Source organism: Callithrix jacchus, chromosome 13, assembly GCF_049354715.1.
Source record: "Callithrix jacchus isolate 240 chromosome 13, calJac240_pri, whole genome shotgun sequence".
In the NCBI taxonomy this organism is placed as follows: domain Eukaryota; kingdom Metazoa; phylum Chordata; class Mammalia; order Primates; family Cebidae; genus Callithrix; species Callithrix jacchus.
This window is the reverse complement of record NC_133514.1, coordinates 41,099,443-41,171,531: the sequence shown is the minus strand read 5'-3', so window position 1 is coordinate 41,171,531 and position 72,089 is coordinate 41,099,443. Positions and strand designations below refer to the sequence as shown.

Below are 72,089 nucleotides of genomic sequence, written 5' to 3'. Positions count from 1 at the left end.
ATGGTGAAAATATTGTGAAACAAGGAACACACATTAGCCCATATAAAGGTTTAACATATTGTATTATTTCGACTTGAACAGGCCTGCATTTTTGAACATTAAACACCAAATTGCTGGCTCCCATAATGTCCATGGATAGTACGATGTCAATAAGCTTGCTAATGCTTGGTAAGACTCTGAAACCCTATGGCAGCTGCCACTACTGTGAATGGGATGCCCTGATGAATAAAGGAACAAATGAATTAATAAATTAACAAAGGGGGGGTGCGGTGGCTCACACCTGTAAGCCCAGCACTTTGAGAGTCCGAGACAGGTGGATCACCTGAGGTCAGGAGTTCAAGACCAGCCTGGCCAACATGGTGAAACCCCAACTCTATTAAAAGTACAAAAGTTAGCTGGGCGTGGTGGTTCGTGCCTATAGTCCCAGCTACTCTGAGGCTGAGGCACAGGATTTGCTTCCACCTGGGAGGAAGAGGTTGCAGTGAGCCAGGATCACGCCACTGCATTCCAATCTGAGTGACAGAGTGAGACTCTATCTCAAAATATTAATTGATTCATTAATTAATTAACAGATATGACTCTTTAGAATAAAACATGGTTACATAAAAGACATTTTGGTTTTGTAATATTTACAAGAAACTTGGAACAGCATCTGGCACATAGTAAGTGTTGTGTAAAACAGTGCTGATGGTCAAGTTATTTCTAAGAGTAAGCGGCGATATAGTGTCTGGGAGGGGCAGATGATTTGAAGCAGCAAAGCTGCTCTAAAGAGGATGTGAAGACGTTAACCTTTGGGTTCTCTGAGCTGTGTTACCACATTGCTAGGAGTCAGACTGCGGATCTTCTCAGCGTGAGAGTAACAGCAGAACATGACCGTCCTGAAGCTTCCTCTGGTCATATCTGGGGCTGTCTGAAACAGGCGAGTGACCTGTTTTCGAGAAATGACGTGGTAAGATGATGTTCAGACCACCAGCAGACCTCTGTGGACTCCGATGGAGTTACAACCTCTCTCCAAGGGCTGAATGGAGAATAGCCTCTTATGAGATTCACAGGAATGGCAGGACTTGAAGTTTCTTCGTTTCCTAATGATGAACAAATCATGCTGTTACCTCTTCTTACATCATTGTTAGATTTACTACATGGTGCTCAGAGTATTTGGAGGTCAAAGAATGGCAAGCTATGGAGTGAGTCCCTGTAATCTGGGTAGGGGCTTGTTCCTACAGTCTAGGGATAAATCTCAATAGAGTTACCGGTTTCTTCTTCCTGCAGAGGCCCGGAGGTGGAGGTTATGTAAGACAGTCATCCTGTCCTCTTTTCCTGATGTTGTTAGTGCAGAGGGAGCTGTGCTGAGTGCATACAATGTCCTGGGGGATGTTCCTTGCATTTGAAAAAGAGATTGTGTGAGGAAGCCAAATTCTGGATGCATTTACAAATCTTTCCAATCAACAGAGCCTAAAGTGCTATTCTTTCTTAAAGAGTTTAAAAGAAAAAAAAGGAAACCTCAAGGAAAGAAAAAATGAGGCACCCTGGAACATCTTCCTTTTCAATGAGAATGGGAAATTGGTTCACACATTGAAGCAAAGATTTTCAGCTTTTAAGGCTCCAGTCTCCTCTGCCCGAAAACAAACAGGGAGCAATGAGAAACAACAGCAGCAAGAAGACACACTCTTAATCCAGGACAATAGCAAAACCATCTTCTAAAAAAGAGGCGCTAATGACCCTTTGTGATACTAAATTGTGCAATTAGAAAGATGGAAAGCAAATAGCCTTAATTTGAAGGCTACACATTTTATTCACCCCCTACTGATCACTGCTACCAGACCCTGTGAGTTTTTGCTGAACTCATATGTCTTTCTCTCTTGAGCCATGAAATTATTTGTCATTTCTCTCTAGTGAACGGTTAATGGAGAGCACTAAAATTCAATTTAAAAGTGGGAGTTACTACATAATGCTATGGTTGATGATGGATTATGGGATTTAAAGGGACTGTCCACATCATAACATTTTTGAGGTTATAAACTATCAGAAAGAAAATGCCTCTGTAATATGTTAATGCAGAAGAAGCCAAGCATGTTCATGAGAATATAGCTATCGATGAGCTCTATCATCACCTCATGGACAAAGAAGGCTGAAAATCCTATGATCTAATTACAAAGACTCCTCACTGGATGTAGGTGGTTAAAAAAATTATTGCGTTTCAGATAGGAATATTGACAGCCAAACTTCTGTGGCAGAGATGTCTAGATGTTCACTAAACCTGGTTTTCTCTTCCACCTGATGACATTTCCCAGCCTCCCCTGCCCAGCCTTGTGTGGTCCATGTCTGGACTCAGAGATGTGGACATGTGCTTGGAAGTGACACGCACCACTCCCAAGCCCCACCCATAAATCCCTCTGGTGTGATATACTCCATGTTCTTCCACACACTCTCCTGTTGTCAATCACAAACAAAAGAGGGCCGAGCTAGAAGATGGTCCCTGAATTATTGGTAAGAAGATGTCCACTGTTCAGATACATACTTTTGAGTGTTGGGTAAGTGAGAAATAATCTACAACTGGATTAAGCCATGAAGACTTTGGTATGTATCTATTGTATCAGCGGCTAACATTATCTGCAAATCTTCAACTGAATTGACAAGTCATTTTATGAAGTGGTCAAGTCCACGGGCTTTTGTGTTAGACAGATCTGGATGTGAATCTCTGCTCTGCCAACTGAGGCCACATAAACTTGGACATGTTGCTGAATTTCTCTGAGTCTGGGTTCTCCCATCCATGAAACCAGGGTGGGCATGCCCATCTTACACCTCCTTTTGAGACAGCTGTGAGATCGCATCTTTCAGCTGTTGGCACAAGCTGGCACACAACAAGTGCTTGCGTTCCTCTTTCCAGTACCAGTTTATTCCATTCGGGACTCAGGTGCAGCCCTGGCTTAAGCAGATTTTTCCAAGATTAGGAACCCAACGCTTGGGAACCAGTTCATGAAATTATAGACCTGAGTTATATAGATGCACATTGACTCTAGGCTTTTCTAATGCAAATATTGTAAACCAGAGGTCTATGGGCTGAATTCAGCCCTTGGCTATGTCTTATTTGGTATGTGTACAGTATTAAAGGTTTTTAAATTAGTTAATATTTGAAATCACAATGAAAAAATTTCTAGCTTTTTTTTTTTAAGAGACGGGTCTTGTTCTGTCACCAAGGTTGATCTTGAACTCCTGGGCTCAAGGGATCCACCTGCCTTGGCCTCCCAAAGTGCTGGGATTACAGGTATGAGCCACTGCACCCAGCCTCTAGCTTTGCTTAAGTGATTGAATCCTCTGACACATTTGGCCCACATTCTCACCTTGGTAATAATGGAGTGGAGCTGAGTAGCAGCTGCCTGCTCTGGATGGTGTCTGCAGTCTCTGGCTACTGCAATTTCCAGATTACCCACAACCGCTATTATCACCTCTCTGGCTCCTGGAGGGATCTGAGTTTGCAAGCCTGGATCTCTAGTCCGATGGTCAGGATGGGAAAACCCCATGTAATCTTACCATGTGCCAGGTACCGTTCTAAGCATTTTGTCTATAATGTGAGTTCATCTTTACAACAAACTTATGTAAAAGGTACTCTTACCATTCCTATTTTTTAGAAGAGAAAACATGGGTATGAGAAGATCCTGGTAACTTGCCCAAGGTCATGTAATCAGAAAATGGGATTCAAATCCACAAAGTTCAGCTCCAGAATTATGCTCTAAAGTGGCTGTGCCACCCCACCTTTCATTTAACCAGCTCATTTTCGGTGCTATACACATTAGGTGTGTGTGTGTGTGTGTGTGCAATACTCCCTTCTACCGTGTTCTCTTGGTAGGCAGCTTGCAAGAGTTCACTGCTTATGTGCAGGAAAAGCTAGCTGGAGATTCATTTTTGAAGTTAATTCTTGAAGTAGTGAGAGGACCACAGTGACTTAGTAGATGGAGGTTAATTACCCATGGCTTTCATAAGGTAGAGAAAGTGCCAAATGAAATGGAGAGAAAGCCAGATTCAGACAAAAGGAAATATCTGCCAAATGCCTCCTTTCTTCAGCTCCAGAGGAGAAAATAAACAGCATTGCAAGAGATATCCAGATTCCTCTATCTTACAATAATGAGGTAAATTCTGACCTAATTTATTTGTGGATCCCTCACTTCTTATTATGCCACCAGCTAAGACCTCAACAACAAGAAAAAAAAAATCAAATGTCCACGAGGCAGCCTTATTTGGGATAGTAAATATCCTAAAATCCTGTTAGGTAGATGATGTTAATAATACCACTATTTAGCCACTGGAAACCCTGAGGTATCAGAAGGTTAAATGACTCCTCTAGGCTCATAATCACCCAGATCTCCTGGCTCTTACCCAATGTTCTAGCACTGTCTCTCCCAGATTTTAATACTAATGCTTGTGTTATGATGCTGCAGGGCTGTTTTCAAAGCTAAAAAAAATTATTTGATTTTTAATCCCATAACAACTTTATAGCATAGGTAAAGCCAACTTATCACATTTGTTAATGATAAAACCTGAGTCTCAGAGAGATGACTAAACTTGCCCCTGGTTACAAAGCAGAAAATAATAGAGAAATAAACCCAAATCCTCTAATTTCAACTGCAGTAGGTATTCTACTGCATTAACTTGCTACATACCATTTTCTTTCTGGAGTGAAGAATTCTGGAGCTCTTTCGGAGAGCTGAACACAAAGGTTTACCAGAAAATATCCTGGAGTTCAGTAAAAGAGTCCGGGTTTTAGACAGGTAGTCCTTTTCCTATTTTTGATTTTAGATTCAAGGGCCACATGTGGAGGTTTCTTACAAGGGGACATTGCACTATGGTGAGCTTTGGGTTCCTATTTCTCTGTCACAAAAACAGTGAGCATAACCTGTAATAGGGGCTAGGCACGGTGGCTCATGCCTGTAATCCCAGCACTCTGGGAATCCAAGTTGGGTGGATCACTTGAGGTCAGGAGTTCAAGACCAGCCTGGCCAAACAGGTAAAGCCCTGTCTCTACCAACAATACAAAAAATTAGCCAGGTGTGGTTGTGGGCATCTGTAATCCCAGCTACTTGGGAGGCTGAGGCAGGAGGATCACTGGAACTCCTGGGGTGGAGGTTGCAGTGAGCCTAGATTACACCATTGCACTCTAGCCTGGGAGAGAGAGCAAGACTCTGGCTTAAAAAACAAACAAAACCTAACTGGTAGTTTTTCAACCTTTCCCCTTCTCCCACCCTCCTTCCCAGTGGAGTCCCAGTGTCTGTCATTTCCATTTTTATGTCCATGTGTACCCAATGTTCAGCTCCTACTTATAAGTGAGAAAATGCAGTATTGGGTTTTCTGTTTCTGCATTAATTCACTTAGGATAATGGCCTCCAGCTGCATCCATGTTGCTGCAAAGAACATCATTTTGTTTTTTTTGTTGTTTTTTGTGGCTGCGCGGTATTCCATGATGTATATGTAACACTTTTTTTTAAATCCAGTTCGCCATTGACGGGCACATAGTTTGATTCCATGTCTTTGCTATTGTGAATAATGTTGCAATAAACATTAGTGTGCACATGTCTTTTCGATATAAAAATATATTTGGGTATCTTACCAGCAAGAGAATTGCTGGCTCAAATGGTAGTTCTATTTTTAGTTCTTTGAGAAATATCCAAACTGCTGTCCACAGTGGCTAAACTAATTTACATTCCTACCAATGGTGTGTAAGTGTTCCTGTTTCTCTGCGACCTGGCGTGAAATGGTATCTCATTATGGTTTTGATTTGCGTTTCTCTGCTGATTAGTGACGTTCAGTATTTTTTCATATGTTTGTTGGCCGTTTGTCTGTCTTCTTTTGAGAAATATCCGTTCACGTTCTTTCCTAGGTGGGCAGTCTTAAAAGGCACAAGATTGGATACTCTGGAAATGAGAAGCAAGAAGGAAGTGTTATTAAAAGCTGGCAAAGCCAATAAGACAGAGTTCCAGACTTGAGAGATTGAAACAGAAAGAAGTCAGGAAAATGATATATACCGCCAGTATAAGGCAAGCAGAACTGGAAAAAGTTCTGTACTATCAGTTAGGATTGTATAGGCTGCTTGTGGACAGAAACCCAATCACAGTGACTCATTCAAATGTGGGTTTATTTTCCTGATGTAACTGGAATCTGGAAATTAACCCTCCAAGGCTAGTACTGTGACCATTCAGTGCCTTAAGTCTCACAGACTTCTTCTTGGCTCTCCGCTCCATCCTTAGTTTGTCGCTTTCGTTTGCGGCTCAAAATGTGGATGCTGTGTCCACTGTCCAAGAAGAAAAGAGGATAAAGACCTAAAGAAACAGAGAGGCAAGAATCCAGGCATCCCTCTGAAAGAACATCTCTAGACTTTTGAATGGGTTTGTTTTTTTCTTGTAAATCTGCTTTAGTTCTTTGTAGATTCTGGATATTAGCCCTTTGTCAGATGGGTAGATTGCAAAAACTTTTTCCCATTTTGTTGGTTGCCAGTTCACTCTAATGATTGTTTCTTTTGCTGTGCAGAAGCTCTGGAGTTTAATTAGGTACCATTTGTCTATTTTGGCTTTTGTTGCCATTGCTTTTGGTGTTTTAGTCATGAAGTCCTTGCCTATGCCTATGTCCTGAATGGTTTTTCCTGTTTTCTTCTAGGGTTTTTGTGGTATTAGGTCTTACATTTAAATCTTTAATCCATCTGGGTGAAAGATATGAACAGACAGCTTTTCAAAAGAGGAGATTTATGAATCCAACAAACATGAAAAAAATGCTCATCATCACTGGTCATTAGAGAAATGCAAATCAAAACCACATTGAGATACCATCTCATGCCATTTAGAATGGCGATCATTAAAAAATCTGGAGACAATAGATGCTAGAGAGGATGTGGAGAAATAGAAACACTTTTACACTATTGGTGGGAGTATAAATTAGTTCAAACACTGTGGAAGACAATGTGACAATCTAGATCTATTTCTAGACCTATTTGGGATCTAGAAATAGGTCTAGAAATAGAAATTCCATTTGACCCAGCAATCCCATCACTGGGTATATACCAAAAGGATTATAAATCATTCTGTTATAAAGATGCATACACACGTATGTTCACCGTGGCACTGTTTACAATAGCAAAGACCTCGAACCAGCCCAAATGCCCATCAATGATAGACTGGACAAGGAAAACATGGCACATATACACCATGGAATACTATGCAACCATAAAATAGGATGAGTTCATGTCCTTTGCAGGGACATGGATGAATCTGGAAACCATCATTCTTAGCAAACTGACACAAGAACAGAAAACCAAACACCACATGTTCTCACTCATAGGCGGGTGTGGAACAATGAGAATACATGGGCATAAGGAGGGGAACTTCACACACTGGGGTCTGTTGGGGGACAGGGGGTAGCGGGTAGGGGAGGCACAGTGGGAGATGGGGAGGTTGGGGAGGGATAACATTGGGATAAGTGCCTGATGTAGGTGACAGGGGGATGGAGACAGCAAACCACCATGGCATGTGTACCTATGCAACAATCCTGCAAGATCTGCACTTGTACCACAGAACTTAAGGAACAATAAAAAAATAAAAACAAGGAGATCTTATCCTTAAGTGAAAGGGACTTTATATTAATTGCCGATATGTAAAAGAGATATAGCACAGCAGGCCATCAACATCAAGCATTTAAAACAAAATGAACTAAATTACAAGGAGGATTAAAGGAAAAAAAGAACATTTCTAGAAATCTCCTTTTCACAATGCTTGCTTGCATCTCACTGGCCTGAATTATTTTGTATGACCACTCCTGGTTAAAAGGGTTTCAGATACACTGAGATTTCTTTGATTTTGAGATCACTACATAGCTATTCTGAACAGAATTCAGCTCTGTAACTGCATCAGTTAGAATCCTAATGGGAAACAGGCGGCACATCTAAATGAAAACATTAAGATGATAAATGGACCACAGACAATGGTGTAGCTAGGTATAGGGCGTCTCCAAAGATTCATACAGTTACCTGTGACTAATAACAGGCTACTAGTTAGACCAGAAGAGGTGAAGAGAGAATGATGTCAGAACCAGGAAAAGTAGAAGTAGGCAGATAATGCCACTTGGAAAGAAGTGACCTTAGATCCAAGGACACAATCAGCCCAAGGCAACCACAGAAAGAGAAAAGGTACTAACAGCCTGCACTTACTTTCCACCCTCTCTCTTATATCTTCCAAAGATCCCTATTGGCCAAACAGAAGCCCAGGGCAAATGAACCTTGTGGTAACATCCCTATGGGTAAGTTCCTTGAGGCTGATGGCAAACTCACAGGAGGTGGATTCAGAATCAAACAGACAAATCCCTTCCAGGACTCGAATTTTTTAAACATTCTTTCTTCCCCCTCTGTTCTTATCTGCCTGTGTTCCCTAGGTTTGGAACATCATGATTTTTCTGCCTAATACCTTCCTCTCACCTAAGCCCTAATGACATCCATGTAGAGGCCACCTAGATTTGAGAAGACCCCCTGCAATATGTTCTCAAGGTACCCCCCTGGGAGGTACTCACTACCCTGTAATTTACTTGATTAATGGGCATTTTACATCAGGCTGTATGCACCTTCACAGTCTTATTTATTCCAGAAATGCCCAATGTAAATATAGCACAGAGATTTATTAGACATTCAATAAGTATTTTTTTGTATTTATCATTGCAAAATAGAAATTGCTCAATTGCCCACAGTTTGGGACACATGGAATATATGCATTGTCTGCTGGAATATTTCATTTTCAGCCTGGAGGACTATTTCTGCTTAATCCTGAGAACTGATGTGAGAGACTCAAGCAGCAGATCTGGTGTCTCTGCCCTGGGCAATGTTGGGAAGACTTGGACTAATTCAAGATTTCCTGCCTGGTTCCAGGCTTTTGCAATGAATTTGAGCCCCTCTACCTTTTGCATGGGTAGTGAAGAAGGGCAGGGGGCAACAATGGCAATTATTTCTCAATGCACAGATAGCAGAAATGGCTTTGATGAGTGTGTGTGTGTGTGTGTGTGTGTGTGTGTATGTGTATGTGTGTCTATTTGTGCACACAGATAGACATGAGAAGGAGGTGTTAGAGAGTGTGGCTTGGCCAAAAATCCCTGAACATCTCTTGCCATGAAGATACATGTGAATGATTTGAGGAGGCCCTCTATAGTTTGGTTTGGTTTTGTTTAAGATGGTGTCCCACTCTGTCGCTGAGGCTGGAGTGCAGCGGCATGATCTTGGCTTACTGCAACCTCCCCTTCCTGACCTCAAGTGACTCTCCCACCTCAGCCTCCTGAGTAGCTGGGGCCACAGACATGCTCCACATTGCTTGGCTTATTTATTTGTATTTGGTAGAGATGGGGTTTTACCATGTTACCCAGGCTAGTCTCGAACTCCTGAGCTCAAGCAATCTGCCTGCCTCAGCCCCTCCCAAAGTGCTGGGATTACAGGCATGAGCCTCTGCACCTGGCAATGAAGGCCCTTTGTTAACACAAGTTCATGGTAGCCAGAGCCCAGAGTTACCCAACTTATCTCTCATGTTGTCTGAAGATGACTAGAATTTCGGTCTTCCTCTCTGGAAACAGCAAAGGGATTTCCCAGTTGTATACTAGATGGCTTACAGTTGTAGCTGTCATACTAACAAACTGCTCATCCTTCCCCCAAGTAGCTACAGGGGCCCTGAAATGTACTCTTTGTACATTTATTTTATGCTCTACAAAGATGTATAATTGTATGCTATGATTAGACAACTTAATCATACAATATTGATTAGGCAGCTAGGCAGAACATATGTTTTTTCCCTAATCTGTGCTGTATCTTCATCATGTAATCAACAACTGATCAGCGTTGAGTAAATAAAGATGTAACACATTGTCATGACACATGAAGGAAGCGTTAGTACTTCAGACCCTCTTATTCTTCATGTTAACCCCGAGGCATTATAGTCATCTTACCATAGTCTCTCTTCTAGTTCATGTGCACCTTCCTGTATCACTGTTGATACTCTCAAAGGTGATCCCCTTACTGCGTATGCAATGACCTCGAAACATACTATTTGATGTCATTAATAAATTATAGTTTATCTTACCTTACTTATAGTTTAGTATACTTGATTATATTTGAGAATACCCAGACAAATTTTAGGATGTAATCTACTATTATTAAAAACAAATGTACAAAATTATTAGGATATCATATTTTTCCGTTGTTCCTGAATCACTGGGGAAGATGTGATTTGTTCCTGCCCATGCTATGCATTCGGAAACTGAAATATGTGTGTGTGTGTGGGTACACACAATAACATGAAGACAGAGTCTCTCCAAAAATTTAACTTATACAGGCCCATATTTATCTCAACATTCTATATGTAGATTTCTATAGCACCCTGAAAGTTGAATTCTTAAATATTCATGTGTGTAGTAAACTGATACTGAAGTTTCAATCATTCACAGCTTACCAACTTGCCAGCCCCTCCATCTGCCCAGCCACCTCCCACTCATCCTTCCAGGCCCCATCCAAGCATGGGCTCCACCCATACTGATGCTTCTCTTACTCAATTTGTCTTTGTGCTCTATCCATTTCACCTCAGGAAATCTCAATCTAACAGAGCTTACCTTTTCTGCTTGCCTAAAATGGATCATTTGTTATTTTTTCATAGAATTTTATCTTTTGTTTTATGTGCATACATATTTTATCTCCTAATAATAAAAGCTAACATTTATTGACTACTTTCCTGTATCGATTCGTTTAATCTTCCTAATAAACTCTAAACGTACACATTATTATTATTATTATTATTTCGATTTTCTCAGATAAAGTAGTGGCGGCAAAGAACGTGTAGGAAACTTTTCCTGGGTCACCTGCAGTTAGGTAAATTCATCCACTTTTTTCCTACAGTCATGAAATATTTACTCGTAGCAATGTTGTTTTACATGAGAGATTCTGCATAATCGGTTGTTCCTGGGCAGGGGCAGTACCTTGTAGTTTTGCAGCTATAGCGATACCTCTGAAACTTACTGTGGGAGATTGGTCAGAATGGTGGGAGAAACTATAGGCAAAGAAGCAGGACTTCTGAAAGTTCAGAAGGCTCTGCAAAGCTCCAGGGGAGAATAGCTGAAGGCAGCTGTTCCATAACCCTGAGGCAGAGGGCAAAGAGCAGGTACAAGGGAGTGCAGGGGAATTTATCTCAAACAGGCTGTTTATTTACATTGAACAGGAACTGACCTTTGATCACCTGTGCACTGTGAAGTTCCCTGAAAAGGAAACATAACTGTTAATTACCTGCCGACTGTGTTTGTTGCAGGCTTTCGGTCTTGTGCCTGCACTGAATAAAAGCAAGCAGCTCCAGCTTCTTGAGGCGGCTGCACTTTGGCCACTAGAGTCAAGCAGTCCCCTAACTGCTCTAACACTGCATACCTGTGTCTGAGTACTCCTTTCCTTCGTAGGTCGGCCAGGGCAGATCTGGCAATTTATCATAATGCCAGGCACATAGTGTCTGCCAGAGGTATGCTTGTGGATTAACTGAGCTGCTCCATATGACATAGGATTTTAAATTTACCAAGGAAGATTAAATTTAACGTTAAGCGAAGGTGCAATCCTAAGGAATCTCATGGCCACTGAGACATGCTCTTTCTCCATGCATATGTTTGGATGGCCGCACAGCCCAGCTCACTGAGTAGAAGAAAGCCACCTCCTGATACGCTCCTTCTCCAGGAAAAATTTTATTTTGGATTAAGAGTCCGCTTTCAAACCAAACTGTGTGTACCCTGCTGCTTTATTTCACAACTGCATATTGACATGAATGCAGTGACAGTCGGTTCCTCTGGCCAGCTGCGCACTACTGAGAATCTTCTTCCTAGAACCTAACCCAACTGATCAAAGGTTGTTGCAGCTCTGTGTATCCTTACAGCCAAAAGATTTGTTTCCGTCAAGATTTTTAGTAGAGGAAAAGTCATTACCTTCTAGATAGGGTTATATAAAGCAGCTCTCTAGCATTAAGAAACAGCTTTGCCAATATTTCTGCTCACTGCAAAGAAATAGGTAACGCATCAATTCCAGAATATATGGAAAGAGAATGGAGTTGAGTCTTTGCTCTAACCCGGTTTAACATCCCCAAACCCAAACTGTCTAAATAGGTACACATTGAATTCTTTTCAAAGAATTTAGAGAACCAGATGGAGTGTAGTTTTCAAAACTTCCCATTTTACTGTTAATTAAATAAAGCTCTTTTTAGATCTGTGTAACTTGTCCAAAGCTATGACTATCTAGGTAGGTCATGTCAGACTGGGTAGTGGGTAGTAAAATAAAGGCCTTATAATTCTTTTTTTTTTTTTGAGATGGGGTCTTGCTCTGTCACCCAGGCTGGAGTACAGCTGGGTGTAACAGCTGGAGTCTCAGCTCACTGCAACATCCACCTCTTATATTCTTCTGCCATAGCCTCACAAGTAGCTGGGACTACAGGCGAGTGCCAAGTTAATTTTTTTTTTTTTTTTTAGTAGAGATGGGGTTTCACCACATCTACCAGGCTGGTCTTGGACTCCCGACCTCGTGATCTGCCCGCCTCCGCCTCCCAAAGTGCTTGGATTACAGGCATGAGAGGCCTTTTAATTCTTATTCCAGAATTATTTTCTCAATACTCTGATGTTCTCTGATGCTTTTAGAATACGCCATCTCAAAGACACTTCTCAAAAGAAGACATACAAGTGGCCAACAAACATGAAAAAATGTTCAACATCACTAATCATCAGAAAAATGCAGATTCAAACCACAATAAGATAGCATCTCACACTAGTCAGAATGACTATTGTTAAAAAGTCAAAAAATAACAGATGTTGGCAAGGTTGTGGAGAAAAGGGAACATTTACACACTGTTGGCGCGGTGCAAATTAGTTCAATCCCTATGGAAAACAGAAATTTCTCAAAGAACTAAAAATGAAACTATCATTTGACCCAGCAATCCCATTGATGGGGGCATCCCCAAAGGAAAAGAATTGTTTAATAACAAAGACACATGCATTCGTATGTTTATCACAGCATTATTCACAAGAGTAAAAGCATGGAATCAACCTAACTGTCCGCCAACAGTGGAATGGATAAAGTAAATGTGTTACAAATATACCAGCGGATACTACACAGACATAAAAAAAAAAAACATGCACATTCATGTCCTTAGTGGCAACATGGGTGCAGCTGGAGACTATTATCCTCAGCAAAATAGCGCAGGAGAAGACCCCCAAATGTTCTGACTTATATGAAGGAGCTAAACAATGGGTACGTGTTGTTATAAAGATAGAAACAATAGACGTCAGAGACTCCAAAAGCAGAGAGGGAGGAAGGGGGACCAGGGTTGGAAAAACCACCTATTGGCTTTATTAGTTCAGTGACAGGTTCACCAGAAGCCCAAACCCAGCATTGCACAGTACACCCCTGGAGCAAACTGGCACATGTACCTCCTAAATCTATAATAAAATAAAATACATTTCAGTTTGGAAAATTCTGATATAAACAGAACTCCTTTGGAGCACAGCCGGTGAGACAGAGTGAGGCATGCCTCTAATATAAACTATTTTTATCATTGTGTAGCCTGAGGATTGGTTCATTACAGAATTTGCATCCTGCTTAGAAGCTATGGAAAACAAAATGCAACAGCAATTTACACACACACACACACACACACACACACACACACACACACAAACCCAGAACGACTGGAATGCCTTTGAAATCACATGGTAACATTTAAGTGCCCACAGCATGCAAAGGTCCTACACAGGACACTTACTTGCTTCTGACTTTGTCTTGCCATGTCATTTAGCAGGAGCTCCTGGACCATACTGTATATGTGGGAACCCCAGAAGCCTCACACCCTTACCCGGCATCCACATGAATGGGCAACGTAGAAATTTTATGGTTCCCACTAAGTTTGTGGGAGCTGTTCAAGGAAGCGAGTCCCATTTTTCTCTCTGCCAGCTAATATAGTTGTCTCCTCTTTTCCATGGTTTTATTTACCCAAGGTCAACCATGGACTGAATATATTAAATGGAAAATTCCAGAAATCAACAATTCATAAGTTTCAAATTGTTCACCATTCTGAGTAGAGTGATAAAATCCCTCCCAGTCCTGCTCTGTCCCGCTCAAGATATGAATCATCCTTTTGTCCAGCAAATCCACACTGCAGATGTCATCAGCACATGAGTCGACTAGCAGCTGTCTCAGTTACAGATCAGTGGTCATGGGATGGCAATGCTTGTATTCATATCACCTTGTTTTATTTAATAATGCTACGTCACAATTTCTAAGTCATTTGTCTCACTTCATCTCACATCAGCACAAGAAGGGTGAGCCCAGTGCAATCAGATGTCTTAAGAGAGAGAGAGACATTCCTGTAACTTTATTACAGTGTGTGGTTATAATGTTCTATTTTATTATTATTCATTGTTGTTAATCTCTTTACATCTAATTTATAAATTAAACTTTATCATAAGTGTATTAGTCAGGGTTCCTTCTCCAGAGGGACAGAATTCATAGAATACATATATTTGAAAGGGAAATTATTAAGGAGAATTGGTTCACAACCGTAAGGGTAAGATCCCACCACTAAATAGGTTTAAGTGATTTCTGCAAGCTGGGGAATGATGGAAGCCAACTGCAGCATGTCAGACAGCTGCTAAACAGAGGAGCTAGGAGTCACACCCTAGAGCATATGAACCCAAAGCCACTTTCAATATCTACAGAATCTGACAACAAAATACGTGTTTAATGACCTTAAGAGCACTGTTTATTATTTCAGGGTTTATGATGTGATGAGCTTCATGATGTTATGAACATGAAAAGCTCCACAAACTTAGTGAGCCTGTCTAAGTGTGGAACCTGAGAAGCCGGGAAGCTGGCAGAGCAGCCCCCAGCCTGAGGCCGAATGCCTGAAAGCCCCAGGGGGCCACTGGTACAAGTCCCAGAGTCCAAAGGCTGAAGAACCTGAAGTCTGATGTCCAAGAGCAGAAGGAGAAAAGGCATCCAGCTTAGGGAAGAAGAAAGAGACAAGAGGAGGTGTCAGACTCTGAAAGAAACAGTTCTCATGAGAACTGAATGAGAACTCACTCACTCCCAGGAGAATGGCACCAAGTCATTCATGAAGGGTCTTCTGCCAGGATCTAAACACTTATCAGGCCCCACCTCCAACACTGGGGATCAAATTGCGACATGAGACTTGATCAGGCCTAACAAACCATATCCCAACCATAGCAATAGACATGTATGTGTAGTAAAAAACAGTACATATAGGGCTCGATGCCATTCACAGTTTTCAGTATCTACTGGAGACCTTGGAAGTATCCCTGGTGGGTAAGGGGGAGCTGCTGTACATTGGCTGGAGCCAGACCCAGCCTATGGCTGGAAGATCAGAGCTCCATCAGCATAATTTCCATAAAGATCAAGCTGTTATGTAAGTATTTTTCCATGACTTGCAAAAACAAAACAAGAGAATAGAGGTCAAAATGTATTGCATTTCAGCTATGAAAACCTAGCTTAAAGGTGTTTACAGAATTTTTTGCGCAACGTAAAACTTGTGGGAAAATCTGCCTCAGCAGGCTGTGCCTATGTATAATGTTTCTTAAACAACTAAACAAAGTGATTTAGATAAAAAGATTCTAAGAAAACAATGAGTACAAGCTGCCTGTGATGAGGACAAGGGAGGAAGGTGGTGAGGTCCGCGCTGAAAAACGTAACTGGCTCGGTCAGATGGAGCTATGGCTTCATGTGGGTCCAAACTCCTTTAAACTTTGAGGAATGTGATAGAAGTCTAAGTTTTGTCACACATAAAGTCCCCAATGCAGTTTGACCTGCAATTAAGCTAACGTTTTCACTCTGATTGCCCTCCCCTCCCCTCCCCTCCTCTCCCCTTCCCTTCTCTTTCTTTCTTGACAGTCGTTCTCTGTCACCCAGGCTGGAGTGCAGTTGTGCAATCTCAGCTCACTGCAACCTCTGCCTCCCAGGTTCAAGTGATTCTCCTGCCTCAGCCTCCCAAGTAGCTGGAATTACAGGCATCCACCACCACATTCTGCTAATTTTTATATTTTAGTAGAGACGGGGTTTCGCCAAGTTGGCCAGGCTGGTCTTGAACTCCTGATGTCAGGTAATCCACCTGCCTCGGCTTCCCAAAGTGTTGGGATTACAGGCGTGAGCCACCACACCCAGCTGACCGTGATTTGATTTCTATTACATTTCTAAATTTATTTGGAATCATTGGAGATGGATATGATTAGCATTGCAGAAACAACCCATGACATTACGAACTAGGCAGAGACAGGAGGTCAAGAAGGAGGAAGGCAGCGACAGGCTCAAAGGCATAGAGAAATCAGCAGTAGTAAGCCCTCAGTACATGCTCACACACTGGACAGGAATCAGGCCAAGTTCATGAGACACATTTCCCCACCTAATTATCAGGACAGTCCTCTGATGAAGGATTTGTTATATTCATTTTACATAGGTGGGAAATGAGGTTTAAAGTTAAGCAATCTCAGAGGGTCAAGCAGCTGGTAAACAGGAGCTGGGAGTCACACCCGAGAGGAGCTGAACCTAAAGCCACTTCCAAGCTCTGCGGAATCTGACAACAAAGTAGGTGCTTAATGACCTTGAAAGCACTGTTTATTATCTCAGGGTTCATGATGTTATGAACCAGACTGAAACTGTTTAACTAGATAATGGGAGCTAAGGAGAGAGATGTGAGGGAGAGTTAGATTTTTTTTTTTTTTGAGACGGAGTTTCGCTCTTGTTACCCAGGCTGGAGTGCAATGGCACGATCTCGGCTCACCGCAACCTCCGCCTCCTGGGTTCAGGCAATTCTCCTGCCTCAGCCTCCTGAGTAGCTGGGATTACAGGCACGCGCCACCATGCCCAGCTAATTTTTTGTATTTTTAGTAGAGATGGGGTTTCACCATGTTGACCAGGATGGTCTCGATCTTTTGATCTCATGATCCACCCACCTCAGCCTCCCAAAGTGCTGGGATTACAGGCTTGAGCCACCGCACCCAGCCTGAGAGTTAGATTTTTAACTCAGTGTGTCAATGAAGGTCAAAGAGGTGGAGTAAGAAAAATGAGATGCGGCAATTTTCTTTTTCTATTCAAATAAAAGAGATTTTGAAATTATTTGAGTGCTATTAGGAGAGAGAATAGGACAGAAGTGATCATACCCACTATCTGGGGGATAATTGAGGGAGGGAGTCCCTGAGGAAGCAGCAGAGAAAGGAGAACTATGTAAGCTGAGTAAGTTCCTTTCTCTTAGTTTCATTTTTCTTGGTGAAGCAGGAAGTAAGGTTAACATCCAGAAATAAAGTGAAGAGAGAAGAGATGGAGATGATTGTGTTTTGAGAGGACACTGCAAATCATGGACTAACATCCAGTCAGACAGGATTAAAGAGAAATGATCCAAGAACCAGCTTGTTCAAGCAGCCCAGCCTGTCAATCCTCACTCTATAGGGATCATGTTTGGGAGAGAAAATCTGTGCTCATCACTGCTTTAACTATAATTTTCCTGACATTTTTCGTGGTAGACAGTCTTTGTCATTGTTGTGTTATTGCTTGTAGGTTGCTTTTTTTTTTTTGGTTTTGATGTTGTAGTTTTTTTTTTTTTTCTTTTAAAAGAGCCAGTTTTCTTTTTTTCAATGAATGCTGATTTTTTTTAACTTTTACTTTAGGTTCAGAGATATATGTGCAGGTCTGTTGTATAAGAGAACTCATGTCACCGGGGCTTGTTGTACTGATTATTTCATCACCCAGACACTAAGCCTGGTACCCAACAGTTATTTTTTTCTGATCTTCCTTCTCCCAACCTCCACCCTCAGGTAGGCCCCAGTGTGTGTTTTTCTCCTCTGTGTGTCCATGTGTTTTCATTGTTTAGCTCCCACTTGTAAGAGAAAACATGTGGTATTTGGTTTTCTGTTCCTAGGTTAGTTTGCTAAGGGTGGACGGCATCCAGCTCCATCTATGTTCCTGCAAAGAACATGATCTCGCTCTTCTGTATGACTGCGTAGTAAAGAATGCTGATTTTAATAGACATGGATCTCATTCTGTCTTATATTATCCAGTTGTGTCAACAGAAGACATTTACTCGGGTCTACCAAATGGGCCATGACTTCAATATAATCCATTCTGATTTCCTGATATACCATAATCTTGGACGATGTCATACCAAAGCTTCTAACTAATCCTGTAAACTCTTTAGCTATTCCCACAGTGTTCTCTCTTCATTAAGCATCAGGTAATTTTTCTCCAAGTAAATGATCAAATGTAAATGAGTTTTTATAGTGTGTCCATGGTTGTGGTAACATGCTGTAGAACATTGAAAAAGGGCATAATTTTTAAACTTAAGGATCTTCTATTTCAAATGCCACTGGAAAACAACATGAAATAAATGACTAGAGAACAATGTAAAGGAGAAAGTGCTTTGTTACTACAGGAAGATGGTGATTAGTGTAGGCTGGCGTGGCCTTCATGAAAAGGTAGGGTGGAAGTGCTATCTTTAAGGAAAGTAGAACTGGACCAGCCAAGAGCAAGGGACAAGGTGCTTTGAATTAGAAAGACAGCATGGAAAGGCATAGAGGCGAGCTTAGCTAGATCACATAGGAAGTTCGGTAAGGAATCTCTGCAAAGGGGTGTTTGTATTAAGGAAATACGGTAAGCAAAGTTTTATAGCACACAAAATCACAGAGTGAAAGCAACCTTCGAACCTACCTATAACAGCTCTTATTTTACAGTTTGGAAGACTAAGGCTGAGGGGTAAATGATTTCCTGAATTTTCTCAGCAGGAAGAACTGGGTTAAAGAGTCAGGGATTTTGTTTTTGTTTTTGTTTTTTATTTGTAAGTGTTATGGGACCAGAGTGTGCATCCACAGAGCAAAGGCTTTGTGAGAACACAGTGAGAAGATGGCCATCTGCAGGCCTAGGAGAGAGGTCTCCAGAGAAACCTGACCTGATGACACCTTGATCTGGAATTTCTAGCCTCCAGAACTGTAAGAAAATAAATGTTGTTTAAAAAAAAAGGTGGGTGGCAAATGCCTATCAGTGACAGATTGGACAGGGAAAATGTGACACATATACACCATGGAATACCATGCAGCCATAAAAAACGATGAGTTTATGTCATTTGTAGGGACATGGATGAATCTGGAAAGCATCATTCTCAGCAAACTGACACAAGAACAGAAAATCAAATACTGCATGTTCTCACTTATAGGTGGGTGTTGAACAATGAGAACACATGGACACAGGGATGGGAGCATCTCACACTGGGGTCTGTTGGGTGGGGCTGGGGGAGGGACTGTGTCGAGTGGGGAGGGTGGGGAGGGATAACATGGGGAGAAATGCTAGATATAGGTGACAGGTGGATGGAGGCAGCAAACCACCTTGCCATGTATGTACCTATGCAACAATCCTGCATGATCTGCACATGTACCCCAGAACCTAAAGTACAATTAAAAAAAGGAAAAGGTGGGTGTATTATCTGAGGTCAGGATTTCAAAGCCAGCCTGGCCAACATGGTGAAACCTTGTCTCTACTAAAAATACAAAAAAAAAAAAAAAAAAAAATTAGCCATGTGTGGTGGCAGGCACCTGCAATTCCAGCTACTCTGGAGCCTGAGGCAGGAGAATCACTTGAACCTGGGAGGCTGAGGTTGCAGTGAGCCGAGATCCTACCACGGCCCTGCAGAGAGAGACACTGTCTCAAATAAATAAATAAGTAAATGAAAAAAACAAAAAAATATAAAGGTAGGGGGGTTATTGACTAAATGTTTGTGTCCCCTCAAAATCCCAAAATGTATTTGTTGAAGCTTCAACTTCCAATGTTATGGTCTTTGGAGGTGGGGCTTTGGGGAGGAAATGACAGTTACATGAAGTCAAGAGGGTGAAGCCCAAGTCAACTAGGATTAGTGCCCTTATAAGAAGGGTCTTGAGAGAGCGTCTTCCTCCCGCCACCCCCACCAGTCCCATGTGCACAGAGAAGTCATGTGACTGCACAGAGAGATGATGGCTGCCTTCAAGTCGAAAGAAGAGGCCTCAGAATGAAAACTATTTTGCCAGCACCTTGATCTTGGACTTTCTTCCCAGCCTCAAGAATTGTAAGAGATAAATTTCTGTTATTTAAGACACCTAATCTATGGTATTTTGTTATGGTAGCCTAAGCAGACTAAGAAAGAAAGGGTGGATTGCAAAACTGGAGGCTTTCCTATATTCATTACTGTCTCTTACAGGGCTGTTTGTAGGGAGGCATAAGAGCAGGCAAGTTAAGCTTACTGGCCATGTGATACCCAGCTGCAAAACTGGTTTTGATCATTACAGTCATGTGACTTCGGAAATACCGGTTTAAAAAAAAAACTCTCAGAGTCTCTGTTTGCTCATTTGTGTAGTGAGGCTACTAATGGAATCCATTTAGAGTGCTTTGTGTGTGTATATTAAATAATACGTGCAAAGTGCTTAACATAACACATAAGAACATAGTAAGTATCTGATATGTTATTTATTGTTTTATGCATTTTCATTTATTTCTTTAGTAAGAGACTGATATGTTTGCAAAGATTATTTAAAATACATAAAGGTAGATTAGAGAGAGGGCTTACTGCTTAATAGGAAAGATAAGACTTACAGACAAAAAAATGTACGATAAAAGATAAAGAATAGTCAGAGCTGTCAGTCAGCATAGATAAAATAAAGTACTATGGCCATTAAGAAAAAAGAGAAATTTCTTTTATGCGTATAATTGGAAATGGCTTTGAGGAAACGATGGATTATTTCAAAAATAAACATCCTGGAAAAAAGGAACCAAATACTCGCTATCCTTCAGTCACTCTGGGAGGCTGTATATTTATTAAGTGATTTTCCAGTTAATAGTCAAATTACATCTGGGAGTGGGACTTTGGGGAGGAAATTACAGTTAGATGAAGTCATGAGGGTGAAGCCCAAGTCAGCTAGGATTAGTGCCCTTATAAGAAGAGTCCGCCAGCAGGGTGGCTCACACCTGTAATCCTAACAATTTGGGAGGCCGAGGCGGGTGGATCACCTGAGATCAGGGGTTCGAGACTTGCCTGGCCAACATGGTGAAACCCCATTTCTACTAAAAATGCATAAATTAACTGCATGTCATGGCAGGCACCTGTAATTCTAGCTACCCGGGAGGCTGAGGCAGAAGAATCGCTTGAACCTGGGAGGTGGAGGTTGTAGTGAGCAGAGGTTGCGCCATTGCACTCCAGCTTGGGAGACAAAGTGAGACTTCGTCTCAAAAAAAAAAAAAAAAAGAAGAGTCATCAGAGAGCTTGCTTGCTCCTCTCTCTGCCTTTGGTAACTGACCCAGCAGTCATTGACATACCACTCAGGAGCTCACCTTCCCAAATGCATTTTTGAAGGGAGTGGCAGATCATGACGTGGAAAGGAGGAGAGAAGGCATGAGGTGAAGGAGATGGCACATGCAGAGGTCCAGAGTGGTGATGGAAACCACACACCATGTTGCGAGACTTCCAAACAAGCCTGGAACATTGACACTTAGGGAAGAAGAAATCACCTTCTCGTGAGTATGAGCTATCCTTCCAGATGTACCTAGCAGACACACTAATTTAGAACTGATGATAGTGGGTTATTTAGGATATTGCTCAGGGACAAGTTGGGAAGGGGCATAGAGGAAGATTGAAAGCACCCAGGTGGGTCTGTAAGAGCCCATGTCACTCAGAGAGCTCTGCTTGAGTTTTGCCTTAAAGGCAGTGGGGACTGGGGACTGGGTTTTCACGTGGGTGATGAGACATCATGCTGAACAGAAGTGCTGCTAGACATTCTTGCGTTTTATTCTTTTTTTAAGAGGAAATGTTTTAATGATTTCAAAATTAAATATGATCTTTGTTGTAGTGTTTTTTATTTGAAACTTTATCAGATTAAGGAAGTTTCTTTTTTTCTATTCTGGGTTTAGTGGGTTTTTTTTTTTAATCATGAATGGCTGTGACATTTAATTTTTTATCTTCAATTGAGTTACACTGTTTTTCTTTTTTAATATATTAATGTGAGAATTTATGTTGATAGATTTTCTGATGTCAAATCAATTTTGCATCCCTGGGATAAGCCCAGCTTGGTCATGAAGCATTTCCTTTCAACATTGCTGCATCAGGTTTGCTAGTGCTTTGTTTAGAACATTTGAATCTATATTCTTGGGCGGAATTGGCCTCTCATTTTCTCTCCTTTGGACTGTCCTTCTCTGGTTTACATTATGACCATAATAGCCTCATAAAATAAGTTTGGGAGGATGATGTCCTTTCCTTTGAAATAATTTTATAGGATTGGAATATATTCCTTAAAGATGGCATTTGGCCATAATGGTTAGATACTATGATGTTTTCTTGGTGGAAATTGTTTAAAATCAGGAGTCAATGTGTGATATATGTAGTAATGAGAGAATCATTATTCCTTCTCGGGTCAATTTCGATTAGGTTTTTATTTTTTATTTTTTTGAGATAGGTTCTTGCTCTGTCACTCAGGTTTGTATGCAGTGACACAATCACGGTTCACTGTAGCCTTGACCTCTCAAGCTCAAGCAGTCCTCCCATCTCAGCCTCCCATGTAGCTGAGACTGCAGGCACTACCACAAGTGGCTAATTTTTAAAAATTCTTTATAGAGATGGGGTCTCCCTGTGTTGCCCAGACTGGCCTTGAACTCCTGGGCTCAAGCAAGCCTCCCACTTCAGATTTCCAAAGTACTGGAATTACAGGTCTGAACCATGGTGCTGGGCCTAGATTGTTTTCCTATGAATGTGTGCATTTTATTTATGTTCAAAATTATTTACTTAAATTATTATTTACAGTATGCTTACTTTTCTGTTAAATTTCTGATGTTTCTTCTAAATTTTTATAATTTAATTATCCTTAACATTTCAAAAAATATTAATTTTTGCTTTATTCTTTTGTTTTCTTAATAAATTTATCCAGGCCGGGCATGGTGGCTCAAGCCTGTAATCCCAGCACTTTGGGAGGCTGAGGTGGGTGGATCACGAGGTCAAGATATCGAGACCATCCTGGTCAACATGGTGAAACCCTGTCTCTACTAAAGATACAAAAAATTAGCTGGGCATGGTGGCGCATGCCTGTAATCCCAGCTACTCAGGAGGCTGAGGCAGGAGAATTGCCTGAACCCAGGAGGCGGAGGTTGCGGTGAGCCAAGATTGCACCATTGCACTCCAGCCTGGGTAACGAGCGAAACTCCATCTCAAAAAAAATAAATAAACAAATAAATAAATTTATCCAGGGATTTTTGCGTGTGGACATGTATTTGTTTTTGAAATTGTGAAGACCCAACTTTTGTTATATACTCTATTGTATCTCTTTTATTTATTTATTTATTTCTGTCCTCATCTTTATTACTTCTTTTCTTTTTATTTTAGTTGAGTTTATCCTGAGTTTCTTATACCCAAAAGATGCAATCATATGTTGAGAGAAATGGCAATGAAACTTACTAAGTTTTCAGTGGGGTGAGTTACATGCTCCCCTCACCACCACCCACCAAAAAAGACTAAGAACTATTCAGAGAAGCGCATTTAGGGCATGTTTTTAGAGTTTAGATTGACTGGAATTCAAATACATTGGGGTACATTAAATAGTTTTGTTTCTCCATTTGTAAAATAACAGTCAAAAAATTACACCTCATAGGGTCTTGTGGCATTTACATGAAATAATCCATGTGCTATGCTTAACGCTGAGTAGCCCTCATGATAGAAGTTCAGTAAGCAGTGACGATTTTTACTGGCATATGGATAAGATAATAAGGCATTATGCAATGACAGCCAGCTGAGAGTAACAGACAATAAACGCTATAGTGCTGAATAGTTGAACACAACTGTTGGCTGGAATAGCCAAAGAAGTCTCTGGAAGAATCTAAAAATAAACTTAATATTGGTAATAGGGAGAAGCACTGGGACAGGCAGACAAATAGGCATAGCATAAGAAATAGAAAAAAGAACAAATCAGCTGGATGGGGTGGTTCACGCTTGTAATTCCTGCACTTTGGGAGGCCAAGGCGGGTGGATGGCCTGAGGTTGGGAGTTCAGGACCAGCCTGACCAACATGGTGAATCCTTGTCTCTACTAAAAATAGAAAAATTGGTGGGGCATGGTGGTGGGCACCTGTAGTTCCAGCTATTTGGGAGCCTGAGGCAGGAGAATCACTTGAACCCGGGAGGCAGAGGGTGCAGTAAGCTGAGATCGTGCCACTACACTCCATTCTGGGTGACAGAGCAAGATTCCGTCTCAAAAACAAAACAAAACAAATCACCTTGAGATGGGATCATGCATTTGGATACCATCCTTTGCATTACTTAAATTATAAGTACATTTTGTGATTTACTAATACACTGTAGTTCTCAAGTTTTTAATCTGTTATCTTTGTCTTCCCTACAAATCCATTTTTAAAAATAAATGAAGACAGAGACCTCATCTTTTACTTCTTCTGTGACCTTCCACAGCATTTAATATTCTATTCTATATACCATGAGCACGTAGCCAATGCCTATTGAATGAATGAGTCCTCTCTTCTGGGAGTATGACTTCTGTCTTACCTTCAGCACTTCTTCTTTTCCTCGTGAGGGTGGCTGTAGAATATCTAGGGACTATTGGGTGAAAACGCTACAAGAAAATTGTGGGGGGATAATTTGGAATCAGTTCACAGAGGAAATAGTAAAAGGTTCTGCAGTTGATGGGTATCCCTCGGAAATGTTTTTGATAAGACACCTCTTCAAAGTAAAAGAGAGAGCCCTCTTTCTTCATAGATGGTGGAATGGTATGTCAATCAAGCTATTCTAGACAGTAAAGGGGCCTTTGGCCAGGATTTGCTTTCTTTCCAAGCATGGAGCCAGCTGGATAAAACCTTACTTAACTATGAGAAAGAACAATTCAGTAAGGAATTGAGAATGTTACATTATTTAAGAAATATCTATTACAAAACTCAAATTACATATTGTGCTAGACGGATCTCATGCAGCTATAAGAACATGTCTGAGACTGAGTAATTTATAAAGAAAAGAGGTTTAATTCATTCACCTTTCTGCAGGGTTGGGGAGGCCGCAGGAAACAAAATCTTGGCAGAAGGTGAAGCAAACACATCCTTCTTCACATGGTGGCAGGTAGGAGAATGAGTGCCTAGCGAGGTGGGAAGCCCCTATAAAACCATCAGATCTTGTGAGAACTAACTCACTATCATGAGAACAGGATGGGGGAAACTGCCCCAATGATTCAATTATCTCCACCTGGTTTCTCCCACCACCTGTGGGGATTACGTGAACTACGATTCAAGATGAGATTTGGGTGGGGACACAGCCAATCCAGATGATATATATGACTTAAATTGCATCAATATTTAATGAATACTGACTTGCCAACTACCATGTTGGTTCTCGAAGAGACAATCATGAGTAAGAATAATTTATATTCTTAAAGATCTTATAGCAAAGAGAGAAGGAAACACATAGGTAGGAATACCAGGATATAAAGTCAGGCTATGCCAAACACAAGCATAGATAATCAGAGCGCTATAAAATTAGTGGATAGTTGAAATTAATTTTGAGTTGGAGTCAAGGAAGGTACCCCAGAAGAGGTAATACTGAAGATAATTCTTTTTTTTTCTTTTTTGAGACGGAGTTTCTCTCTTGTTACCCAGGCTGGAGTGCAATGGCACAATCGCTGCTCACCGCAACCTCCACCTCCTGGGTTTAAGCAATTCTCCTGCCTCAGCCTCCCGAGTAGCTGGGACTATAGGCACGCACCGCATGCCCAGCTAATTTTTGTATTTTTAGTAGAGGCAGGGCTTCACCATGTTGACCAGGATGGTCTCGATCTCTTGACCTCATGATCCACCTGCCTCAGCCTCCCAAAGTGCTGGGATTACAGGTGTGAGCCATCACACTTGGCCACTGGAGATAATTCTTGAAGTACCAGTGGAATTTAAGCATACGTGAGGCAAGGGAATTTTAAATATCTGGAAAGTAGTATGCTTCTGGAATGGAACACAGGCTGGCGGAATTGCAATTTAGGGTGGATGGGGAGACTGGTGGAATCTACTGTTAGCTATATAATTCTGAATAAGATTTTGGGAGGTCAAGTGGCAGGATGGTCGAGTGGTGTAAGGCACCAGACTCAAGCTTAATATTTGGGAGGTCATGAGAAGCACAGAGGAGGTTAGATGTGACAATCACTGGAAGGCCATATATGGCAAAAGTTGACAATGGTTCGATGTCACAGGTGGAAGCTATGAAAGAATCAATGCTGAATGATGTTTTTAGCTGAGGAAAGTCAGTAAATAGTGATATCTGCACCTGTAATAAGAAATCAGACACAAGAAAAAACATACATAGGGTAGACATATTGAAGATGAGATGTGAATTAAATGTGGCTATAGAGGCATTAGGAAATACAGGTTTTGAAAATATGTGACACTGGAAAGGAAAAAGGCTTATTAGACTAGTACAAAGAAAGTTAGGAGGGGTGAAAATTAGGTTACATTTTACATGGAAGGAAAGGAAGTTGATAGAATTTGACATAAAAAGCCTTAACAGCAAGCTATACCCAGTGACTCCCAAAACTATGTCTCTAGAGAGACCATTTTCTTAGAATCATAGTCTGTACATTTATGTAAATTATCATCATCATTACTTGGTTATAAGGTAAGAATTTTAAACTTAACATTTTCAAAACAGAATCATGATTGATGTTAGATTATTGTGAGTGTATAAAAATGTAACTGATTTCTGTGTGCTGATTTTGTATCCTGCCATTTTACTGAATTTATTATTTCTAGCAATTTTTAGTGGTGCGTTTAAGGTCTTCTACTTATAAGATCATATCACCAGTGAACAGAAAGAGTTTTACTACTTCTTTCCAATTTGGAGGACTTTTTTTTTCCTGCTTAATAATCTGGCTAGAACTTTCAGTACTATGTTGAATAGAAGTATGGCAATCTCAGCTCACTGCAATATCCACCTCCCAGGTTCAAGTGATTCTCCTTCCTCAGCCTCCCAAGTAGCTGGGATTACAACTGCATGCCACCCTGCCCAGCTATTTTTATACTTTTAATAGAGACGGGTTTTCACCATGTTAGCCAGGATGGTTTTGATCTCTGGACCTTGTGATGCTCTCGCCTCAGCCTCCCAAAGTGCTGAGATTATAGGATTGAGCCACCAAGCCTGGCCAAATCTGTTTTTTTTTTTTTCATCAAGAGTTAATTCTCAGAAATGGGTGACTAAATGAATCAGATGATAGGAATTAATGAAGCTGTTGGGACATAAGGATGATGTTACGGTAAGGTGTCTAATACTGATGAGTTGTTTAGGCTGGTCAGCAAAGTGATAGAGGCTAGGAAGGGATGTAGGGTTTGGAGGTTTAAAGCGGCACATGCAAGGTGGGAGTGAAAATGAAATCTAGGTGGAAGATACTGGTTGTAAACTAAAGATAAAATTCTAAGCCCCCGACCAACTGAATGGACCCCTCTTTTCAAAAGGTACCCCAAAGAAGCCTGAAAAATTAGTTTAGGCCATGACAGGTATCAGGGGTCGAATACACTGCAATATAGCTCCTCTCTTTGGAGTTTAGACCCAACTGACCAGCATTAACGTTAAAACAGAAATCTTAAAATGAACAAAACAGACTCTTTGTAGCAATAAGACACCGAGTTCCAACGTGACTCTGGTTTAGAGTTATGTGACAGATAGCAGGCCCTGAAGGAAATTGAAGTATTTTACCCCAAAACACATTTCTTTGACATATTCTGAAATGGCCCTGCAAATTATATTTTGTGGGGGAAATTTGCATTCTCTAAGAATCTTCTTCCTTTACCAAGTCTTTTCCAGAGACTCTGACACATTTAAGGTCTGTTAAGAAACATTGACTACCTCTTCTCTCTGAAACCTACTCCCTGGAGGCTTCATCTACATGACAAGAACCCTGGCTTCCACAACCCCCTTGTCTAAATGCAAGCAAGAATTTTTAAATTCAATTCTTAAGTAGAGCAACTCTTTCAAACAATTGCCAATCAGGAAATGTTTGAATCCACCTGTGACCTGGAAGCCCCCTACCCACTCCACCCCCACCCCACCTATTCTGAGATGTCCAACCTTTCTGAGGCAAACAAATATATACCTTAAATGTATTAATTGATGTATTTGCTGGTAACTTCTGTCTCCCTAAAATGTATAACACCAAGCTGTAACCCAGCCACCTTGGGCACATGTTCTTAGAACCTCCTAAGACTATCACCAGCAGTTATCCCTAACCTTGGCAAAATAAACCTCTAAATTGATTGAGACCTGTCTCAGATACATTTTGGGTTATGCGGCTAAATTTTTAAATTTCTCTGGTTTGTCTTGGAAGGTCTGAAAAGATCTTAGTGATGGCTTGGCCTGAGCTCCTCATTCTATCTATGAAAAAGTTACGACCTGAAGAGGTGACCCGACTCTCCAGCATCCCGCACAGTTAAAATGAGGTCCACCCGAATACAGCCCAAGCTTCCAGTCACTGATGAAAAGCCAGCTTTCCACTGGGCTCTTCCATTGGAGTCCCAGCTACTGTCACTCCTGCTCCCCAAGTTTTTCCTTTTTTTTTTTTTTAAACCAACCTCAAAATTCTCAGTGACAAGAGAAGGAAAATGTCTAAACTAGATCCCTGCATCTGTTCGCTCTGCAGTTCCATAAGTTTTGGCTTCAGACCATTTGGAAGTTTGTTTCTGAGACAAGATGCAATGTAACTGCCTCCAAGCTCTTAGCTTGCCAGCAGGATGCCCATCTCTAGCTGACAGGACCCACTGCCCCTGCTGTTTGGATTGATAACCAGGATGTCTGACGGCAGGGCACCTCTCAGTTTCATCAAGGACAGTGGGGTCTGGATTAACCATTCATCATTCGCCAGGCTTTCCACTCAGACTCAGGCATTCCACTCCATTTCAGGCTTTCCACCTAGTCTGGGAACATCTCATGGCCATGTTGGCTGTTGACTCAGCTGGGATTGGGAGAGAGGCAGATGACTTGCCTGGGCGATGGCTGCACAGCAGTCCTCTGGATTCAGTGTGGTTTCTGGAAGGAGGTCTGCATGATGAGCTGGGAGACCCGTATTCTAGTCCTCCTCCACAATCTACTCAGCACTTGTGAATAAAGTCATGTCACGTCACTAAGCCTTGGTTTAGTCATCTCCAAAGTAAAGTGTCTGCAGAAATAATTTTGTAGTGTTCACTCCTGTTCAAAAATCTGGATTCACATGGAAAAAGACTGACATCTTTTTATACGAGCAATGAAACATAAGTGAAATGGAGTGTCCTAGGAAATTCCTGTTAATGCTGGTTATTGATCATATTGATCATTTTGCAAAGTGCATTAAGAATGAACTGATGACGGCCAATGCCAGAATTCCAGCTCTTGCAGAGAATCTAAGCACCATGCCCAGGTATAGGTTAGGTCTCTTCACGTAAAGCAGAGAGAGGCAGGGAGGCCTGAGGCAGGACAGTCAGTAAGCAGGCTAGATAGACCTCAGTTCTGCGGAAGAAGCATCTGCTGATTGCTCCGCTTTTTATTGGTGATTAATTGCTTTGGGTCCACAGATGTTAATTGTAGCCAGAAAAAGACCAGAAAGCTACAATAGCATGATATATTGGGAAAAACACATGACTGGGAATGGAGCAGAACTGGAGTCAAATCCGGTTCTGGAACAAACTATTCATCCTTTCTAAATCTAAATTCAGTCATTATAACTCAAGGATAATTATATTTTTGCATGGGTTTTATAAGGATTAGAAACAATGTATGCAAAATGCTTGGACACGGTAAACATTTGCTAAATGTTATGCAATTTTGTCAACGGTGTATAGGAAAGGGACAAGAATTTAAGCCCAAAGAGAAGCACAGGCACAATGTGATTTTGCCGAACTCAGAACTTCTAAGGATACATCTAGATCTATGTGTGGTTTTGTGATGAGGTCCTTGACACAGCTGTATGAGAGGGGTAATTTCTCAGGACTCCTGGTGGCAGCTATAGGAAGACATACAGTTATATGTCTCTGAGCTTACAGTTGGGGACTACAGACAATCTGAACTTCAGAATTTCTACAGAATGCCCTAAGGATGGCAATTTAGTTAGAAAGGAGACCTAAGAACTTGCCATTAAGTTTGCACATAAGTTTATAAATTATTAGAACATATTAATTGTTCATATGAAGGAATAGAAGACATAGATTAGATGGGGGTGGGGAGACAAAGCCCTCTTTTCACCATAAACCACAAATAAAATTCTAAGATCCCCCCACCAACCATCTGAATTAGCTGCTTCCTAAGCCAGGGCTCTTTTAAAATTTAACCTGAGAGACTGTTCCAGGTCACAATGGGAGTGGGGTTGGATATGATGTCTCATTCTGCCTCTCCAGCATGAACCTCAAAAGAGATTTTAAGTCTGATGGAAACATTTTACAACCTATTCTCCCTGAAGCCTACTTCCTCTGCAAATAAGAACCTGGATTTCCACAATCCTTTATCTTACCCCAGAATTTCTTTCATTTTTGCTTTTGTTCTTTGAGTGGGAGTTTTGCTCTTGACCCCCAGACTGGAGTGCTATGGTATGGTCTTCGCTCACTGCGACTTCTACCTCCTGGGTTCAGGCAATTTTCCTGCCTCAGACTCCCAAGAGGCTGGGGTTACAGACACCCACCACCACACCCAGGTAATTTTAGTAGGGATTCTTCATATTCTTAGTAGGGATGGGGTTATGTTGGCTAGGCTAGTCTCAAACTCCTGACCTCAGGCAATCTGCCTGCCTTGGCCTCCTAAAAATGCTGGGATTATAAGGGTGAACTACTGCACCTGGCCATTAACCCAGAATTTCTTTCAATTGATCCCAGGTCTTTAGATAAACTCAACCAATTGTCAGCCAGAAAATACTTAAATCTATGTAGAACCTGGAAGCCCTCCCACCGCCTACCATTCTGGACCAAACCAATGTACGTCTTAAATGCATTTGGCTGAAGTCTTACGTCTCCCTAAAATGTATAAAATCAAACTGCACCTGGACCACCTTGGGCTCATGTTCTCAGGACCTTCTGAGGGCTGTGTCACAGGCTATGGTCACTCATATTTGGCTCAGAACAGATGTCTCTAAATTTTACAGAGTTTCACTCTTTTTGTCAACATCACCATGTTTCTTGATGCCTCTATTGCTGTTAGAGCAAATATAGGTGGATAAGCAAAACTTTGACATGCTAGCTTGGACTTTAGAAACTAGCTAGTTGCCTCCCTTACTAAAGCCAACAGTAAACATGGAAAAGAAAAGCTATAAGTCAAATTCCAATCCGGGTTAATGCATGCATGTCTATAAAGCTCAATTTTTGGCTTCAATCTCCCTCTATCTCATACATATGCATACAAACACACAATATACACAGGCACACAATACACACACCTTCATTAGAAACAGGACTAGAAGCTAGAAGGCAACAAAGTTGCATTGGTTCTCCACTCACCTATCATTTAATAACATAAACATAGAAGAAATAAACTTAACTTCAAGCAAAGATGGGCTGAGACTAGCAAGAAGCCTCCCTAAGTACAGTTAACTACAGTTGGAAAAAGAATTATGTTAAGTGTAATACCCAGATTAAATTAATTAACTATTTACTAAATGCTTTTATGGAGATTCAAAGCTAAAAGTTAGTGTTCTTAATCTCAATGAGCTCTAGTCCAATATGCAGCTTAACTGGATGCATTCATAGTGGTTTTATGCCAGTAAGCTACTGTGGAGAATAGAAGGAGCAAAGGATGTGGTTATTCTGTCTACTTAATAGACAAGTGTCCTTGAGAAAGTGAGAGGGAGCTTTAAGCCTTGGTGTCTTTATCTATTATAGAAAGGTAATAATAGCTACTCACCGGATTGCAGTGGGGATCAAATGAGTTAAGGCAAGTAAAAGAGCTCTATAAACTTGACGAAGCCCATACAAATGCTAATTGTTGCCATTTTCTTCCTCCTTAAGGGTACACTTGGCCTTCCTGATGAAGCTTTTAAGAGAAAGGCAAAGTTGACCCTGGGCTTTTAAAAAGAAAAAAAAAACCTGCTCTTTCAGGTACAAACTATGAATTATGATTTTAAACTTTTAAAAAAAGAATAGATAACTTTCAAAAATACCCAGTTTTGAAACACTCTATTCTCCTTCATTCATTCATCTCCCATTGTCATTCCATGCCATTTCCCAAACGTTAGTCCCTTCTTACCTCTTCCTAGGGACAATTTGCTCTGTTTCCTTCTTCCCTCTCAAGGCAAAACCTCAGAGACAATTGGCTGCTAGGGATCCACTGCAGAGACCTTGAAGAACATGGCAATTATGAAACTTCAGCAAGAAAAGATTTCAGCTGATCTTTAAAACAATATACTGTCAGGAATGTTGTAGCAATGACTTTAATATAATAACTGCTTCTTTGACTTATGTTTTGTCTGGTGGTGAAAAGAAGAATATTTCTAAAAGCATGCCAGTGTCCTAAAATTGGGGACACAAAGTTAAATGACTGAAGGCACTCGAGGGGTGGGGGCAAGTTTGGTGAAACTGGGCCCTGGACCAAGCAGGAGAGTTTGAACCATGAACCTGCTAAAGAGAGCTACTGCTTCTAGTTTCCAGTCAATTCATCTGAAATGGAATTGAGGCTCCATTTCAGCCACAGTGATTGATCTGGAATGTTTGTAAAATTCCCCGATTTTTACATATTGCCAATTAATTAATTAAGGAGAAATATAAATGTTCAACCATGCTGTGTGCTCAAGAAATACATTTATAAGACATCATGGGCTTACATTTTAGGCTAAAAGAGCTAGAGAAAAAGGATGAAAATTCATCAGATCCAGGATTACTACTAGATATTAAAATACTCCCAAGTTTATATTCTACTAAATATATGTAAACAGGAACAGCTTTGCATTCCCAGGGTTACACGAGCATTCATGATGATTTATTTAGTCACCACCATTTGAATAGAGCAGTGGGCAAAATGTAGAGATGACTGAGATAATGCTTGTGTTTTGACCCCATGGAGCATATAATCTAAACTGAAAGGCAAGCAAGAGATACACAAATGAAAATGGATTCTATTATAAGAATGAAAATGATGTAAGTTTCTATAATGTCGTGGTTAGTCACATTGGCCATGGAGTCAAATGGGCATAGGAATGACTCTTGACAAATTACCTTTCCTCAGTGTCCTGAGCTGTGGATAGTAATGGAACTGACGTCACAGGAATGCTGTAAGCACTAATAAGATGGCACTAAAAGGTTCTTAGCACAGTCTCTGACACCAACGTGATAATATTTTCATAAACTACAATAATAATGGTGGTAATACCAGTAATAAGAATAATAGAAGTACGGTAACCCCAATGTCACAAGGCTGTAAATGATAGAATTATGTGAGAGATGCAGGCAGCATGTGTTAGACCCTTGCTACTTAGGGTAGGGCCTGTGGCCATCCAGCATTGGCATCTTCTGGGCAGCTATTAGAAGAGCAGGAGCGCAGGCCTCAACCCAGAGCGACTGTATCAGAATCTGCATTTTATTTAGCGCTTTCCCCAGGTGGTCTGTATGCACAATTGAAGTTCAAAAAGCATTGCGCTAGACGACCTCAGAGGAGGCATGAACAAAGGTCTCCAGAATGAGACAGGATTGGACCAGATCGCAAGCTTTCACACCTTTTAGTCTCGAGACCAGTCTACAATTTTAAAAACCTGTGAGGACCCAGAGCCATTTGCTTATGTGTTTTCTTTATCTGTCTAATGTGTAACAATGTAAGGCATCTGAATTATCCTATCTGCTTCAGCATTCAATCTGTTATGTTGTGTTCTTTTTGTTGACATATATGAAGAAAATGAGGCTGTACACAAATACATAGCTCGCAACGGTAGGGGTATTTTAATACCCTTTTCATATAATTGTGGATGTTCTTTCTCATTGTTCCAGAAACATTCTATGAGTGGTAGATAAACTCATGGAATCTCAAATTTAATGAGTCAACATTTAGAAGACTTGTATAACTCTACGAACCAATATTTTCTGAATGACAAATGCATGCTTTGACAAAATGTGGAGCATGAGTCGAAGACCCACTCAAAGCAGGCTACTAGACTGCAGTCTGTGTAAACGAATGGGCTTTCACATACCAGGACAAAATATTCAGGCACCTGTTTTTTCTTGAGACTTCTGTAGTAGTTCAGTCTGCAGCATACGTGCTTTGGAATACTTCTTATTTCTTCACATGAAATATTAAAAAGAAATATACTTAAGGGTCAACATTCATTGAATTAATAATTTTTCCTGTTTCATCCAGAACATTCATTTTTTTGTTGTTGTTGAGACGGAGTTTCGCTCTTGTCACCCAGGCTGGAGTGCAATGGCGTGATCTCTGCTCACCGCAACCCCCTCCTGGGTTCGGGCAATTCTCCTGCCTCAGCCTCCTGAGTAGCTGGGATTACAGGCAGGCGCCACCATGCCCAGCTAATTTTTTTGTATTTTTAGTAGAGACGGGGTTTCACCATGTTGACCAGGATGGTCTCGATCTCTTGACCTCGTGATCCACCTGCCTCGGCCTCCCAAAGTGCTGGGATTACAGGCGTGAGCCATCATGCCCGGCCCAGAACATTCTTAAGTGGAATGCACGGTGGTGAGAAATGCCCTGACTACTGGCGTAGTTTAGAACCACTACCTTGATTCACGCTAGGCAGCGTTTCACTCACTATTGTTTTTACACTTTCAGGGCAAATTTATCACAGTGGAAAAAGCAAGTAAGATCTTAATATTATTACATATGTTTTTTTTAATCTCTCAAAGGTCCTTAAAAGGATTTGAGGTACTGTAAAAGTCTTTAGGCTATACTTTGAGACCACAGGAAAAGAGCTTCGGGAGACAGAGGCTCCACAAAAGGCTGGGTGAAAGGAAGAGGCCCACAGGTCTAAGGGAGACAGGCCCGTGGAGATAGAAGTAAGAGAAAGCAACGCGTGTTCAACCAATCCGCGGGGAGCAGAGCTTATGCAATTCAGAAACAGCTGCTCTGTTCTGTTCCGAAGAACAGAGGCACGGGCAGAGAGAACACTGTCCTTTGAGTTTGTTTATTAAACTTGCCTTGGTGAAGAAGTTTCAACTTCAATTAGTCTGCATTTTGCTAAGTGAACTTGAAAATCTTGGCAGTTGATTAAAGCTCAAAACTCAAAGAGAAGACGCAGGAATAAATCACTTCTGCCATTATTTCTAACTAAAGAACTTGTATTCTCCCTTTAAAAAAAATAGAGATCATTAGTTTTTAAAAGAAATTGCCACTTTAGTTTTACAATTCATATAAATACTATTTTTTTTCTGTTTGAGTTATGTCCTGCCCCCTGAAGACCCAAGAGGTTAGGGATCCTATTTCTTATTTGTATGTTACATACTTTAGAGAAAATGCTCATAGCCTGGAAAATCTAATGGATTAGATTCGAGATGATGAGTGACCTTGACTTCTAAAAGTATAACATTTATTTTCATGTATGGATAGGTTTTACATTGTCAATCATCGGGAACGGAAGGGTAGGAGGCTAGAACATAAATCTCAGTGTCTTGCCTTTAGTATCCCTAAATTTCATTCAAATACCAACAAAATGAAATTACCCTTAAAGAGGCTTCCTCCAGGTCAGATGTCACCCATAGATGTTGGTCAGAATCTGCAATATCTGTTTTGTATCGATTGTAGGACCCGATACAGATAGAACAACCCTGGGATCCAAGGGCCCTTAGGAATCTCTGGCAGCTCCAAAGTTACAGGAACCTTATGTGGTGTCTCTTGATCCCTCCACCTTCTCCAGCTCACATGGTTGCCTGACTTACCTGCAGGATTAGTCCTAGGCTGTCCAGTTTAATAACTGCTTTGGAGGGTGTGTTCCTCAGAGACGTACAGTGAGGCTCCGTTTCATCCAGACAATGCTTTTACAGCTCACCCCCGGGGCCTCTCTCATTTTCTCAGAAATAGACTTTAAGAGATGCTTGGCTGCATAACATCATTAGCGAAAATAACTCACAGGAGGACTTTTGAGCTAACATAGCTGAAAGTGCCATCTGAGTCCTTTTCTTTACTGTTTTGTTTTTGTTTTTTTGAGACTGAGTTTTGCTCTTGTTGCATAGGCTGGAGTGGTGCAATCTCAGCTCACTCTGCCTTCCGGATTCAAGTGATTCTCCTGCCTCAGCTTCCCTAGTAGCCGGGATTACAGACGAGCCACCATGCCCCTCTAATTTTTTGTATTTTAAATAGAGACAGGGTTTTATCATATTAGTCAGGCTGGTCTCGAACTCCAGACCTCAGGTGATCCAACTCTCCCAATGTGCTGGGATTACAGGTGAGAGCCACCGTGTCTGGCCCTAAGTCTTTTTTAAAATTCCACTCTGCGTTTTTTATCTTCTAAGCTGACTTAGGTGTTTTATTCCAATATTCAGAAGGACTTGAAAGTAATCTTTTTCAGATTATGAAATGAATGCTCTACTTTAGAAGTTATGTAAAATTATAAAACATAAAGAAAATTATCTATTTCCGTGAATAACAAAATAGTCAAAACTTGAAAATGGGCCAGAAATACAGGTGGCATATCTTCCCAACATTATATGAGGGTATCGGCTCACTCAAGGATTCTCTAGAACAAGTGCAAATATCATGTGAAACACAGGAGGACTTGTGAAAGGCATAATGGGTTCAAGCACTTCTCCTGTCTCAACCTCCTGAGTAGCTGGGACTAAAGATGGGCACCACTACACCCAGCTAATTTTGGATTTTTAGTAGAGATGGAGTTTCACCATGTCGATCAGGCTAGTCTTGAACTCCTGTCTCCAAATAATCTGCCTTCCTCGGCCTTCCAAAGTGCTGGGATTACAGACATGAGCCACTGTGCCTGGCCCACAATTTAAAATTATACAATAGCCATATTCAAAGTATAAAAAAACACAAATAAAATGAATTTATATAAAATAATTTACTTAATATATCCCAAATGTTATTAATTTAATATGTAAGAGAAGAAATTGATAATGAGCTATTTTATATATTTTTGTTGAACTAGTGCTTTCAAATCTGAAATGTGTTAGTTTCCTCTTATTTTTAGTTGACATTTCATAATTGTCCACATTTATGAGACACAGAGTGATGTTTTATGCATGTATACAATGTGTAATGATCAAATCAAGGTAATTAGCTTAACCATCACCTCCAATATTTATCATTTCTTTACATTGTAAATATTCAAAATCCTCTCTATTGTATGTTTTAAAAAAGGTGAAAGAGAGGATTTTTTATTATTATTATTATTATTATTATTGAGACAGAGTCTTGCTCTGTTGCCCAGGCTGGAGTGCAGTGGTGCCATCTTGGCTCCTTGCAACCTCCACCCCCAGGGTTCAAGATGTTCTTCTGCCTCAGCTTCCCGAATACCTGGGACTACAGACATGTGCCACCACACCCAACTTATTTTTGTATTTCTAGTAGAGATGGGGTTTCACCATATTGGCCAGGCTGGTCTGGAACTCCTGGCCTTGTGATCCACCCACCTCGGCCTCTCACTGTAATGCCAGTGCTGGGATTACAGGTATGAGCTACTGTGCTCAGCCTCTACTCTCTACTTCTATGAGCTCAGTTCTTTTTAGCTCCCACATATGAGCTAGAGCATGTTGTAGTTCTCTTTCTGTGCCAAACTTATTTCACTTAACATAGTGAAATGTCCTCCAGGCTCATCCCTGTTGCTCTGAATGACAGGATTTCATTCTTTTTTAGGGCTGAATAATATTCCATAGTATATAAATACCACATTTCCTTTATCTGTTCATCTGTGGATGGATATATAGGTTGACTCCATATCTTGTCTATTTTGAATAGTGCTATAATAAACCAATAAAAATATAATGTGAAACACAAGAGAAAAACACACACTTTTAAATTCACTAATTGGCATATTAAAAACATACAAAGAAACAAGTAAGACAAATTTTTATAATATAATTTATGTAACCCAATATATCCCAAATATTATCAATTTAATATGTAAGAGATGGCCAGGTGCTGTGGCTTACGCCTGTAATCCCAGCACTTTGGGAGGCTGAGGCGGGAGCATCACGAGGTCAGGAGACCAAGCCCATCCTGGCCAACATGGTGAAACCCCGTCTCTACTAAAAATACAAAAAGACTTAGCTGGGCATGGTAGTGTGTGCCTGTAATCCCAGCTACTCAGGAGGCTGAGGCAGGAGAATCACTTGAACCAGTGATCAAAGGTTGCAGTGAGTGTAGATTGCACCACTGCACTCCAGCCTGGTGACAGAGTGAGACTCTGTCTCAAAAAAGAAAAAAAAAAAAGTAAGAGAGATAATAAATCATTAATGAGATATTTTATATTCTCCAATTGTACTAAGTCTTTAAAATCTGGTATGTCTTTTATACTTACAGCACATCACAGTTTAGGCGCTACTTCAAATGTTCCCATATTGGACAACATAAATCTCAGGGAAAGAACTTTGTTCCACTCGTTGTTAACTATGGGTCTCAAACTAGTGAACTACCAAGTTAACTTGTTGCTCTTTGTCCCAGTAGAGATACAAATAAGTTCTGTCCAGTAGGAAAGAGAAATACCAATAATCATTTTGAGTTGTACATTATTAGCCAATTTTCTATCCATCCCGAAAATAATATCCTAGAATTCCTTTATTAAATTACCTAGAAAGAATACCTACCTCCTCAGACATTCTTTGAACAAGTCTTAATATATTACTGGCACCCTCATTGCTTAATAATTGGAACAAAATCTTGGCAATGTGTTTCTCTTGTATTTTCCTGAGTCATGGCTTTCACCTTGTTGGAAATTCTACTTCAGCAGTTCCACTACCCACAGCCACTATTAACGTGTTACTGTCTTCTGTTGCGTCTCTGCAGCCGAACTCACATAGACACATTCCACATACGTAGCTCTATCATCTCAATGTCTACCTATGCGAATATTGAAAACACCGATGTAAGTAAATGCTCACATATATTTCTGCTGGTTTGAAATTGAAGAATTGTATATATATTTCCAAGGTTTTTGATATCCATTACCAAATTGTCTTTCTGAAATGTTTTATCATAAACTTTCTTATTACCAGATAATAAAAGCACCTGATTCCTTACTCTAGAAAACTCAATATAAGAATTGATAATATTGCTCTTTTTAAGAAATCTGGATTTATTTTCTATTTTTACAGGGACTAAAATGTCCATAATAATCACAGCAGTAAAAGGAGCTTTTTTCATTTTATGTTCTACTTAGATTATGACTACAATTCTCACTGCCAGGTTAGATGTGTGCCATTGTTTTATGATGCTTTCTTATCATATGAAGGATGTATTTCGTGACTCCTGTTTTACTAATTAAAAAAAAACTGGAATAAAACTCTATCAAATGTATACTTTTTCTTTTAATTTATTAATATCATACATTATGTTCTTAGGTCTTCTAATATTTAATTATCCATGCATTATTAGATGAAACCTTACCTGACAAAGGGAATTATTCTTCTAATATACTTATGTGTTTATCAGCTTTTATTTAGCATCGCTTAATTTTTTCATTATACTTTAAGTTCTGGGATACATGAGCGGAACGTGCAGGTTTGTTACATAAGTATACACATGCCATGGTGGTTTGCTGCGCTATAAACCCGTCATCTACATTAGGTATTTCTCCTAATGCTATCCCTCCCCTAGCTCCCCACTCCTTGACAGACCCTGATATGTGATGTTCCCCTCCTAGTGTCCATGTGTTCTCATTGTTCAACTCCCATTTATGAGTGAGAAAATGTGGTGTTTGGTCTTCTGTTCCTGTGTTAGTTTGCTGAGAATGATGGTTTCCAGCTTCATCCATGTCCTGCAAAGGACAGGAACTCATCCTTTTTATCTTTCATCTACATTAGGTATTTCTCCTAATGCTATCCCTTCCCCAGTCCCCCAACTCTCAACAGGTTCCAGTGTGTGATGTTTCCCTCCCTTGTGTCCATGTGTTCTCATTGTTCAACTCCCACTTATAAGTGAGAAAATGTGGTGTTTGGTTTTATGTTCTTGTGTTAGTTTGCTGAAAATGATGGTTTCCAGTTTCATCCATTTCCCTGCAAAGGACGTAAACTCTTTTTTATGGCTGCATAGTATTCCATGGTGTATATGTGCCACTTTTTTTTATCCAGTCTATCATTGATGGGCATTTGGGTTGATTCCAAGTCTTTGCTATTGTGAATAGCACTGCAATAAACGTGTGTGTGTGTGTGTGTGTGTGTGTGTGTGTGTGTCTTTATAGTAGAATGATTTATAATCCTTTGGGTATATACCCAGTAATGGGATTGCTGGGTCAAATGGTATTTCTGATTCTAGATCCTTGAGGAGTCACCACGCTGCCTTCCACAATGCTGATTTACACTCCAAGCAATAACATTTCTATATCTTCACATGCTCTTCAGCATCTGTTGTTTCTTGACTTTTTCATGATTGCCATTCTAACCGGTGTGAGATGGTATCTCACTGTGGTTTTGATTTGCATTTATCTAATGACCAGCGGGCATCACTTTGTAAAACATATTTGACATCTATATTGATAAGTTACTCTCATCAAAATGTTTTACTTGTAAAAATATCCAACCAGATTTTAGTATACTCACTTAGTAAAATGAAATTTAAAGGTTTTCAGTTCTTTTGAATTATTTGAAACATTTAAACAGTACAGGGATAATCGATTCCTCAAATGTTTGAAATAATTCTTGTCATGCCCAGTGACATCTTCCCTAGAGGTTATCCTTTCATAAACTTGTAAAACTTTCTTTCCCATTTTTGTTTTATTTTTCTTGAGTCATTTAAAAAACCTTAACTATAGTTAATTATTATCAAGATCCCTAATTTTAGTGCTGAGATTATATATGTGTATAAGTATACATTTATAAAACTACTACATGAAACTGTATATATACATATACTTGTGTGTATGTGTGTAATTCTATATTATAATTGTTCTATGTTTGTACTTTCTTATTTTTCTTAAGTAAATTAGCCAGATATTTTTCATTTTTATTTGTTAGAGCATCTACTTTTGATTGGAATTGATCAGTTTTAAAATTTGCTCTGATGTCATCTTTTGAATTTTTTTTTCTAAGGCCAGTAGGAAGCCCCTGAAGAATCTCAAGCGAGGAGTGACCTGAGGGTGTCTGTGCTGTGAAAGATGCTCTGCTGCCCAGTGAGGGGCCCTGGGGGAGAGAAAAAAGCGTCATGGCCGGGCTGGGCTCCTAGTCCCACGGCAGCCTCCAGGACCCAGCTATTGGGCAAGAGCGATTCATGGTTGGATGGGACAGACAAAGCTGAGAGGAGAACTTAGCTATAGTATCATGTTCCTAATGGGAGGTCCAGCTGTGGGGAGCAGCAGTCCAAGGATATTAGAGGATTTCGCCTGGTTCAGGCCAAGCTCCATAATCTGGAAGGAAGGTTTTATTCTGTGAGGCCCAATATAGCAATTGTATGAATACGTGATGTAGACATATGATGTATTGCAACAGGAGCCAAGCCAAGTTCCGGGATGAAGGAGCATAACCCCCCTCCCGCAGTAGAACTATTGGGATATTGGCAAGAGGGCTGTCACAGAAGGTCACTTGGTTGGCGCATGTGCAACTCCCGAAAACAACATTCACGGGGACTGCAGCATGAAGGGCATCACTTGGAATTGTGTAGTGCTGTTTGCATCATGAATCCAGGAATCTAAATAGGACCTGGGTGCCATTAAGTAACTGAGCTCCAAAGAGGGACTTAAGGTGGAAACCTAGACGTTGAACTGGGACACTTGGTGGGAGTCTGGGGGAAGCTGCAGATCAAATGTAGACATCTACTGAAACATCACTCTGGACCCCATACATTTTTACAATTGTTACATGTCTGAACTTTTTACAAACACCCTAAAATAAATTAGTTTCAAAAATGGAAAAAAAAAGTGTTAGGAAGTCCTATGCTCACCTCTGGAACATGGTCCTACAAAATTGAGACCAATTCCAGCCCTCAGCTGCGATGATAATGAGGTTTCTAATTGTGCTCTAAGCCTCAGGATTAATGCAGAAAACAGACCAGGTGGCAAACATGGTTGAAAAGGCCGTGAATGATTGCAGTTGGGAGAGAGAATAAGAGACTCCATCACATGTAGGTCATGCTCCTACACCTCCACGAGTCACATGACGTCTTTACTGCCCTCCTTTCTCTTCAGTTCTTTTCTTTTGCATATCCCCACTTCCATTCATTCTTTTTCTTTGTCCATGCCTTCACCCAGCTCTGATCCCCAAGCTCTGTGGTTGCTTCTAAATGCTAATGAAGTTATCAAGCCCTGCTTCCCCCGAGGCGAAAGAACTCCAGGCGGATGTGCCTTCTCACTCAAGAGCAGGGCTGCCCAGAGACTCGTTTCAAGACATTTATCTGCCACTGAACAATGGCATCTGCTGCTGAGAAGAAATTAAATCGACTGCTAAGTAGAGCAGCACAGCACATAACAGCCTTGTGGAACTGGGGAGGGGGTCTGATGGTGATGGCTGTGAAGCCAGGTCTGACAAGGTCCTCACCCATACTGCCTGCCATCCTTCAGCAGCTGGTGTGCAGCTGCTGCGGAGTCTGGCACTCCCCATGCTGACGGATGCTGAAGAGCACATTCCGGAGTTGGGGGGAATCCAATGAGGCAGGAAACAGCTTGACCAGGACAAGCTCTCTCTGCATATCAAAGTGGGGCTGCTGAAAGAAAAATCTGGAATGGGAAGGGACAGTATTGGGGGCAGGGGAGTAGTTTAACGAAATTGGCTTCAGTGAGCTCAAAAACGGGATATGAATAGGATGTGACAACCCTTCCCATTATAACAGAACCCATGTCAGGTAAGATAACCCTCATGAATTGGCTGAAAACCCCACAGCGGGGCAACTGACCTCATGGTCATTTGGCAGTCATAGAAACTAAAAACTACCTCCAATTAGATTTTGAAAGAAGGAAAGAAGCATTGTGACTAACAAACATCGTTACTTCTCTGAGGCGAAGGCTTATATTTTCCCCTTCAAGGACCTTGGAACAAAGAATGACTGAGCTCCTGCTGCAGAGGATGAACTGTGAGGCTTCGAACCTATTCCTCAGCGCTCTCTCTCTCACCAGCCCCCCAGTGAGGGTTGATAAGCTCATGAGGTTCTTGGACACAGACACCAAACACTTGCGTAGGAGAAATGGCAGGAACTAGAATTTGAATGTCAATTTCCTCACATAGTGCTAGGTAACTTTTGGTCAAAGCACTTAATCATTCTGAGATAATTTTGTTTTAAGTGAGAGTTAATTGGGAATATTTATATGAATGCACCTAGCACAGGGCCTGAACTTTTTCAGTCAGCAAGTGTGAATTCCTTTCATCTTTCCTATTAAAAATCTCTGTATTTCCAGAAATAACACAGCCCTTGGAGTATGGGATGGACTCAATTCATGAATATGTAGCTTAGTATATTCATTCAAAAATATTTCTTAACTATCTACTTTGCATATGTGCCACGTAGGCCTTGGGGATGTAGCAGTGAAAAAGATAAATATGGTCCTTATCTTGTCACTCAGGATGCTTTTGGTCACATGTAACAGAATTATCAGCTCAAAGTGATTTAAATAATAAAAGGGGACAATTGTCTTACAATGAGAAAAGTCTAAGATAAAGTAGGCTTCAGGAATGGTTTGATTCATCCACTCGTGGGGGTCATTAGGGACTCTTTCCATCTCTGCCCTGCCTTCCACAGCATCTGCTAACGATAAGACTGGTTGCTGTCAAGGTTACATGGTTTCTCTTCCATATGCAGAAGGCTTCACATGCTGGCAGTTCCCAGCCAATCTCTCTTTGTGTCTCTCCATCTGTAAGGAAGTAACATGCATCCCTGAATATACTGCAGCTAGGAGACAGGAGCTTGCTGATTAGTTTAGTCCTGAGGCACATATCCTACTCTAGAGCAGGGGTAGAATCAGCTAAGAGCAAAGCCCATGAGCTGAGGGCAAGGAACAGAGCTATCCAATAAACTCAGGGTGGATAGAAAGAGAAGAGGGGATGATACTGAGGAGTTAGAACCATGGTACTGTAGCCTCATTTGTGTCCTCACAGATCTCCTGATTATTAAGTTTGCCATCTTTGCAAAGCAGACTTTTGTAAAAACAAAAAATAATATTTTGTGCTGCTTCCCTCGGGAACATGTCTATCAAGAACCAATAATATTCCTTCACATCTAATGATAAGGTCACTTAATAAATTGGATAGCAAGTCTATTTAATAAGACATGCTGGGTGCTAGAGAAACATACAGGAAAGTGTGAAATTAGAGCCACTATCATTAAGAAGTAGGCTGGGCACAGTGACCCACACCTGCAATCCCAGCAATTTGGGATGCCAATGCAGGAAGATCACTTGAGCCCACGAGTTCCAGACCAGCATGAGCAACATTGGGAGACCCGCTCTCTACAAATACTAAAAATTTAGCTGGGCATGGTGATATACAACTATAGTCCCAGCTACTGAGGAGGCTGAGGTGGGAGGATCGTTTGAGCCCAGGAGGTCAAATCTGCAGTGAGCCATGAACGACAGCACTACCGTACTCTAGCCTGGGTGACAGAGTGAAACACTGTCTGTCAAAAAAAAAGCAGCAGCAGCCAACAGTACAATACATAAAATATTTTATTCTCTTGTAAAATGGCAAATAATAAAATGGTGTTTTGTGGTAAGTGGCCAGTGAATGGCTCAGACATTGATTTTTACATAGACTCGTGAGTTGCAAACTTCTCTAAGAATCATCTGGGGTCAGCCTGTTTACAATGCAGATTTCTAAACCAATGATTTTGATTCAGTGGCTTGAGACGGCAGCCAGGAATCGAGTGAGCTATGGACAGAGCCTTCAGGATTCTGCAAGGAGAACACAGCACCTGGTTTCTTTCTTGTTCATTGCAGCATGGCCATCAGTATAACAGCACGTCATCCAGTGTAGATAGTTGGAATGGAATTGAATGAACTGATCGTGGCTATTCTTCAGGTTGGGATGGAGTGGGGAGATACCAGAAGTAAGGAGATGAGGTCGTTTAATAGTCTTTTCAAGAGATGATGTGTAATTAGCCTAGAGCGCGTGAAAAGAAAGGAAGAAATTGCTATCCCAAAGCCCTTCCACAAATCTCTTGGTTATTCAGCAGATAATTTATACTCTATGGGAGAGTTGGCAGAATAGTTCAAATTATTTAAAACAAAGTGTGAGTGGGTGTGAAAAAGGCAGCAAATCACACTGCCATGTGTGTACGTATGCAACTATCTTGCATGCTCTTCACATGCACCCCAAAACCTAAAATGCAATAAAAAAAATTAAAATAAATAAATAAAAGACTGGACTTTCCCCTTGGGAAAAAAAAGAAACTTAAGTTCTCCCATTTAAAGTTATCACATTCTCTCTATTTTGATGTAAAATAAAGAGAGAATTAACTTGGGAGGCAGAACACAAGCGTTTCACCCTCAGCTTGCTTCTCAGGAGCTGTGTGACCTTGGAGAAATCCTGTTTCTTTTTTGGAGCAGTTTTCCCATTGGCAAAATGAAGGGGTGGAACCAGGTAATCTCCAACATCCTCTGCGGCTGAGATGGAATATCACCGTATGCACCTTGATGAAAACTGCATTGTAAATTTAATTTACTTATTAGACTGTTAAAACAAGTATGGCTGAAAACAAAATGCATATTGTACTCAATGTAAGAGTAACGGTGTGCGTTCTAATTATGTACGCAAGCAATGTAACCATGGTTAAATTTGTGATGAGAATAGCACGTACATTGGGCTGAGCAGGTTGTAGTAAATGAAAATTTACAGCTGCCCTTTGAATTAATGTAAAGGCATTTCTCTGCCACCAGCCACAGAAGTCTTATCAGCGTATGAATGAGGTCCATTAGCACAACAAAAGTTGTATCACATAATGTCAAAGTCTTGTGCTAGACATCTAACCTTGTGCACACTGCACTGTATCTAAGGATAAATTCGTGTTTCTTGCCCCTGGCACTGGCCCAGATTCCCTTCCATCTGTAACTGAATCTGAAAGGACAGAGCAAAAGGCTAGGAAAACTTTTATTTTCTTCTTTCATGAGGACCACAGATACCCCTGGCAGGCATGGGTGTGTTGTTCCCCACCGAAGGCCATCCTGATATTTCTCAATTTCTTGACCCACTCCTCGGTCACTTGAAGGTCATAATTTTCTTACAGAGAGATTGTCCTCTTTCCAAATAAAAATTAACAAAGGACTTTATCACAGGCAAATTGCCAAAGGTATTTTAGATATGATCCAGTATCTAGAAATTCAGCATATACCCAAATTTTCAGGGATGTTATGTAAATCACAGTAACAGCTCATTTTCTGAGTCTAGACAAGCTGGGAGAACCCATGTTGCTAACACTACTAAAATTCCTTCTAATTCTTCTAGTTAACCTGAAAGATAAATGTCACCTCCTGTCTACAGATAAAGCTCAAGGAAGTTGTCACTTGTTGAAGGTCAAACATAACTAAGAATACATATCTGTACCGAGTTGACTCCAAAGTGTGGAGTCCGAATTAGGGAAAGAAAGTCAGGCTGGCAGGGGCACAAAAAAGCAAAAGGAAGAAGCAGATAAGCCACATTTGTGCCTTTCTTCATGGTCGAGGACCCATAGCCCTCCTGCACAAATAACTCACAATCTTCCTGCACGCAGCGATCATCAAACACCTGCGTGTTAGCTCACTGCAACCTTGGCATTATCAGCACTGCACAAAGGCCTCTTCAGTAGGCATCATAAACACTATTCTATAAAATCTCCAACAAGCCTCTGTCTCCCTGCACTCAGCTCCTCTTCTGCTGATCCTGCCCATTGAGTACGCGCAACATGTTTTCTCACTTTCTTTAACAAATCTCCCTTTCTCTACCTACAGCTGTCCTGGTCAATTATTTTACCACCACACCACGGGCTTAGATAGTCGTTGCTCCCCTGTGACACAAAGCACATAATTACTCTACTCTGACCTGCTACTATAAAGTCTACAGTACTGTCTAACAATATATCATGCACCTGAATTATTTCTAATTGTAAATGAGATAAGTAGCTTTCACTGCTTCCAAGCTGAGTGTATACTTTCTTTGTTTTCGCTTTGAATAGCTGTAATTAGTGATGTACATTGTTGGACTATAATTAAAGGTGTGATAGCCTGGAAAATTTCAAGACAAAGACTTCTGGTTTTTCCAAGGATTTAAAAAAAATAATTAACTACTTTTAGCTTTTTAAGGTTTTTATAATGCTAACCAAAACATTTAAGATTTATTAATAAAACATACACATTTATTAATGTAATATCTTTAAGTTATTTTTAATATTTATGTAACAAAAATAATTGTATAAAAAACTCTTTAGCAGGGCCGGGCGCGGTGGCTCAAGCCTGTAATCTCAGCACTTTGGGAGGCCGAGGCGGGTGGATCACGAGGTCAAGAGATCGAAGACCATCCTGGTCAACATGGTGAAACCCCGTCTCTACTAAAGATACAAAAAATTAGCTGGGCATGGTGGCGCGTGCCTGTAATCCCAGCTACTCGGGAGGCTGAGGCAGGAGAATTGCCTGAACCCAGGAGGCGGAGGTTGCAGTGAGCCGAGATCGCGCCATTGCACTCCGGCCTGGGTAACGAGCGAAACTCCGTCTCAAAAAAAAAAAAAAAAAAAAAACTCTATAGCAGACTTGGCATTGGGACTAGACTGTATTTTTTCTAAGTAACTTGGGGTAAAATAAGTACTTTGATAACTCAGCTGTGTTCCTATATATAGGTAAAGGAAAAAGAAATGTGAATTGTACAGACCTGCAATACCGTCTCCATAATCTCAAAATCCTTAGGTATAAAAAAACCCTAAAACCGAACGAAGAATATTCCCCTCTTTGCAGAAGAAGTTTTAATAGATTTAGGATGAGTCTTACCACCAGATTCTTTTGGGGTGGTAATGAGATATGCACATATTGTGCTTCTAAAACCTCCATTCAATACAGATGGCCAGTGTAAACAATGAGAGACTGCAGAAATGATGGTTCGTTATTTCTGAAATGATGTCATAAGAAACATGGCTACTCTGCACCCCTCTTTCTTGAATTACTTGTGGAAAGCTAGTTGCCTTGTCATGAGACACACAAACCACTTGAGGGAGAAGTCCCAGTGGCCTGGAACTGAAGCCTCTTGCTAACTGCCATGTGAGTGAACCACCTTGGAAGGAGCACCTTCAGTCCTAGTCAAGCCATGGGATGACTGCATCCCCACCTGATATATTGACTTCAACCTCAGGACAGACCTGGAGCTGGAGCCACTAGTTGAGCTGCTACCAAATTTTTGACCCATAGAAATTGCATGAGATAATAAACTTGTATTATTGTTTAAGCTGCTAGGTTTTGGATATATTAAAAAGTACATCAGCTTTTTCAAGTTGCTGTAAATTACCTGATTCTAAGATTCAAAAGCAGAATGTGGATGAATACACAAATTAGGATTTTTTTTTAAGTTCTGGGGTACATGTGCAGAATGTGCAGGTTCGTTACACAGGTAAACATGTGCCATGGTGGTTTGCTGCACCTATCAACCCATCACCTAGGTGTGAAGCCCAGCATGCATTAGCTATTTTTCCTGATGCTCTGCCCCACTGCCCTCTCTTGACAGGCCCCAGTGTGTGTTGTTCCCCTACTATGTCCATGTGTTCTCACTGATCAGCTCCCACTTACAAGTGAGAACATGTGGTAATTGGTTTTCTGTGGCTGCATTAGTTGCTGAGGAGGATGGTTCCAGCTTCATCCATGTCCCCGTGAAGGATATAATCTCATTCCTTTTTGTAGTTGCATAGTATTCCATGGTGTATATATACCATATTTTCTTTATCCAGTCTATCATTGATGGGCATTTCGGTTGATTCCATGTCTTTGCTATTGTGAATAGAGCTGCAATGAACATATGTGTGCATAAATTAACTCAAGATGGATTAAATACTCAAAGGGAAAACTATAAAAACCTTGGAAAAAATCTAGGCAATACCATTCAAGACATAGGCATGGACAAAGATTTTATGATGAAATCACCAAAAGCAATTGCAACAAAAGCAAAAATTGGCAAATGGGATCTAAGTAAACTAAAGAGTTTCTGCACAGCAAAAGAAAATATTATCAGAGTGAACAGACAACCTGCAGAATGGGAGAAAATTTTTGCAGTCCATCCTACAAAGGTCTAATATCCAGAGTCTAAAAGGAACTTAAGCAAATTTACAAGAAAAAACAACCCCACTAAAAAATGGACAAAAGACACAAACAGACACTTCTCTAAAGAAGACATACATGCGGCCAACAAACATGGGAAAAAGTTCAACATCACTGATCATCAGAGAAATACAAATCAAAACCACAGTGAGATACCATTTCATGCCAGTCAGAAGGGCTATTATTAAAATGTCAAGAGACAACAGATGCTGGTGAGGTTGTGAATTAGGAATGCTTTTACACTGTTGGTGGAAATGGAAATTAGTTCAACCATTGTGCAAGACAGTGTGGTGATTCCCCAAAGATTTTCAACCAGAAATACCATTTGACCCAGCAATCCCTTTATTGGGTATATACCCCAAAGAATATAAATCATTCTATTAAACAGATATGAATTAGGAATTTTAAGGAGTAGAATATTTAGAATACGCTGTTTAGGAGGAAACCTTAAAATTGTGCATAATACAGAAACACAAAATAACAGATTGACTGGATTTTACAAAGCAGTGCAGACAGGTAATATGTAAAATCCCCAGGAACAGAAAGGGCTTCACTGCTTCAGTGCCTCCTATTGACATAACGGGACAGCTTTGGATGCCTCCAGTTCTTGACTTCACTTGACTTATTTTTGCTGCAATTTTCTCATTTTCTCCAAATTAGGGATAAAATAAGGGATAATTAAATTATTCAGTCAAAATCAGGGAATACACCATAATTGAAGGGTAGAAAATTTGCTTTTTAATTCAAGCAAGCCTTCAGTGTTCTGATGAAGCCTAACCACTATTAGTGCTTTCCATTGTTCTGAATAACTATGCAAAACACTCATTTTTAGCAAAGAAACCAAAAAAGTAAAGGGGAATAAACTTTACTGAATAAACTTCAATCACATGTAACTTACTCTATTTAATCTATTTTTCCATGCTATTAGTAAGATCTGTCTTAATATAGCATTGATAGCTTTTTCTTGTTTAGAAGAAGCAGGCAAAAAATGTGAAGGTTAAAAAATGTTTCATTTTTAAAAACGAAAGAAAACTCAAAGTTTGTTGTATCACAATGTGATATAAAATGACAAATATACTGTTTAAAAGTGCCATACCAAATTTAATCATTCCGTGAACAAATAAAATGAATCATAATGCTGCCTCCAATCCTTTCAGAATAAGAAAGAATATTTGCATTTGTATAAGTTTGCATAATGTTATCTATTTTTTATTTTTATTTTTTGTATTTTTCTTAGTTATTCAGCAACTTAAAAAAACTAATATTTGTCTTTTATGACTTCTTCTTGAAAGTTACACATTTGATGATGCAGAAAGTACAGAACTAAGTGTGTTGAGCAGGTCAGAGACTTCCTTCCACAGGTGGATTTCTTTTGAAGAGTATTGAAATGGTTTGGCTGTGTCCCAACCTAAATCTCATCTCGAATTGTAGCTCCCATAATTCTCGTGTGTTGTGGGAGGAACCTGGTGGAAGAAGATTGAATCATGAAGGGATTTCTGCCATGCTGTTCTCATGGTAGTGAATAAGTCTCATGGATCTGATGGTTTTATAAGGGGAAACTCCTTTCACTTGGTTCTCACTTCTCTCTTGTCAGCTGCCATGTAAGATATGCCTTTCATCTTCCACCATGATTGTGAGGCCTCCTCAGTCACGTGGAACTGTGAGTTCATTAAACCTCTTTTTCTTTTTACATTTCCCAGTCTCAGGTATGTTTTTTATCAGCAGCATGAGAACAGACTAATGCAAGTATATGTCTAGGACTGAGAATACTTGGCCAGAGCAGTGTGATAGGATACAAAGCTCTTTCCAGTTTCCTTTAAAATCTTCTCCCTTATCAACAAGTCTCAGTGCCTTATATGCTGCATTCAGTAACTCATTTCTTTTGACTAAAGAGAATTATCTTTAAAATGGATTAAGGCTGGGTGCAGTGGCTCACACTTGTAATCCTGGCATTTTGGGAGATCAAAGCAGGAGGATCACTTGAGGCCAGGAGTTTTGGACCAGCCTGGGCAATACAGTGAGACCCTGTCTCTACAAAAAAATATATTTTAAAAGATAGCTGGGCATTGTAGTATGTGCATGTAGTCCTAGTTACTCAGGAGGAGGAGGCAGAAAAATCACTTAAATCCAGGAATTTTAGGATTTAATGAAGATTGCACCCCTACCCTTTAGCCTGAGTGATAGAGGGAGACTCTTTTCTAAAAAAAAACAAAACAAAAAACCAACAAAATTTAACACCTTAGTATAGATACATCTATTTCAGTCTTATTCTGCCCAATTGCTAGTTGAAAAGAAATCACATTGGACGAGGAGGTGGATGCTGCTGAGGACAGAGTGTGGGACTCTAAGGCAGTTAAGGAAGCACATTAGGGCACTTTGGTTTCCTAGAATGGATGCCCAGAAGCTACGAATGGTACTAAAAAGGAAATTGGACAGAAAGTGCTAAAGTGATTTCTCATCTCTGAAACTGTTGGTGAGAAAAGAGAAAATATTAAAAAGGTGTGAAGAAACTCTCTGAACTCTGGAAACAATAGACTCTCACTCTGTCCAGAAATCCAGTTGGCGATTGCCTCAGCCTTTCTTATATCCATTACACTGAATTGAACTACTCCTCATTTACACAGCCTAGACAAGAACAATGACTGGCCATGTTAGCTCTTCTTAAGTTTGTTTTGCAGGGATTTTGATAAGGAATCTAGATTGGATTTGTAAAAGCCTCTTGAGGCTAGAAGATCAAACCAAGGACTTGTCATGAGCCTGTGTCTGCAACACCTGTAGATCTGGGTAAATTATTCTCTTCTTAAGATCACCCAAATATCCTGAGCTTCCTGAGTGTTAGGAATAAATTAGTTGCACAGTAAAAAGTGGTTTATTCAGGACTATTGTGATAGATACATGAACAACTGCAACAGGATCTTGTAGCTGGGGAGAGAGATTGGGATCCATTTCCAGTAACACATGGGCAAGTGGGAATTTGTATTCAAAGAGCAGTGGGGGTCAATGGATGGACTAAGTGGAACATCAAAAAAAGGGGGTTCTGACTAAATGGACCTAACAAATTTTTACTAAAGACAGGCCAGAGTGATCAGACATCACCTGGGGGTGGTAAGAATGAGGAACCAGATCAGATATTGAAGATCATCCGATATCAAAGATGGGGGGTTCCGGCTAAACTGACTTAGCAGAGCCATTTCGATAAAACTGGATTTTACAAGAAAGTGCACAGATGGGCCTAGGAAGAGATTTGGAAACCTGATTAAAGTTTAGCCAAGCAAATGATCTTCGTTAGTCAACTTTTCTTGTTCATCGTAAGCAGATTTTCTCACGTAGTTGCCTTTGGTTCATGCAGGACCAGCTGACTCATCTGTTGGGATCTGGTAGTAGAGAATATCTACTGGATAGTGTGAGCCATTAGGATTTAATAAAGGGAGATTAATTTCTTTTCTTTCTTTTTTTTTTTGAGTCGGAGTTTTGCTCGTGTTACCTAGGCTGGGATTGCAATGATGCAATCTTGGCTCACCAAAACCTTCTCTTCCTGGGTTCAAACGATTCTGCTGCCTCAGCCTCCCGAGTAGCTGGGATTACAGGTATGCACAACTATTGCCCGGCTAATTTTGTATTTTTAGTAGAGATGGGGTTTCTCCATGTTGACTGAGGTTTCGAACTCCCAACCTCAGGTTATCTGCCCACCATGGCCTCCCAAAGTGCTGGGATTACACATGTGAGCCACCGTGCCCAACCAGGGAGATTAATTTACATGGAAATAAAATAAAAACAAAGATTAATGGTTTAAAAAAAAACTATAAATTCCGTTTTTGAGTCCTGAGGGTAGCCAGTCAAGATTTCTAGATGCTTGAAGCATCTTCAGCTGGAGTGAAGACAGACAGTGGCAAATGACAGATTTTCCTGGTTTCCATTTTAAATGTCACAAAGGTTGTCAAAAGCTGTTGTGGTGATCTCTCTGAAGTTTATATTGTCATCTAGGTTCAGCTTGCAGGGCTGAAGAGAAGAAAGAGAAGTTTTAATTTTAGTGATTCCAGGCCGGAAGAGTGGGAGAAAACCGAAAGCATTAATTTGGAGAGTTGGAGCCAGATACTTAGGAAAACTAGAAAAATTTAAGATCTAGTCTCGACTGCAGGTAGATAATATAACCTCAAAGAAAACAAAGAGGGCTAGTATCTAATACTGGGTACACTGTAGTTTTCTTCTGAAAGAGATATGTTTTCTCTCTGCAGTCACTCCCACTTCTAACTAATAAAGTCAGACTCATTTGTTTTCAAAATAAGTTTATCTAGTAAGTTAAAATAAGTTAATCTAATTAATCTTGGCCTCTTCATTTACACAGGTGAGACAAGGATAGTGATTAGTCATACTGTCTCTTGCAAAGTTTGTTTTGCTGGGACTTTTGATCAAGAATCTTAAATTGGACTTATGAAAGCCTCTTGAGGCTAGAAGATTAAACCAAGGATTTGCCATCAGGCTGTGTCTGTAACATCTTATATTTGAATTAATTATTCTCTTTTTAAGATCTCCAAAATATCCTGATTCCTGAGTCTACCAGAAAGTGACATTCCTTACTCACCTATGAGACTGGGAACACTCAAACCAGTTTTTCCAAGAAGAGATTTATTGGCTGTTAACCTTTGTTTCTTAAAAATGTTTGCTCATGGGCTGGGCACGGTGGCTTACACCTGTAATCCCAGCACTTTGGGAGGCCGAGCTGGGCAGATCACCTGAGATCAGGAGTTCAAAACCAGCTTAGCCAATATGCAAAACCCCATCTCTACTAAAAATATAAAAATCAGCCAGGTTCAGTGGCAGGTGCCTATAATCCCAGCTTCTTAGGAGGCTGAGGCAGAAAAATCACTTGAACTTGGGAGGTGGAGTTTGCAGTCAGCCAAGATCATGCTGTTACACTCCAGCCTGGACAACAGAATAAGACTATATCTCAAAAAAAAAAAAAAAAAACAAGTTTGATTATACCTGAAAATATGATATGCCAGTCACATATATATAGATATTTATGACTGGGGTTATTACTATTACTGTAAGCATTATCATAGATACATATGCTATATATCTCTATATAAGCATTATATATAGATATATGTGATATGAGCATTATCATATATGTAAAAATATATATGATCATGATATATGTCATAATATAACCGGTGTTTACAATTTACTATTACAAGGAAAAGAGATTCTTATTGAATTTATGCAAATAACTACATTGCCATAAAAATAAGAATGCTTATGAATGGTTTCTAAATTCTGAAGGTATCTGGTAAGAAGAAAAAGTAAATGCTTCAAATTTGGAAAAGTATACTTTACCAAATTACTATAAGCAACAGACAGCTTAAAAGGAAATGAAATTCCTTGAATCCAGAAAACAAAACATTTGAAGAACCAGCAATGTTTCAAACAAAAAGTCATTTAAATAATTATCTTCATCATTTCATTCAATCCCATAGTGAATTCTTGTTCTGCTTGAAGTTTTATGAAGCCATCAGTTTCTTCATTAGAGGTCTGAAAATTCTTACTTACTCCGCTGGTTACGGATTTCACAAATCTGTTTTCAAGAATACTTGTCAGAGTCTTTTCCACTCATATTTTTGAAGACGCATTTTGGATTATAGTTAATTGCAAACACTTTTAGAGAAAAATTAAAGTAAAACAATAATCCTCTATGAAAGAAAAAGACTTAAAATGTCCATGGTTAAAAATCTGATGAGTTCATTATAATAATGATGCAACTGACAAAAAAAATTTGGCTATTTCTATGGTATACATTTTAACATAATAACCAAAATTATAACTAATATATAACTAGGAATCTCATACAATTTTGGAACACTGATATCAATAATATGGCCATAAATATAACTTTAAAAAGGTTTAGCACCACTTATTTGACAATGCTTTTAATATAATTTAATATAACAAATATGTTTAATTGGTTTAATATCTTTATTTTACAAGCGTAGAGACACATCCTTTGATCTTTTCAGGGGCCTGATTGAAAAACCTCAAAGTTAATTCAAGGTTAAAAAGACTTAATTTAGACTTAGATTTTGGGAAGTGTGTCAAAAATGTCAAAATGTTTAAGACAATTTAGTATGATCTTGGTTACCTAATTAATCAAAATGACAATAAAAGATTTTAAAGGCAAATATAGGAAGGTTCACAGTTGTGAACGAAAATTTAGTTCTTTTAATGTTGAGAAGACTCAGTTTTCTTAAGTAATCAATGACTTAATAAAAGACATCATTATGCACAAGAGGCTATCTTGATAAAACACAAAATCTTTGTTTCCAAGGCCAATTTCTTAAAAGAAAAAAAAAAAAAGAACAACCTCACATTCTCAGACCAATACTCTAAGATAACCTTGTTATCTTAACAGAAAGACCAAATTTTACTTTTGCATTAATGTACTACAAAAACAAATTTTAAAAAATTGTAAATGAGTCTATCTGATCTCAATTAGCTTTGCCCACAGAAGGTAAGATTTTCACCCTTTACAACCTCCTTTTTTCCTTTATTTTTCTTTGCAACTTACATGCATTAAGCAATTAAACAATTCATTTTTATTGTGCATTCTGATTTTAGGTTGAATTTATGGTTGTATGGACTTAAACATCTAGCAGAGACAATGCAAACCTATTTGACTAACAAACCAAGGTGAAAATGTATGTCTGTATTACATTTAATACTGTCAGCTCTAAAGACATTCCTATTTTATTTTACCAACAATTTTAAAATTAGCTTTTATTTTACCAAACATTATTCCATATTACATGAACTTTAAAATAATTGGGTCAATTTCTATGTTTCTGAGAACTTCACAAATACTAAATTTGTTTAAGTACTCATTTATCCCTAAATCAATTTGAGTCTTTTCATTTGGTGATATACCATTGTAGGTAAAAAATATCACATCTATATAACATACAAACATATATACATATACATATACATATACATACTCACATACAGATATGAGACCTTTTGGCTTTTTATTTTAAACTTTTAGTCATGAGGCAATAAACCATAGTAATATAAACTCACTGGTTCATATTTACTTACTTTTTTTGTATTTTTTTAAATTGCATTTTAGGTTTTGGGGTACATGTGAAGAACATGCAAGATTGTTGCATAGGTACATACATGGCAGTGTGATTTGCTGCCTTCCTCCCCATCACCTATATCTGGCATTTCTCCCCATGAAATGCCAACTCCCCACCCCCGCTGTCCCTCCCCTATTTCCCCCTGACAGACCCCAGTGTGTGATGCTCTCCTCCCTGTGTCCATGTGTTCTCATTGTTCAATACCCACCTATGAGTGAGAACATGCAGTGTTTGATTTTCTGTTCTTGTGTCAGTTTGCTGAGAATGATGGTTTCCAGCTTCATCCATGTCCCTACAAAGGACACGAACCCATCATGTTTTATGGCTGCATAGTATTCCATGATGTATATGTGCCACATTTTCCCTGTCCAGTCTATCATTGGTGGGCATTTCGGTTGGTTCCAGGTCTTTGCTATTGTAAACAGTGCTGCAATGATCATTCATGTGCATGTGTCCTTATAGTATAACGATTTATAATTCTTTGGATATATACCCAGTAATGGGACTCCAAACTGTGTTTCTGATGAAAATGGCACAGGTTGAAGTTACTCACTCAATAAGGGCTAAAGCTTTTTACCAACATTTGTGAAGAAGCCCTTTAAGATTTTTAATTTTTCCAGTTTATTTCTCTTTTTAGTCTTAGATGTTTGTTTATGAGGCACCCTGAGTCCCTTGAAAGCCCACAATGGAGGGGAAGAGGGTCTTAAGTTCAAGGGTCCGAGGGGCTGGAGTGGGAAAAGAAATGGAAATGGTTTGGTAGGGGTGGGTGAAGAGGTAACAGAGGCAAGGGTTTGAAGGGGGACCGTCCTGATCCGGTTGAGAGGGATTGATTTTGCACAGAAGCAGGTCTGGAGCAGGAGCATTGAATCAGGTGTTCTTAATCCACCTAATACCTAGTTTCTGATAAGCCCAGTCACCACCCTGTCTTCTGTGATGGATGGATAAGACTCTCCTAAAGGAATCATTTAAAAAATAATCTGACAAGAATGGCTCAAGACTAATATCTTATCAGAGATTGTTACTAAGTGTAATGAAGGGGGACATACCAAAGGATTCAAGAGAACAGGAAGGCAAAATTATAAAAAGGAGTAGACAGAGTTGGCAGAGCATGTCAGCAGTAGGGGTTCAAAAAAAAAAGCCTTTGCATGACAGAGATATTCTCATGAGAGAAGCAGGATCCAATGGAGAGAAGAGAGTGGTCTCAGAGCCAGCTAGGAAAAAGGACTTCCAGCCCAGGGAATCAGGAAGTAATCCTGATTCAGAGCAAGGAGCTAGAAAAATGACTTTCCAGCCCAGGAGAAGGCATTCACATGAAGCCTGGCTTCAGAGCACATACTCATACCTTGAGGCTCGAAATCTGTCCTGACCAACTTCACAGGTGTTTGTCTGGAGCAATGGTTCGGAAGTCTGACTCACTAGTGAATCTCCAATCAACCAGTCAGGAGTGAGGAGAAAGGCTTCAAAGGTACACAGTTAGGGTCCTGAGTAAGAGACCTGGGGGCCCTATGATGAATTTGATCTTAACCAAGTCACAGCACAGTAACTCTTAAAGAAAAAATTATTCAGTGATACTTGTTAAAGCCCGGTAGGGAAGAATTTATTCAAAGCTGTTGCCATAGGCATAGGAGTCACTGCAAGGAGGTCTTGCAATAGAAGAGAAACACTGGGCTCAACTCCCAATACAGCATGAGCAAGTGAGAACTGATAGCCAAGGAGCAGTGCGGAGCTCAGTGGGTGGAAAATTACTAGGAGGAAACATGAGGGAGAAAGGGGATTCTGGCTAAACCAACAAAACAGGATTCTTGTTAAAGACAGGAGGTGAGATGAGGAACCTGATCAGATATTGAAGATGATCAGATATCAAGGATGGGGGTTCTGGCTAAACTGACTTAGCAGGGTCCTTCTGCTAAAACTGGATTTTCCCAGGAAGTACACAGATGGGCCTAGGGGAAGTTTCAGAAACCTGACTGAAGTGACTGAAGTTTAGCCAAGCAAAAATCTCTTTCAGCTAGAATGCAGATTCCTAACGCTGACATATTATACCTTCAAATGTTGCTTTCTTTATTTGGCTAAAGCCACTCAATAACTTGTACTCTGGAACTGTAATGGATAGCAATTTTATGTGTGCTTATAAAGTTATTCACAAAATTCTGCCCCTTTTCTCTGTTTTTTCTTGCCTCTGACCTCTATTGCTCTCACTTTAAGATAACGCTCTTTCTAGACTGTGGTAGTCAGGGCTCTGTTCACTGACTCAGCGGTGAGTGAATCTGTGTGTCTTAGTGATGACAGAAGGAAAAGGCGAGAAAGAGATGGATGGCCAGAAGAAACAAGGTTATCTCAAAGGACATACTTCTATATAAGTTACAAACATTAACAGTGTCCTTTCAGATAACCTTTTCTCTAAATTTCTACATGTACATTTAGATCAAATTGTCCCAGAAAATTCTTATTTTTGAGAAATATTACGCAGCTCCTGATCCTCGCACCTCTGCCCAAATATTTGGACACAGGATATGCTGGCACGGGGTGGGGGGAGGCTAAGGAAAGGAAATAGCAGCAGAGGAGTTGGTGGAGGGGCATGGGAAGCAGGCTCTAGGACATTTAGCACTAAGCTCTTATTTACAGTTGACTTTTGAACAATGGAAGTGTTTGGAGCACTGATCTCCCATGCAGTCAAAAATCCATGCATATCTTTTTATTTTCAAAAACGTAACTACCTATGGTTGACTGGAAGCCTAACAACACATTTTTTAAAAATGTTGCATGTATTATATACTGTATTCTTATATTAAAGTAGGCTAGAGAAAAAATGTTATTAAAAAACATAAGGAAAAGAAAACACATTTACTATTTATGAAGTGGAAGTGGATCATCATAAAGGTCTTCATCATCATTTTCTTGAACAGGCTGAGGAGGAGGAGGAGGAAGAGGAGAGGTTGGTCTTGCTGTCTCAGGGATGGCAGAGATGAAAGAGAGTCTGCATATAAGTGGATCCATGTAGTTAAAACCTGTGTTGTTCTAGGGCCAAATGTTCAGTCTTTACGTGCTATTATTAAGTCTTTAGTAAGATGGTGTCAAAAGCTAAAGGAATTGAAGGGGGTGGGCCCAGATTTCTATGCTTAGCATGAGCCACCAGGAGATAAAGGCCTTCCTGGCACTGCTATTCTCCAGAGGCCAGGGTGCCCAGCAGTATTTTCAAAGGAGCATGGTGATCTCAAAAGCACAGACCAATATGAAAATCGCTTTGGAATAACTATCCTTCTTTCCCCTCCAAATATTGAGAGGAAGGAAATCTTGAAAGGTGAAGACTAAATACTTTGTAAGAAAAGACTATGTAGCTAGTAGCTTTCTGTATTATACACATCCCCTTTGGATCACGGTCTAAAAATGTCCTTCTGACGTAGGTTTGCAAAACATCTAGACAAACTGAAAATGACTAAAAAAGCAAGCTCAATCTTTGACTGACCAAGGAAAGAAAGAAACTGCAGCTGATAATGATAAACCTCAAGAGTTGTAAGGAAAATCCCAATCAATTTATAAACCTGGAAGTTACATCTTCTCTGCTGGTTAAGAAGTTAATTCATACGTGCCCCTTTCATTTCATTATTCATGCAACACAAATTAAATGGCTTAGCTGTTTCAATAGAGATTAATTACATTAGGCACAAAGCACATTTCCAGTTCAGGCCATGGTTTCTACTTCATTTCATTCATTATCCCATGTGCAATCCAGTGGCATCCTGAAGATAAAAGCTCATTTCGATCACATATGTCTTTCTCAGCACTTCTTTCTCTTGCAGATTTTTCTAAGAAAGTTGCTTGCTAGGTAGGATAAAACAAACAAACAAAAAAATATGTAGTTTGACCAAATGGATTTGATCCTAATGGATTTCTCTTATTTTACTTTTTATGTTTTCTTTTTGTTTGAGTGTCCTCTGATTGAGGTGAAACATGGAGGGATTGCCTGGCCTCATTGAGAAAGGTACTATTTCTAATCTGCAGGAAATAGCTGGAGGAGGAACAGAGTGATGGTCTGAAGAGCCTGGATTAGGGCTACCATCGATGTGGATAGAGGCCCACTGCTTCCAACCGCTTATGAGAACAAGACGCTGATGTTAAGCAAGCCTTTTAACTCTATGCAATCTGTTTACCTCGGCATACTCCTTGCAGGGTATTTTTCACCTGGCAAGAAGCAAAGTCTCATGCACGTGTCTGTATGCATGTTTTCCACAGATTTCTTCCAAATGGTGACTCTTAGAAGATTAACTGCCAAGAACACTGAAATTTCTTTCTCTGATGCTGTGAGCAGAGGCTGATGTCACAGAGTAGCCACCTCCAATATAGAATTGGAACATTTATATACACCCAAGTTCCTTCTGAAAATGAAAATGCTGGATGCATGGAATGCTCTTACTGGAAAGCAACTTGGAAATTGTTCTCCTGAGCTCCAGGTTAAAGATACACAAAGGATTCGGTATGGGGCGAGGGTAACAGAAAAAGCCTGTTCTGTGGGATTAAGCCTTGAGACATTTGTCAGGGACACAGGAATAAAGGGAATGGCATTCTGCAAACCCAGAGGACAGCAGAAGGACCCAAAGGAAGCCAAGATCATGGAAACTTTATTTGTATTCAGCTTTGTTAAAAATAAATAAATAGCCTGGGTGCGGTGGCTCATGCACTGTAATCCCAGCACTTTGGGAGGTCGAGGCGGGCGGATTACCTGAGGTTGGGAGTTCGAGACCAGCCTGCCCAACATGGTGAAACCCCATCTCTACTAAAAATACAAAAAATTAACCAGGTGAAGTGGTATGTGCCTGCATGCCTCCCAGCTACTCAGGAGCTGAGGCAGGAGAATTGCTTGAACCCAGGAGGCAGAAGTTGCAGAGAGCCAAGATCGTGCCACTGCACTCCAGCCTGGGTGACAAGAGTGAGACTTCCCCAAAATAATAAATAAGTAAATAAGGATAATTTATGTTATCTTCAAAATTTTTTTCAACCCTTGCCATTTAGTCCAAAAAATTCTTCACATATTTTCATTTCCCTAGTTTGATTCAGTTTGTTTCTGATAAGTATATTTGGAAATAAAAGTATAAATTTGCTATTACTTGGAGAATTATAATACATTTTCCTAAAAGTCTATCCTTGCTATAGGGGCAGGAGTGTGTTTTCTTAACTGATTACCTGCTTTTCCACCAGCTTCTAAATTGTATACTATACTACATAATCCTGAGGAAGGCTGCAAGAACAACCCCACCCCTCTTACTGCTTTGTTTATAAATCCAAAGACTTTTAGACTATTTGGATGCCTGGTCTTGGGGCTTTGAATCCTCTTTGTAACTTCTGCCAAAACATCACAAGAGAAAGGAAAAGATAATAAGAAGCCATCTAAAGACAATCAAAGCACCATTAATCCCCTACTCTTTCCACACACAATAAACATTAGCTGTAGCTCAGTTAAACGCTGCAGTTCACAGATGTTCACAATCACGATTGCCCTGCAATAGCATTCTTTTCATTAAGGTGTTTTGGAACCCTGCATATGCCGCCAACTCCTTCGCACCAGGGAACTGGGGAAGCGAGAAAACCACAGGTACCAGGCACGCCTGGAAAGTGAGGGAGAAGACAGCTGCCGCTCTTTCCAGAAAAGGTGCCTCAGCAGGATTTATCATCATGCTTTTTGCCAACACATCACCTCCTGCCCCCTCCTTGAGTCATTAACAGTAAAAATACAGGAGAACTCGACAGAGGCAGAGACCAAAAATGTGTCCCTGGAGCCTGGAGCCATCTGGAAGAAACACAAGATTTCCCCGCGCCTGGGCGCTGCGGAACAGGAGCCAGCTTGGCTTTCACATGGAATGTGCTTTTCTGTCTTGTTTCTTCAGGTACCCCAGACACTTCAAGCTATGTTTCCTTTGGGGAAATTAGTTGCATAACAGGGATATGGAAGGCACTGGAGAGGAATTTTAAGTAGTTCATTTGTATATAAAGTGCCGGCAGCTAGGTAGCTAGTACCCTCTTCCTTGAAAAGGGAAGGGATGGCGAGCTTAGTGAGTGAGGTGCTTAAATCTCAAGAGAGCGGGTGTGTTCCGCTTTCCCGCCAATCAGAACTGAGCCCGCGGTGTACCCAGCCTGGGTCCTCCTGTCTCCTGGAGCTAAAGTGCAGCATTTGTGGGCAGTCGTAATGCCACCAAGGCGATACACACCGAGATTCTTTGCACTATGAACGTGGCTGTAGTTACCATCTCACGACAGGTTTTCCTTTTAACCTGACCTTCAGGCTAATAAATAGCTCTGCCTCAGGAGTTTTTGGCAAAAATAATCATTGGCCTCGCTGTGAAAACAGCTTTTCTTTTAAAGAAGTAACAGGGCCAGGTACTGCGGCGCACACCTGTCATTCCAGCACTGTAAGAGGATCTCTTGAGGCCAAGAGTGTGAGACCAACCTGAACAACAGAGTAAGACCCCTACCTCTATAAAAATAATGTTTTTTCATCCTAAAAAAATTAAAGAAAAAAAAAAGTAACAAGACCACTTCAAGACTAGAGACCTCAGCTCTAAAATATCCAGGGACATCCTGGCCAGGCCTGATCCATGTTGAGAGGGATTGATTTCGCACAGAAGCAGGTCTGGAGCAGGAGCATTGAATCAGGTGTTCTTAATCTACCTAATACCTGGTTTCTGATGAGCCCAATCACCACCCTGTCTTCTGTGACGGATGGATAAGACTCTCCTAAAGGAATCATTTAAAAAATAATCTGACAAGAATGGCTCAAGACTAATATCTTATCAGAGATTGTTACTAAGTGTAATGAGATGGAAACCTTCCAGATTCTATAAGACCAGATCTGAAAATCCAGTATTGCAACTAAATCTAGGCAAGAGAAAATGCCAGTGCTGAATTAATTTGTTGAAATTAGGGACTGCCCTGTCTTCAACAGAGAATATCAACGCAACTATTTTTTTTTAACGTTTAAGAACAAAAGGAATTTTCATGGTAGAAAAAATCTCAATCTGGTTGGAAGAGCTTTGCTTAACTTTTATCTAGGTAGTGTGGTAGCGTTATTGTTCTAATAATTATCCCAATTGCCTTGCAAATAACTGAGAGTTGGGGCAGATAAAAAAGTTATAAGCATTGCTTTTAACTCTGTGTGGCATTTTCCACCCACATTGGCATTAAGCAAGCGCTGCTGTTAGTGTTTTTCTCTCCAAACTCTGTGTCCCACTTGTCGTGACACTTACACCTTCATCCCCAGGAAAAACGCACCAACATACGCAGAGTCCCTTCTCGTATGGTTGATCCTTAAATATGCCTTCCTTTTTGTTTTCTTTTCCCTCTCTCTCTTATTCACTCCAAAGCATGCCTCCAACCCTGTCCCATTCCGTCTAGGACTTGCCCAGGCACATCTGTGGGGCTAAAGATCATGAGGACAATCACTCTGTGCTTTCTGCATATTCAACACAGAAGTAGAACTTGCTGCGTGCATAGGCTGAAGGGAAAGAGTGCTGTGGGACTGCATCTCTGTAGGCCTCCAGTCTCAGAGACTTTTTCAGAAGGTCTGAGAGGTCAAAACTATTTCTGGGTAAATAAGCATCTAAAGTCCAAGATAGAGCAGTGGATTTTAATGTAACGGAGTAAGAAAAAAGTGGATTTTCATTCTTTCAGATTGCACTTTGATTAACCACTGCCTGGTAACTTACTTTTAAGAAACTACCACTTGTCACGTTTTGGGGGTAGTATTAAAGAGGAATATTAAAAATTATCGGAGAATATTGCTAATATATTCCTCCTTTTTCTAACTATGTCAATGTGAGGCAGAATTTTCTTCAACCAAAACAACATAGCACAACAGGCTGAATGCAGAAACACATGTCAGCGTCCAGCTGTCTTCTCGTACATAGACATTAAAGAGATTCGTACACCTGAAAGACAATGCCACTTTCTCAACATGTTTGAAAAAGTTATTTTCTGATTAAAACATATTATTTATGTTATGTGAATTTACTATTATGTTAAATAAGTAAACATGTAAAGTTTTTTCAGCTTTAATTTCTAATACGGTAAATATTTCTTCATATAACTCATATAAACAAAACCTTTTTGGGATTCTCAGTAATTTTTAAGAGTGTAAAGAAGTCCTAGAACCAAAACATTGGAGACTCACAGTTTGAGAATGTGTCTGGTTTATAGGCAGCACTGCAGTTAACTCTATTCCAAAGACCTCCAGTGCTGGCTCTACAATCCCCTAAAGTTGCATGAAAACATTCTGTGATTGTGTGATGGCACATTTTCTAGACAGAATTTCCCTAGTTCTGTTAAGCCTCAAAGGACTTAGTGACCTATTCAGGTCAGGGACCACAGCTCTAACCAGAGAGCCGGGAGCTGCCCCTGCCCCTGCTTCCATGCAGCACACTAAATACACCCCTGGCACTCCTCAAGGGTAATTTTCAACTCTTGGTCATCTAGCTTCTGTCAAAATTCATCTGACATATGGTTACAAGGGTTTTGAGGAAGAGAGAAGAAAAAGAATATGAAATTTTATAAATACTATGAAAAGAACAATATGAAGCCATTTTCACAAAAATAAAGACAGAGAATATGAAAAAAGAAGGAAAAATATAACTTTTAAAGTCTAGGGAATTATGCTTTTCTCATCGTCAAAATTTCTTTAAAAACCTCTTTATGTTGCTTTTACTATTAAAAGTGATGACATGAATGCTGGCATGACATTGTGATTCTTCTTCTGAGCCTTCTGGAAGCTTAGACTAACATTTAATGCTCATATATAGTAGCTGTATTAGCCTACATACATCAGTTTCTCTCCTTACCATCTATAGCTTTTGTTTTAATTTCTATATTTTGTACGTTTAATTTGTACATTTGATCATTGTCATTTGTACACTTTCATTACAAGTCACCTTGGATTCTTTTTGAAACAAACTTTTCAGACGAATCTGATTGAATTAATTCTTCTTAATGTATTGATTTGTATGAAGGTGGCAGAGGGACATTTAGAGCCCGTGACTACTTTGCATTGTCACAGCTTGCCTTTGACAAGGGCACCGCCTCAGTCAAGCTGGAGGAGAAACACTGGGAGGGCAACAAAAATGAGGGTCCAGTGTGAGCCTGTTTGTTTACGTGTCTTTCCCATATGAATCCTGCTCCATTGTAACACTGGAATGGTAATAGTCCTCGACATCCTTGAAACTCTTGGAAAGTCAAATGCCTTGAAAGAATGCTCTTGTGTCTTTCATTTGAAAAGTATTTATTGAGGGTACTGTCAGATCTGGACTAAGTCCATCCAATTCAGCTAGGGTCAGAAATCCTTGACCTCTAATGGCCACTCCAGCTTTTGACCTGGCATGTGCCATCTGGCAAAGACCACCACGCATTCTCAAGGAAGCCTTGGAATAGAGCTTTCAAGTGGACTCAGTCCTGCAATGGCAGCTCAGCTCCAGTTAAGCTAAAAGCCTGGGCGATTCTAGTTGCTGTTTTCAGCAGTTCTTCCTGTTTGTTTTGGGAAACAAAACAATAGTTATAAATATTTACGTTTGAGACCAAAACATTTTGACAACAATTGCAGCTGCTAAATGATTTATGAAACGTGTGAAATGAAATCGAGAGAGTTAGAAGACAAATGAGCTGCTGCTAAGAAGGAAGGTTCCATTGGCTTAAACTTAGTAGATGATGCAGGTTTCCCAGAGTGTAATTACACAGCAATACTTCTTAAGGGAGTTTGGTTTAAAAATATGATACTTTTAATTGCCATTTGATCATTAGCCTTTCACTGTCATTGACCTTCAGCTGACAAATTACCTACTTAGGAGTGATATATTTCAATTTAAACTGTGGCGGGGGTGGCGTACTCCGTGTATCTGGGTCAAAAGCCAAACCAATGGATAAAAACGTCAATCTGGGACTCAGAGAAGGATATGTCTCCATATGACTTAAGGTTTTTAACATACACAAGTAATTTTCAAATAAATAAATATATGTGCTAATCAACAATAAAACACCTCTCTTTTCGTTACTGTTGACACTTTGGTCAAAGTGTGCAAATAGCTGGGGAGTGTCTACTGGCCTTGTAAACTGAGAGTTACAAATTTAAATCTTCCTGGCGATTTTGTTCTTCACTGAGAAGCAAGCATATCCTGTGTATTATGGAGTCAGAAGACCTGGATGTGAATCCCTCCTCTGACTCCTAGTAACTGAGTGGCTAGGGAAAGTGACTTCCGTTCTCTGAGTCTCAGTTTCATTTCCTGTAACATGGAAAATAGGGATACCTGCTGCATGGTAACCCTGTTAAGTATTTAATGAGATGATTCAAGGAAAGAAGCCGACAGCCTAATATAAGCTGGATAAATAGTAGCTCTAATTGCTATAAGGGCAAGAGAGCTTTGAAATAATTGATTTGAACTCATATTTACTTAGAGTCCAGTAGACCCAGGGACTTCCACAGACCTAAGTGGGTAAGCTAATTGGTGAGATAAATGTTTTTCCACATAACCTTGCTTCCTGCCATCTCTCGGGCCACAGACTTATGCATAAATTTTCATATCCAGGTGGAAGGAAATCTAGTTGTGGGGTAGGGAGAGATTTAAAGAAAAAAAAGAAAGAAACTGCTCAAAAAAGAGAAGAAAAGGACAAAATGGGAAGAGGAAGGAATTCATACTTCTCTGTCTAGCTCAGCAGGTACCCAAAGTATTGAAAAAGAGGAATAGAACTGAGCCTAAGCAGTATCTCAAGAGCAGGGGCAAGGAAAGTGCAGCGACATTCAGAGAAGAAAACAGGCTGGGAGCAAGTCTAGCAGAGGCCCATTGGTGAGCACAGGCCCTGTGTGCCCTGCATCCTGAGGGAGGGGACTGCCAGGGTGGGCAGGAGCTGTGACAGAGCAGACACTGTGTCAAGAGGGCCTGCAGCATTGTGTGTGTGTGTCTGTGTACATGCGAGCATGCACGTGCATACATGCATGTGCCTGTGTGTCTAGGTGTTGGGAGTGGAGCACAGGGTCATGGAGGATAAGAGCCTGTTGGTTCAGAGCAGCACAGTGCAGGTAGAGCCCCAACATGACAATAATAGAGAAGCGACGATGAAAGTTAAAAAAGAGGATAACCTAATCCCAGCCCTTTGGGAGGCCAAGGCAGGTACGTCATCTAAGGTCACGAGCTTGATACCAGCCTGGCCAACATGGTGAAACCCCATCTCTACTAAGAAGTACAAAAATTGGGCCGGGCGCGGTGGCTCAAGCCTGTAATCCCAGCACTTTGGGAGGCCGAGGCGGGTGGATCACGAGGTCAGAAGATCGAGACCATCCTGGTCAACATGATGAAACCCCGTCTCTACTAAAAATACAAAAAATTAGCTGGGCATGGTGGCGCGTGCCTGTAATCCCAGCTACTCGGGAGGCTGAGTCAGGAGAATTGCCTGAACCCGGGAGGCGGAGGTTGCGGTGAGCCGAAATTGTGCCATTGCACTCCAGCCTGGGTAATAAGAGCGAAACTCCGTCTCAAAAAAAAAAAAAAAAAAAAGTACAAAAATTAGCTGGGCGTGGTGGCTTGAATACCTTGGATCCCAGCTTCTGGGGAGGCTGAGACACTAGAATTGCTTGAACTGGGAAGACAGAGGTTGCAGTGAGCAGAGCTCATGCCACTGCACTCCAGCCTGGGTGATAGAGTGAGACCCTGTTTCAAAATAATAATAATAATAACTGAGAATAACCAGAAGAAGAAGACCTGCTGCTGGGGGTCTGGGGGAGTCAAGACTTTAGTAAAAACTCTGTGTTCCAGTTACCTGTGAAGAGACAGCACGCCACTGCGATGGAAAAAGTACATGCACAGGAATGATCAAATCCCTTATTTCTTCCTCAGGTCAGTGGCCCAGGCAATGCTTTTGATGAGCAGATGATGAGTGGCAACTATTACAAGGATCCCGTGTGCTGTCAAATGAATTAAGAGGAAGGAAAAATTCCTTTGGGCTGCTGAAGCCAAGACACGCTTCATTTCAAGCTTAGTCCTGAAGATGAGTGGGATTTAGATAAAAAATAAAGAATGGGAATGAGCATGAACAAAAACGTGATGGTGAAAGCATACTTGCTATTTTCAAAAGCCAGCAGCAGTGCTATCAGAGGCAGGCAAATAGACCCAGAAAAGTAGGTTCCCAGACAAGGATATCTTTGAAATACAGACTGGAGCACTTCATCCAAAGCCAGAAAAATACTCCAACACTGGCTTCAACTGTCCATCATCAAACCCCATTACATATAAGAAAATTTCATAAGTATGTCTTTTTTTCTCATTAGAATTCATTGTCTCTACTGATTTCAAAATCAGAAAATATTTATTGTTAAAAAAGAAGAAAATAGATGTTAAAATCTATTTCTATAAAAACTACTGCTACTGGTTTTGCCCTAAGTGCCTGGCAGTGGGCAAAGAAAGATGCTGTTAACATTTAGTAGCAACTGCGGTCACCTTGGCATAATCGAGTGAACACAGGCTTTAATGGCAGTTTAATTAGATTTACCACAGGGAAGATGTCACACAGGGGATGCGATGCTTCTGTATTTAGAAACCTATATGATGACATGAATAAATAAAAAATGAACAGAAAATGAAACATTGCAAAGATCACAGCAGTTATTTCTCTTCCCTTTCCCCTTGCAGTTTAAATACATATGGTGCTGTTCTCCTGCAGTGCAAAAGTCTAAGTGCCTTGATTGCTTATGGGAGTTGACGGTGCATATGGAGAGGAGGGTTACGTGCCATGTTTTATATTTTATGAGCTGGCAGCATATCTCCAAGAAAGATTTTCAATTGATTCTACTTTTTGTTGAATGAGAAGAGCATGCAGACTTATCCCCACTCTGAAAAAAATATAGAAGTTCCCCTCCAGAAGCTGGAGAGGCAGTAGATGGTCTCCATGCTTGAGGAAACCAGTAATACATCCTAGAGACCACTTTCCCCTAACACTCCAGAGGCTGAAAACTCAACAGACCCAGGCATGTTTATTTTTAATCTGTTGCCCTATAAAGAGGCTAAAACCTTCTTTTAGAGAGGCAGGCATAAAAGAGGAGCATGTGGAAGGAATAATTTGTGAGTCATTTCCCACATAAGAAACATGGTTAGACATCCTGTAATCATTTCTACACCTGTTGTGGGTGCCAAAAAGAATCGACTTAGAGCATCCAAATGCTTTCCGTAGGACATCATTCCAGGACCCAATACAGCAGGTGCAAAATTCTGATCAGTACCTTCCGGCAAGTTGTCGACACCACCTGGATATTTTGGAAGAAAACCCATGGATTCAGAAATGATGACTTAAGTATTCCACTTGGGATTCTTCCAGAAAAATTAGGCAGAACTGAAAACTATCCACACATAAGGTAGACATTTTTAAGATCTCCTTGAAGAACTTTCAACTGCGGAGAGTTCTCATCCTATGTGCTGATAAAATGAAACTTAGCAGCATTTTAAAGAGCTCAGTGAGCCTAATGGCAGGCTTAAGTGAAATGCCAAGGCTGCGCCTCCCTAAGGGAGGTCTGTGCACCACCTGCATGAAATTCCAGCATGGAGAAGGTTGTTGATAATGCAGTTTCATAAGCTTCATCTCAAGTTTGAACGTGAATCTCCTGAGAATGGGAAAAACTTGAGAATCTCCTTTTCAACAGTGTCCACCATCCCCAACTCTGTCTTTCAGAGGACTTATGTATACAGAGTCAGAGAAGCACTCCAAGAGAAATCTGGAAAGTTAAGTTTTAAGAAAGGAAAGGATAGCAAAGTAGGTTACTTCTCTAGATTTCACGGTAACCTTTTCCTGTAGGAATGAAAGCCATCTGTTTTAATGATCGCGTTTACTAAATTGATTGGATGTGGCAGTGCAGAACAAGTAGGGCTTGGATGGCTGATCTGTTGCCAACATTTTTAAGAACATACCATGCGTTGGGCATTGCTCTAAATTCTTTCCATTTATGATCTCATTAAATTCTTATGGCAACTTTGTCTGGAAAGTAGGTGCTTTTATTATTCCCCAATGTACACCTAGAAAATGAGATTTCCTAAGTCAGATCCTGCCCAATGCAAATGACATCAGGGAGAAGACAAATCAGAGAGATCAGAGAGAAAAGGAAAGAGGAATGCACCTTGGCCAAAGCAACATATCTGGCTACCTTCCCTCCGAGGAGAGAGATAAACAATAAGCGCTTTAAAAAAGCCAGATAAAAATAGGAATAAGCGTGCCCTTTAAGTCCTAGAAACAGAGATATCAACTCCTTCCAGAGCTAATAAACATCTAACATCCCGTGTCTGTTTTACATTAATTTTTATGTATTTAGGAATGTGAGTTACTGTAAGGTGGTCAAGCTCCCTTTAGTTACTCGTTTCTATGTATAGAATAAAACACTGAAGCGTTCTCATTAAATACATGACACCACTCTCCATGGATTTATTAAAAAGACCCCCAGAGAAGAGAGTTATAGAATCTGATCAAGTCAGCAGTTCCAGCTGTGAAATTGATATCCATTATTTTCTATTGACTGCTGTGCAGAACTTCAATTTCTGTAGCATAAACAGAATTCCCATTTCTTTTGCAAGGAGACTGCCATGGGGTACAGCTAAAAATAAGCTTCATCAGCAAAATCGTTTCATAAATTCCCAGAGACTTTCAGGAAAGCTCCTGAGAGAATGGTTTCCTATGAAAGTATTTCTTCACCATAAATCATTTTTATATTTCAAGTCATTACATTTGTTCTACATGATTATTTTCTCTCTGTAACACATAACATAGGGTACAGCCTCCAGAAGATGGGGGGATGACTAGCTAAAGCAAAAAGGCATGTCAGAAGATATCCAAGTCTCCATTTTTCCTTCTGTCTTTCACAGAGTCCTAAAAGTTCTCTGCCCAAAACAAAGTAATCCAAATATATCATGCTTCATAATTTTTTTTCATGATTCCAAAACATAGTTTCATGTTTTATCTTGGGAGGAAAGAATGAAGCATTAACCTGATGAGATTTGTAAATTTCTTACTGAGTTGCAGGAAAAAAACAAACAGATGTTTCGTAAGTACTAGAAAAAAAAACCTAGTAAAATGTGTTAGTCTGTTCTCACGCTGCTGATAAAGGCATACCCCCGACTGGGTAACTTACCAAAGAAAAAAGTTTGGTCGACTCAGAGTTCTACATGGCTGGGAAGACCTCACAATCATGGCTGAAGGTGAATGAGGACAAAGTCACATCTTACATGGCGGCAGGTTAAGAGGGCATGTGCAGGGGAATTCCCTGTTATAAAACCATTAGATCTCATGAGACTTATTGACTATCACAAGAACAGCACAGGAAAGACCCACCACCATGTTTCAATTACCTCCCATTGGGTCCTCCCATGACACATGGAAATGATGGGAATTACAGTTCAAGATGAGATTTGGGTGGAGAGTTACCTTTTCCCATGTTGATCCATTTCCAAAGACAGTCTCCATGGTACAAACAAAAGGTTTGAAGCTCCACAGAGGTAACAAAAGATTTGTGACCTCCTCTTTATCACCAAGATTAGCTAACCCCAGCTATGACCTACAACCCTGCAAGTCCTGATATTTGCATTTCTTATGGTTTTCTTAG

At 40.3% G+C, this 72,089-nt stretch overlaps 1 long non-coding RNA gene across 1 annotated transcript; it reads left to right on the top strand.

Moving 5' to 3' along the window:
• Positions 1-21,376: 21,376 nt before the first annotated feature.
• On the top strand, positions 21,377-69,094 carry LOC144578856 (uncharacterized). Its single transcript, XR_013525298.1, has 3 exons — positions 21,377-21,556; positions 25,072-25,144; positions 68,347-69,094. It is a non-coding gene; the product is annotated as an uncharacterized LOC144578856 (long non-coding RNA).
• The last annotated feature ends 2,995 nt before the right edge of the window (positions 69,095-72,089 follow it).